The 72,089-nt window shown below is 44.6% G+C and overlaps 2 protein-coding genes across 2 annotated transcripts; both read right to left on the bottom strand.

Annotated features, from left to right (window-relative positions):
* Positions 1-31,382: 31,382 nt before the first annotated feature.
* LOC121550736 (inward rectifier potassium channel 2-like) lies at positions 31,383-39,496 on the bottom strand. The gene is made up of 2 exons (XM_041863094.2): positions 39,336-39,496; positions 31,383-33,731 (listed from the first exon to the last, which is right to left on the bottom strand). Exon 2 carries the CDS (start codon positions 33,442-33,444, stop codon positions 32,071-32,073), a length of 1,374 nt encoding a protein of 457 aa, XP_041719028.2. The 5' UTR covers positions 33,445-33,731; positions 39,336-39,496; the 3' UTR covers positions 31,383-32,070.
* An 8,387-nt stretch (positions 39,497-47,883) lies between these two features.
* LOC121551159 (inward rectifier potassium channel 16-like) lies at positions 47,884-53,684 on the bottom strand. The gene is made up of 2 exons (XM_045211032.1): positions 53,599-53,684; positions 47,884-49,153 (listed from the first exon to the last, which is right to left on the bottom strand). Exon 2 carries the CDS (start codon positions 49,057-49,059, stop codon positions 47,959-47,961), a length of 1,101 nt encoding a protein of 366 aa, XP_045066967.1. The 5' UTR covers positions 49,060-49,153; positions 53,599-53,684; the 3' UTR covers positions 47,884-47,958.
* Positions 53,685-72,089: the final 18,405 nt, after the last annotated feature.

The following is a 72,089-nucleotide window of genomic DNA, read 5'->3' as shown; positions in this document are numbered from 1 at the left end:
ACTCTCTCCCTCTTCACTCTCTCCCCCTTCACTCTCTCCCTATCCACTCGCTCCCTCTTCACTCTCTCCCCCTTCACTCTCTCCCTCTCCACTTTCTCCCTCTCCACTCTCTCCCCTTCACGCTCTCCCTCTCCACTTTCTCCCTCTCCACTCTCTCCCTCTTCACTCTCTCCCTCTCCACTCTCTCCCTCTTCACTCTCTCCCCCTTCACTCTCTCCCTCTCCACTTTCTCCCTCTCCACTCCTTCCCTCTCCACTCTCTCCCTCTTCACGTTCTCCCTCTCCACTCTCTCCCTCTTCACTCTCTCCATCTTCACTCTCTCCTCCACTCTCTCCCTCTTCACTCTCTCCCTCTCCACTCACTCCCTCTCCACTCCCTCCCTCTTCACTCTTCACTCTCTCCCTCTTCACTCTCTCCCTCTCCACTCTCTCCCTCTTCACTCTCTCCCTCTCCACTCTCTCCCTCTCCACTCTCTCCCGCTCCACTCTCTCCCTCTCCACTCTCTCCCTCTCCACTCTCTCCCTCTCCACTCTCTCCCTCTCCACTCTCTCCCCCTTCACTCTCTCCCTCTTCACTCTCTCCCTCTCCACTCTCTCCCTCTTCACTCTCTCCCTCTCAACCCTCTCCCTTCACTCTCTCCCGCTCCACTCTCTCCCTCTTCACTCTCTCCCTCTCCACTCTCTCCCTCTCCACTCTCTCCCTCTTCACTCTCTCCCTCTCCACTCTCTCCCTCTTCACTCTCTCCCTCTCCACTCTCTCCCTCTTCACTCTCTCCCTCTCCACTCTCTCCCTCTCCACTCTCTCCCTCTTCACTCTCTACCTCTTAACTCTCTCCCTTCACTCTCTCCCTCTCCACTCTCTCCCTCTTCACTCCCTCCCTCTTCACTCTCTCCCTCTTCACTCTCTCCCAGGAGTCATCTGTCACTGTAATCATTCATTGTTGTCTCTAGTTTTAGCAGCACCTACTGGGGACATTGTTTTTACTCACTGTATTTCTGCTTTAACCCTGCATTAACCACCTCTGTAATCTCAGGCCGAACAAGGGACACAATTGCGGGATGACGCAATTGATCTAACCTATGTACAGTAACCTGCTGGAGAATGAAAGGTGGTAGTATAATACATGGACATACACACACACACACACACACACACACACACACACACACGCGCACGCGCACGCGCACACGCACACGCACACGCACACGCACACACACACACACACACACACACACACAGTAACATTAATTACGGTTAGGAGTAGGGTTGCACATAGCCATTCGATTCATGATTAAACGTACCCCATGGTGGTTTAATTCAGAACAGTTGCACTACCACAACAATATTATTACTGTTGCTTTTCCTCCGATTTATGCCATTATTATGATTATAAAATAGAATCTTAAACCACTGTTGGACCAAAGTTTGCATTATATACTGTAAATCTGTACAGTAGAAGTTGTTAAATAGATGTTTTAGATGTTATATACTGTGTTTTTGCAGTAGGTTGTTAAATATATGTTTTAGATGTTATATACTGTGTCTTTGCAGTAGGTTGTTAAATAGATGTTTTAGATGTTATATACTGTGTCTTTGCAGCAGGTTGTTAAATGTATGTTTTAGATGTTATATACTGTATGTCTGTGCAGTAGGTTGTTAAATAAATGTTTTAGATGTTTTCTTTTACATTTCACCTGTTCTTCTAAAATGCACTGATTCACAGTAGGTATGAGCACGTTTAGTAGTTAAAACCGTCACAGTATTGTTTTTCTATTGAAAACAGACAGTTAAATGTTTATGGTGTAAAAAGAAAAGTGACATCACTTTAAAGTATGTTTCATTTGTATGGACCCCGGAGAGGAATGGCACATCACAGCATCAACCTTTTACTCCCTCCCTCTCCACTCACTCCCTCTTCACTCTGTCCCCTTCACTCTCTCCCTCTTCACTCTCTCTCCCTTCACTCTCTCCCTATCCACTCGCTCCCTCTTCACTCTCTCCCCCTTCACTCTCTCCCTCTCCACTTTCTCCCTCTCCACTCTCTCCCCTTCATGCTCTCCCTCTCCACTTTCTCCCTCTCCACTCTCTCCCTCTTCACTCTCTCCCTCTTCACTCTCTCCCTCTCCACTCTCTCCCTCTTCACTCTCTCCCCCTTCACTCTCTCCCTCTCCACTTTCTCCCTCTCCACTCCTTCCCTCTCCACTCTCTCCCACTTCACTCTCTCCCTCTCCACTCTCTCCCTCTTCACTCTCTCCATCTTCACTCTCTCCTCCACTCTCTCCCTCTTCACTCTCTCCCTCTCCACTCTCTCCCTCTTCACTCTTCACTCTCTCCCTCTCCACTCTCTCCCTCTTCACTCTCTCCCTCTTCACTCTCTCCCTCTCCACTCTCTCCCTCTTCACTCTCTCCCTCTTAACTCTCTCCCTTCACTCTCTCCCTCTCCACTCTCTCCCTCTTCACTCCCTCCCTCTCCACTCTCTCCCTCTTCACTCTCTCCCAGGAGTCATCTCTCACTGTAATCATTCATTGTTGTCTCTAGTTTTAGCAGCACCTACTGGGGACATTGTTTTTACTCACTGTATTTCTGCTTTAACCCTGCATTAACCACCTCTGTAATCTCAGGCCGAACAAGGGACACAATTGCGGGATGACGCAATTGATCTAACCTATGTACAGTAACCTGCTGGAGAATGAAAGGTGGTAGTATAATACATGGACATACACACACACACACACACTCACACACACACACACACATACACACGCGCACGCGCACACGCACACGCACACGCACACACACACACACACACACAGTAACATTAATTACGGTTAGGAGTAGGGTTGCACATAGCCATTCGATTCATGATTAAACGTACCCCATGGTGGTTTAATTCAGAACAGTTGCACTACCACAACAATATTATCACTGTTGCTTTTCCTCCGATTTATGGCATTATTATGATTATAAAATAGAATCTTAAACCACTGTTGGACCAAAGTTTGCATTATATACTGTAAATCTGTACAGTAGAAGTTGTTAAATAGATGTTTTAGATGTTATATACTGTGTTTTTGCAGTAGGTTGTTAAATATATGTTTTAGATGTTATATACTGTGTCTTTGCAGTAGGTTGTTAAATAGATGTTTTAGATGTTAAATACTGTGTCTTTGCAGCAGGTTGTTAAATGTATGTTTTAGATGATATACACTGTATGTCTGTGCAGTAGGTTGTTAAATAAATGTTTTAGATGTTTTCCTTTACATTTCACCTGTTCTTCTAAAATGCACTGATTCACAGTAGGTATGAGCAAGTTTAGCAGTTAAAACCGTCACAGTATTGTTTTTCTATTGAAAACAGACAGTTAAATGTTTATGGTGTAAAAAGAAAAGTGACATCACTTTAAAGTATGTTTCATTTGTATGGACCCCGGAGAGGAATGGCACATCACAGCATCAACCTTTTACTCCCTCCCTCTCCACTCACTCCCTCTTCACTCTTTCCCCTTCACTCTCTCCCTCTTCACTCTCTCCCCCTTCACTCTCTCCCTATCCACTCGCTCCCTCTTCACTCTCTCCCCCTTCACTCTCTCCCTCTCCACTTTCTCCCTCTCCACTCTCTCCCCTTCACGCTCTCCCTCTCCACTTTCTCCCTCTCCACTCTCTCCCTCTTCACTCTCTCCCTCTTCACTCTCTCCCTCTCCACTCTCTCCCTCTTCACTCTCTCCCCCTTCACTCTCTCCCTCTCCACTTTCTCCCTCTCCACTCCTTCCCTCTCCACTCTCTCCCTCTTCACTCTCTCCCTCTTAACTCTCTCCCTCTCACTCTCTCCCTCTCCACTCTCTCCCTCTCCACTCTCTCCCCTCTCCACTCTCTCCCTCTCCACTCTCTCCCTCTCCACTCTCTCCCCCTCTCCTCTCTCCCCTCTTCACTCTCTCCCTCTTCACTCTCTCCCTCTCCACTCTCTCCCTCTTCACTCTTCACTCTCTCCCTCTCCACTCTCTCCCTCTCCACTCTCTCCCTCTTCACTCTCTCCCTCTCCACTCTCTCCCTCTTCACTCTCTCCCTCTTCACTCTCTCCCTCTTCACTCTCTCCCTCTCCACTCTCTCCCTCTCCACTCTCTCCCTCTTCACTCTCTCCCTCTTCACTCTCTCCCTCTCCACTCTCTCCCTCTTCACTCTCTCCCTCTCAACTCTCTCCCTTCACTCTCTCCCTCTCCACTCTCTCCCTCTTCACTCTCTCCCTCTTAACTCTCTCCCTCTTCACTCTCTCCCTCTCCACTCTCTCCCTCTCCACTCTCTCCCGCTCCACTCTCTCCCTCTCCACTCTCTCCCTCTCCACTCTCTCCCTCTCCACTCTCTCCCTCTCCACTCTCTCCCTCTTCACTCTCTCCCTCTTCACTCTCTCCCTCTCCACTCTCTCCCTCTTCACTCTCTCCCTCTCAACCCTCTCCCTTCACTCTCTCCCGCTCCACTCTCTCCCTCTTCACTCTCTCCCTCTCCACTCTCTCCCTCTCCACTCTCTCCCTCTTCACTCTCTCCCTCTCCACTCTCTCCCTCTTCACTCTCTCCCTCTCCACTCTCTCCCTCTTCACTCTCTCCCTCTCCACTCTCTCCCTCTTCACTCTCTCCCTCTCCACTCTCTCCCTCTCCACTCTCTCCCTCTTCACTCTCTCCCTCTTAACTCTCTCCCTTCACTCTCTCCCTCTCCACTCTCTCCCTCTTCACTCCCTCCCTCTTCACTCTCTCCCTCTTCACTCTCTCCCAGGAGTCATCTATCACTGTAATCATTCATTGTTGTCTCTAGTTTTAGCAGCACCTACTGGGGACATTGTTTTTACTCACTGTATTTCTGCTTTAACCCTGCATTAACCACCTCTGTAATCTCAGGCCGAACAAGGGACACAATTGCGGGATGACGCAATTGATCTAACCTATGTACAGTAACCTGCTGGAGAATGAAAGGTGGTAGTATAATACATGGACATACACACACACACACACACTCACACACACACACATACACACGCGCACACGCACACGCACACACACACACACACACACACACACACACACACACACACACACACACACACACACACACACACACACACACACACACACACACACACACACAGTAACATTAATTACGGTTAGGAGTAGGGTTGCACATAGCCATTCGATTCATGATTAAACGTACCCCATGGTGGTTTAATTCAGAACAGTTGCACTACCACAACAATATTATTACTGTTGCTTTTCCTCCGATTTATGGCATTATTATGATTATAAAATAGAATCTTAAACCACTGTTGGATCACACAGTGTTCATTATGACATCCATGATCTAATGAATTCTTCCATACTAGCTAGATGAGGGGTTTCTATTATCGCTATATTTTAACTTGATGAGTTACTGAAAACATTTGAAAACATACACAGAGTGTACAAAACATGAAGAACACCTTCCTAATATTGATTTGCACCCCCTTTTGCCTTCAGAACAGCCTCAATTCGTCAGGGCATGGACTCTACAATGTGTCGAAAGCGTTTCACAGGGATGCTGGCCCATGCTTCCCAAAGTTGTGTCAAGTTGGCTGGATGTCCTTTGGGTGGTGGACCGTTCTTGATACACACTGGAAACTGTTGAGTGTGAAAACCCAGCAGCGTTGCAGTTCTTGACACAAACCGGTGCGCCTGGCCTGGCACCTACTACCATACCCTGCTCAAAGGCACTTCAATCTTTTTTCTTGCCCATTTACCCACTGAATGGTACACATATACATGCATGTCTCAATTGTCTCAAGGATTAAAAATCCTTCTTTAACCTGTCTCCTCCCCTTCATCTACACTGATTTGAAGTGGATTTAACAAGTGACATCAATAAGGGATCATGCTTTCAACTGGATTCACCTGGTCAGTCTATGTCATTCAAAGAGCAGGTGTTCTTCATGTTTTGTACACTCAGTGTATATTACAATGATGACCTGGTTATTATGGTTGCGGAGTAATATCATATCATCACCAACCAGCGCTCTGCCCCTGAGGAGCCTCACCACACCCACTGGGGCAACTGTTTCCTTGCACTGAGCAGCCTGTCTCTGTGGGAACGTGGTACTAATCACCCACCCACCAGGCTGCGACCCAGGCGATAGGCCACCTTCACATTTCACATTGACGGGAGAGAGGAGGGATAATCGTATCTATAAAAAAAAGGAGGAGGTAATATCAACCATCTGCCTGGGCGAGGGGATTTCTGTTCATCTGACATAATACGACACTAGGGAATGATTAGGGTTCCAGTATCCCTTTCCTTCTCTGCCAGGGTTTAGGCTCAATCAATGTCACCACTTGATTGGATCCTTTAATCTCTTTTGTTCTGTTTGAATTAAATCTAAAGTTGGAGGGAGGTGGATCAACTCTGTACTCACATGGTCTGGTGCTCCTGTGACTGTTACTCACATGGTCTGGTGCTCCTGTGACTGTTACTCACATGGTCTGGTGCTCCTGTGACTGTTACTCACATGGTCTGGTGCTCCTGTGACTGTTACTCACATGGTCTGGTGCTCCTGTGACTGTTACTCACATGGTCTGGTGCTCCTGTGACTGTCTGTGAGACACCATGTACTATTTAGTCCTGCCTCCTTCTCTCTGGCCCAGACAGACAGGGATCTGTAACACATCACTTATCTGTTAATGAACCCTGACTGATAATGATGGAAGAACTATGACCTCTGGGTTCAATCCCCACATCCACCCTTCATGTCTCCTCTCCGTCTGTTGCTCATGAGAGCTACCTCTAGTGAAAAGGATTCTCCTTTTTTAAAGGGGAATCCGCAGATGAAACAATAACAAAGCGTTTTCCCCACCACTGTTTCGCAAAAAAGCTGAGGGATGGGGCTGGATAAATGTAACCACCCTCAAATTCATAGACAGAGCTATTGGTGCAAGGACTGACTATTCATGATATCAACATTATATGTTTAACCATGTTCTAAGGCTATAAAGTGTTTATTTACATTTACTTTGTTTCCAAACATTGGAGAAAAACAAGCTTATATTTTGGGTTCTGATGGGGTACGACAGTTAAACTAAGCTCATGAGGCATTTATAAGTTATATTCTTCAAGAATCAATGGGTACATATCATTAAATTGATCTAGCAACTGCATATTGCCCCTTTAAAGGAAGAACTTTCAAAATAAGGTATGTTTCCATGGTGATTTTTCTCCCCCTATATATTCCAGGAACGCGCTAGGTTTCCAACCACCTATCACTACCCTTCATCCCCATCCATTTTTAGGAAACGGTTAATTGAGGAAGATTTTCTGGATTGTCAGGCGACCATTCAAACCAATCAAGGACTTGACAGAATGTAAAGACATGGCTCTATAGTATGCATGTGTGATATCCCTCACTTTCCTCAGTTTGGTAACTGACTGATGTATTGAAGGCTGCTGGGTGAAGTTTTTCTCTCGCCAAATGGACACATACAAGGATACATCCCCCAACCTGTATCTCTTTAGCTAACTGTCATGTGAATTTCTATCTCTAATTCAACCTAAGCTTGAATCATTACCAGAGGTTGTAAGGCTCTGGTTTTAATCATCAATGATTCAAGGTCCATAACCACGAAGAAGGATTTTTTGTATGTTTATTCATGGAGAGCTCTGGCGCCAAAGACACATACATACTGTTTTTATACCTCTTGACAAACAAAGGCACTATGCTCCTCCCACCTTTAGGTGGCTTTCTTTAAACAGTTTCCGCCTTCCCCTTCACCCTTGAATGTTTAGTACCGCCCCCTCTGTTAGTGGGTTGACACTACATGATAATTCTAACATTTATACTGTATTTGGGGTGAAATCCTTTAGTCATTATTCTTAAAATCCAAATTAATCTAACAATCCACCCCTTTGACTAAATATTCCCACATTCAGGATAAATGTATTTTACAAGCATGATTAATCTCAGAGATCACATCAGAACTAATAAACATTTCATCCAATTGCGGTCTTTAGGGTCCAAATCCTCGTCATCCACCAAGCCTGGAGGATCGTTTTTCACATTCCCCTGGTCAGAGTCCGGAGTCAGTCCATCTCTCATCATTGTTTAGATACTGCATTTCACCAACGCCTGACTCACCAATCCTCGGACACAGGGAACAAGACAACAACCACATAATACAAGAATACCCATACAAACACTGACCGGTCCTAAGATGGTGGCTGCTAGGGTTTTCCATTTACCAAATATTTCATCAAACCACCCTATCCACAATGCACTAACTTCTGAGTTCAGTTCATCCTTCACTTAGTGCAGTTAATTCTGTAAGAGCTCTGGTGACTGTCCCATCCAGTGTGGTGTTGTTAGGGATAAATGTGCAACAATGGCTTATCTTTCTATAGACACCGGCCCTTTCTGCCTGATCTAGAACCAACCTCTACTAAGTTATGAGCGGGATGGCGGATAATCGCTCAGAGATCCCCTTTACTGCATCTCTAGTCTGGTCAATAAATCGTTGTTGGTTGTAATAGATATAATTTATCCAATCCATATTTTTGTTTATTGTCACCCACCAGAAAAATGTTGTAGTAAAACTCTCCCATATTTGATTCATAGCTTTGTATTCGTCTGGAACACCCCTGGGGATGCCTATACCATCTATCCAAATTGGGCTATTTCCTTCCTGACCTATATTTCTCCTCCTCCTGATTATTCTTCCTTTCACTGGTCTTTGATGACTAATTCTTACAGGTTGGACCAACAATACTGGTGCACAAGTACCCACCCATCCCTCTGGTAATGTCTGCCGAATGCTCCCTTTGTTAGTGCATGCCCACCACACATCAGTCAGAGGGATGGTTCCTAATTTTTTTTCCTTCTTATCTAAATCAGTCACATTAATTATCTCCTTACAGCCATCAAAATCACCCAAGTTACGGGTGCCATTTCTATGTCTGTAACACTGGTATTCGCCAGGAGTTAAAGTGAATCTAGGTGGGCTGGCCCAGTATGTCAATTTTGCCAGCCCAATCCCTGTGCAATTTGGCTCTTTTTGATTGAACCCCAGGTCTAATACACAGGGAAACATTGCCTTTGGCATTGGGGCGGTCAACATTGTCGGTCGCCCAATGGAGCATGCATAACAATTGGTCTCCCCCAAGGCCCTAGCGGTGTATTTCATCCACTTTAACCAGAGATTCTCATCAGGGACCCCCTCCACTTCCCCATTGTTCCATTCTTGGAGGAGAAAATATTTCATAGTGGACGGGTTAGTCGAATTGACTCCGTCATCCCTTGACTGATTTACTCGGTCTATTGCCATTAATGGATTAATGACAGTACCTGCTCCCTCTATATCTTTTGACTCCATCAAATGTAATCTTAGACAAGTATCCCGTCCGTATTTGTCCGCACAAGCCCAGTAAGTTATTTTCATGTCCTCTTTAGTGACCTTTACTATCGTTACTACCATCTCCGTGGGGATGTCGTTATACCTTCTTATCCTCCATCTGGACGTCCAGCCCCCCGTCTCATATCTCCGTCCCCCAGTATGTCTAAATACCTGAGCCCAGGAACAATCCGCCGAGGGAGCTGAACATAAATACAATGGGATTTTATAATCCCACGTTGCTTGCTTATCTGCCCTGATAAGATCCCTGATCCTAATTTTGAATCTTACTCCCCACCCTTCTCTGACTCCTATTTTGTAGATCACTCGCCCTTGACGGTCAGTATGTCGGGTCGCTTCCCTTTTATTTCTTAATAATGGTAAGGCCATAGCGTAATTGGTGCGAGGTGGTGGTGGATCTTGACATACCACGACTATTGTCGAGACTATGATGCAGCTCAGGGTCGCCCATATTCCCAAAAACCGCCAACCCTCTCCTGTCTTGAGTCCTTCTGCTCGGTACCACCCCATACTCACACCCTAGGAACACACAACAGTGATGATAGGTCTGGGTAGGAGATTTTCGTTGACAGAGGTGACCCCCGGACCCTGTGGCCCAGTTCTGCTCGCCAACTCTGCGTGTGCTAAGTGGTGCTTGTATGTGGTCTTACCTTCTTGCAGTGGGTAACATGGACCCAGGTTCCTCTCTCTGCTATTCTAATGGCCAAGGCGGTGACCAACATAACCTGATAGGGCCCTTCCCAACAGGCCTGCTTCCAGTTTTCCTTCTAGTGACTGGATGCTCACCAGTCACCTGGTTAGATAGTGGGTCACCTTCTCCTTTAGTTCACCTGTGGGGCACAAAACCTCTGACATATGGGTGTGGTTAATAAACTATCTTCACACATGTTCAGATTAATCTAACAATTTCTGACTGCATTCTCTTTTTAGACTGTATCTAAAAAAAAGTTTAAAAAAAAAAAGTATTTTGTCCTCTCCTTCGTATATTATTTAATCCTACAATTAGCCTCTTCCCCCCTCTTGACACATAGTTCTGCTTATGTGTCAATATTACCACCTTTCTAAACATTCCCTTAGGTAATTTATCAACCAATTGCCATGCCTTTCATTTTTGAGATTGTCTTTTGCCTCTTTATTGGTTCTCCCACTTCCTTTGTCTTCTATGGCGGCTAAATTCGACTTTCATTCAGTTCAGAATCAATTAGTAATCCAATCAATCAATCTCTTATCTTGTAAAAACACTTATGTTTAGTTCAACCTCTGTTCTACCCCGGGCTCTCCGGGCTTGACCTGAAGACTGATTGTTGGACATGACAAGTCCATATTTAGGTCACCTAAGTCTTCTGCCTAGCAACAAAGAATAAAAACCTCTATGTTCGTGATTAACCCAGTTATCTCTAATAGCCCACCAAAAAAAACCCATCATCTTTAAATCACGACCAATGTCATATCCCTCTTTACTCTCTACCATTTGGGTAATACTCCTGAGTGGCGCAGTGGTCTACTGTGCCACTAGAGATCCTGGTTCGAATCCAGGCTCTGTCGCCGCCGGCCGCGACCGGGAGACTCATGGGCGGTGCACAATTGGCCCAGCGTCGTCCAGGGTAGGGGAGGGAATGGCCGGCAGGGATGTAGCTCAGTTGATAGAGCATGGCGTTTGCAATGCCAGGGTTGTGGGTTCGATTCCCACGGGGGGCCAGTATAAAAAAATATGTATTCACTAACTGTAAGTCGCTCTGGATAAGAGCGTCCGCTAAATGACTAAAATGTAAATGTTAATGTAATATGTATGCCTCCCTAGAGTTCCCAATGATTTTACCATGGGCCGCCATTGCCTTCCCATAGATAAGATCACTTAATTTACCCGTATGCAGTACATAATGGAGTACCCAAGCTTTACAGCAGTCTATCCTTACCAAAAAGCTCATCATTCTTCATCTAATTTTTTTTTCTCTAGTCCCTATCTACCTGATCCTATTGCTAAATCAATGATCTAGGCAATAGTTGTCTCGCCTTAGATTGTACATTCCTCTGATTACTGCAGCTTATTCCATTAATTTAGTTTCAAATATCACCCAATAAACCGTTCCATCCCACAGCATAGTAAACACCACCTATGAACTGTTGAAAATCCCCTAAATTCAACATAACAACCCTTTATAAACATCATGCTGGGTGTGTTTTTTTTAATTTGAAAAACCCAATTGAAAAATAACAATCAAAGATAGTTAGGCTCAACTTAATTTGGTAGCTCCCTCTTATGACCTAAATACTGCCTAACTTCACTACTGCTCCCCCTTGCCCTGAGCAATATTCCAATGAGATAAGCTAATCTCTTTCTCCTGGTTATACATTTTGTTAACCTTCAATTACCATCCGTAATCTAAAGATGGTAGTACACACAAAACATGATACAGATATCCCCAGTCCTAACCCATGAATAATGTTTGTATCAATCTAATTCCTTATAACTAATCTATAAAATCCGTCAAAATTCCTCGAGTATACAATGATTATTTAATTGATTACTCTAAATCTGCTACATGTGATCTCATTTCAAATGATCCATTATCAATTATTTGATCCACCCCCTAAGAAAATCTCTCTCCCCTTCTATTCTGGAGTTCTACCTCTACCAGCTATTTCCCCTGGTGGCCATTAAATACTCAGCTCCCGTATGTTATTTTTCTTACTCTATCCTGTCTACTATTTCCTCTCTACCCTTACTGAATCAATGATAATACATTTACATTCTAGTCACCCAGCAGACGCTCCTATCCAGAGCGACCTACAGTTAGTGAATACATATAAAAAATAACGTTGCAAACACCATGCTCTATCAACTGAGCTACATCCCTGCCGGCCATTTTCCCCCCTACCCTGGGCCAATTGTGCGCCGCCCATGAGTCTCCCGGTCGCGGCCGGCTGCGACAGAGCCTGGATTCGAACCAGGATCTCTAGTGGCACAGTTAGCACTGCGATGCAGTGCCTTAGACCACTGCGCCACTCAGGAGCTAATAACTGCAATAACTATCAATAATAATTATAATAACTATTACGAATTATATTGTGTCCTTTTTCTGATGATATAATTGTAGTCTATTCCATCACTTTAGTTTAAAATAATAATAATAATAATATGCCATTTATCAGACGCTTTTATCCAAAGCGACTTACAGTCAAAGTTATTTATAACAAATCCAGAACCCACCACAGGCTGGCGCTATTCCCCCAGCACAACAGCCAATGCCACTTGCTTCCCTGTAACGAAAATAAATTATCGTTTTTAAAATTTTCCAACTATTTGTATTTTCCCGCTAACCCATTTCAGTTCGCTATTCAATCTCTTTAACAGTTCTCTCTGATTCGGCCCCAATCAATAAAACAAATGCTTGATATCGTTGATCAGCATACACTTAATGACATTCCTACCATTTGAACTATGTACTGTCTCACCTCCTCCCCCTCTCCTGCTCCTTCCTACATTATGGGGGAGGCGCGGGAAACTTCCCTACAATCTACCTTCTTAGGAAATAATGTCATTTGTACTTGTAACATATTTTCATAGACCTATCTAGAATACTACTAAAGCTATCTTATGCAACTTTTAATACACGTAAAAACTCTCTCTCTCTCCACCCATTCCCTATTGAATAAGTGCATCTTCCTAGTTACCCCATAACCACGCCTCGAATCTTTTATTCAGCATTTAACCAACCAAATACTAAGTAGTATCCGGTTATCATTCATACCCGCCATTGAATTCCCTCCTACACACATATTTCACCTTATGCCATTCAAATGCCCAACACAACATAATAGTTCAATGCAACCCTCTATTGACCAAAAATGCAAATGTAAATATTCTCTACTTTCTCACTCATGACGTACGTCTACGTTTGAGTGCGAAAATTCATACATATGCATCGTTGGAATTGTATAGGTACCTCTCAAAAAATCGCTTTGTGGTGTTTTTAGCCAATTCTTAATTGACACCAATCATTTTTTCAAAAATTTACCCGTTGAACCAAAAAATTGACTGTCCTATTCCCTTTCTTTACCCCTGCAGTCACGATGGTTAAATATTCCTTTGTTACCGTTAAAGCACTTTCGCGCTTAAAAAAACACTCGCTCTCTCTAGCCCCTCCTTTCGCTGTTTTTTTTAACAGTTGCTCCACAGTTGATATGCATTTGCGTAATCATATTTTCTAACTTTGCAACATCGAGATGCCCAATAAATCCATACCTCTTCCCCCAAATGGATCCATAAAACATATTTCTTCGATCTCTTCCTAACATATATCTTTCATTCCCTGTTAATTCTCGGACCTCTTTAGAAGATTTATTTCCCATGGTGGAAAAATAAAAATCCTCCCCTTTAGTAATAATTCCCAGAATTATTCTTCTAGGAGCTATTATTTTAGTGCATCTCTTGAGCCAATGTATGATCTGCTTTTGTAATTAACCATTTAAAATTATTTAACCCCTAACCCAGAGTTTTTTATTAAAAACTCCGGTTTCATGAAAGGGGTCGATAACCACTTTTTCTCACGCGACCTAATTATTATCATTTTTTAGCTCCTTCCTTGAAACAATTATCACGTATACTGATGGATTCTCAAGTCTCACATGTACACAACATTATACAGTCATTTGCTAAACCTATTTGTAACCTAGAGGTCGTAACTGCTCTAGTTTCATGAAACACACAGAGTTCTAGCAAATCCCCAGTCGTATACGCGACTTTTGACCTGTTTTATGTATCCATAGCACACGACAAAAATCATCCCTTTCCCTGTTTATCGTAGCACTGTACCCAGTACAGTCTCAATAAAAACTAGTTTACATTGATGATGGCCTTTCACCCCTTGTCATTTCGGACTAGATTATTCTGGTAATAGCTATTTACCTAGGGTCAATTGCGGACCCTCCCCGTTTCGTAATAATTATTACTTCCTTTGAGATTTTGATAACTTTTCTCTGCCCTCCACAAGAATTACTATTCTCATACAAGTTCAAATCATTTCACCAAAATCCATAAATAAAAATTACTGACCTTTTCCTTGCAGTTTGGATTTAAATGCTTTTTCAAACTCGTTAACGTCTTTATCGTTCATAAGAGTAATCACCGGCCTGTTTATAACCTTAACGTCGAAGGCCAGGACTCTTTCACGGATGCAATCACCCGGCTGTGCACGGATTCGGTGTCCTTAGAACGATAAAGACGTATTTAAGCTCCGCTCAAAGGACCAATCTGTCATGTGAATTTCTATCTCTAATTCAACCTAAGCTTGAATCATTACCAGAGGTTGTAAGGCTCTGGTTTTAATCATCAATGATTCAAGGTCCATAACCACGAAGAAGGATTTTTTGTATGTTTATTCATGGAGAGCTCTGGCGCCAAAGACACATACATACTGTTTTTATACCTCTTGACAAACAAAGGCACTATGCTCCTCCCACCTTTAGGTGGCTTTCTTTAAACAGTTTCCGCCTTCCCCTTCACCCTTGAATGTTTAGTACCGCCCCCTCTGTTAGTGGGTTGACACTACATGATAATTCTAACATTTATACTGTATTTGGGGTGAAATCCTTTAGTCATTATTCTTAAAATCCAAATGAATCTAACACTAACGAACGATGATATTAAATTACTGACCCTATCTTTCTTTTTGTAAATAGATTGTAATTATTCTATAGGCAACTTGGCACAAGTTGTACACCTCATCAGGAACATTTTATTTCTTTTTTTTTGCGAACCCTAGGTGCTTTCTCATGTTAAAAAGAGAGGAAAGACTAATCAAGTGTGAAGAAGCAACAGATATGTACGATTAAAGGATCTTACCCACAGAATCAGGATGTTTATAGGCTACTGTACTGTATTTGAGAGGAAACTAAATTGATGTCATAGTCCCGTGTAGCTCAGTTGGTAGAGCATGGCGTTTGCAACGCCAGGGTTGTGGGTTCGATTCCCACGGGGGGCCAGTATGAAAAAAAATGTATGCACTCACTAACTGTAAGTAGCTCTGGATAAGAGTGTCTGATAAATGACTAAAATGTAAATGATAGCAGTTAATAGCAGTTTCCCACTCCTATAGAATTCTATGAGCTTCAGAAGATCATACATTACAGGGAGTCTCTTAGGCTTAGCAGATGACCTAAAATGGTCAAGAGACTCTTAACTTTAGGCTTAGCAGTTGACCTATAATGGTCAAGAGACTCTTAACTTTAGGCTTAGCAGTTGACCTATAATGGTCAAGAGACTCTTAACCTTAGGCTTAGCAGTTGACCTATAATGGTCAAGAGACTCTTAACCTTAGGCTTAGCAGTTGACCTATACTGGTGAAGTTCAGGGGAGTAACACTTGTTATGGTTGGCTTCAAGTAAAGTATTATTACTGTTTATTTGCAGCTACTATCCAGTGTTGCTTTGCTACCCGTTTTAATGAATTAACAATCCAATAGCAGAAGCTGTTTATTTCTTGTCCAATGATAGAAAAGTCCTTGACCTGAACATCCAATAAAAAGAGGCCCTACAAGGCTATCAACCACTCAGCTACTGAGGAATGTGGTCAGTGGTCACCTCTGGAGAGAATGACCAACAGTAACTATTAGAGCAGGCAGAAAGGGAGCAACAGCGGCATCTCAACTGACAAACAAAGATTCGGCGAACCCCAGCTGCTTAAGCCAGCTCCACTTACTTCCTGATCGGTCGCCGACACCAATAGCACCCTAAAAATAGTCATGAAATGGCATATGATTAACTTTCAAACATCAACAAGGACAATGGGATCCCCCCACAAAGAGACAGCAGACAGTAGACATAAACAACATGTAACAACCGCCTACTAACCCCCTCCCTCTCTCCTCCTTGTTGACATATTCACCTGACCCTCCACACACACCCATCACATCAACACTTATACTAATTCCACCTCCACACTGCTCTAGGCAGGTTGGCATTTATTAGGATGAATCTTTTCCTGGAGGCAGCTCCGCAGAGTGGTCACTAGCTGGCCTAACCACAAAGTCATAACATCTGATTTTAAACATAACCCTAACATTAACCACACTGCTAACCTTATGCTAACATTTTGGTTTTCATGCATTATTTACGATATAGCCAATTTTGACTTTGCGGCTGGCCCATCTAGTGGAAACCACTCAGCTCTGCCTCCAGGACAAGATTCATCCCAATAAACGTCAACCTGCCTTCTCCACACCCCCCTGCACACTCTCTCTCTCTCTCTCTCTCTCTCTCTCTCTCTCTCTCTTTCAGGTATAGAGAGAACTTTGACCTCAGGGGGGTTGTGTGGCACTCCAAACGTTGAGCGCAGTGGAAATATAAAATGTTCTTTCACAATGAAGAATCTGAACATGTACACAACAAGCAACTTGTCTGTTGTTGACAAACATGGCAGGTCATTTGAAATTCACAGGATGTTACCTGGATGTTAACCGCTTTGTTATTTTTTAAACTGCCTGCATAATGCCCTTTGAGGAGTGTTTCAGGTCTGCAGAATGCCCTTTGAGGAGTGTTTCAGGTCTGCAGAATGCCCTTTGAGGAGTGTTTCAGGTCTGTAGAATGCCTCTTTGAAGAGTGTTTCAGGTCTGCAGAATGCCCCTTTGAGGAGTTTCAGGTAAAAACCCATATGACTACATGTTGCCACTTTGGACTGAATGCTATTTGCTACTGGTGCTGCTGTAACCAGTATTTCAGCAGGCCCAGTGAATGGAAACAGCCTGATGTGTCCAACACACTGTAGCTGTCATTGGATTCTCCTTTTCCTCCCCAGAGTCATGTCACCCTCAGCTGCAAAGACTGGGCCAATATAAGTGTTGACAGGCCTGGGTGTGTGTGTGTGCGGGGGGGGGACCTCTTTCCTATATCCAATATCAAAATGTTCCAGTGGAAGTGAAAGCTTCTGTAAATAGCTTTCTCCCTCCCCCTCTCTGTCTCTTTGGCACAAACAAACAAACACACACACAGCTCCTATGCTGTGTGCTGGGTCACCCCATCAACTCAGTCAAATTGACACATGCCAAGATTTCTGCCCTCCATTAGAGCCCTCCCTCTTTTAGCATTTTCTTTTAATCCCTGAAGTCCCAGAAAGTTTTTTTTTCAAGGCCTAACTACAGATATTTGTTGCTGCTGTGTTCCCCTAGGTATCTGAACCCCTGTCACGGATTCTGCCGAGGATGCTCCTCCTCCTTGCTCGGGCAGGCTTCGGCGTTCGTCGTCCCCGGAGTACTAGCTGCTGCCGATCGATGTTTCTGTGTTTGTCTAGTTTAGTCTGTATTGTTTACACCTGTTCCCCATTATGTTTGATTGTATGCCATATATTTACCCCTGTCTCTCATTTGGATTTTGTGTGTGATTGTTTCTTTGTGACGTGTGTCGTTGGTGAGCGGGTTAGTTCCTCCCTGTGTGGAGGTATTCTGTTTCGTGTTCTTTGCATTCTGAGTAAAGTACGTTTCCGAGAGTTCTGTGTCCTGCGCCTGACTTCTTCCACCGCATTTCACTGACATTTGTGACAACCCCAGCGGACAAAACTGGCTGAAATGACGTAATTAGAACCAGATTCCAACCAGTTCTGGTTGGCAACTTGTTGTTATTGACTGGTTGTGTAATCTGATTATAATGAAGTCATCACAGCCAGCTCCGCCCTCTGGGACCTGAGCTCTGTGTTCCACTGGTCCAGCAACTCGAAGGTGAACGGCAACTTGATCACCCTCGAAGATGACAGCTGAGGACACCGTCAGCACACGGCGAAGTTGAGCGTGTCCTCATCAGTCAAAATGTCAGTCCTCAACCATCAGCAGCATGACAGGCACCCGCACCCCCCACTTTTTCCACATTTTCTTGTGTGACAGCCTGAATTCAAAATGGATTAAATGTATTTATTTTCTCACCCATCTGCACACAGTACCCCATAATGACAAAGTGAAAACATGTTTTTAAAATTGTTGCTAATTTATTGAAAATGAAATACAGAAATATCTCATTTACATAAGTATTCACACTCCTGAGTCAATACTTTGTAGAAGCACCTTTGGCAGCGATTACAGCTGTGAGTCTTTCTGGGTACGTCTCTAAGAGATTTCCACACCTGGATTGTGCAACATTTGCCCATTATTCTTTTCAAAATTCTTCAAGCGCTGTCAGCTTGGTTGTTGATCATTGCTAGAGATTTTCAAGTAGATTTAAGTCAAAATTGTAACTCGGCCACTCAGGAACATTCACTGGTTTCTTGGTAAGCAACTCCAGTGTAGATTTGGCCTTGGTTTTAGGTTATTGTCCTGCTGAAAGGTGAAATCATCTCCCAGTGTCTGGTGGAAAGCAGACTGAACCAGGTTTTCCTCTAGGATTTTGCCTGTGCTTATCTCCATTCAGTTTCTTTTTTAACCTGAAAAACTCTCCAGTCCTTAAAGTTTACAAGCACACCCATAACATGATGCAGCCACCACTATGCTTGAAAATATGAAGAGTGGTACTCAGTGTTGTATTGGATTTGCCCCAAATGTAACTCTTTGTATTCAGGACAAAAAGTTAATTGCTTTGCCACATTTTTTGCAGTATTACTTGAGTGCCTTGTTGCAAAATGATGCATGTTTTAGAATATTTTTTATTATGTACAGGCTTCCTTCTTTTCACTCTGTCAATTAGGTAATTATTGTGGAGTAACTACAATGTTGTTAATCCATCCTTAGTTTTCTCCTATCACAGCCAACTGTTTTAAAGTCACCATTGGCCATATGGTGAAATCCCTGATCGGTTTCCTTCCTCTCCGGCAACTGAGTTAGGAAGGACGCCTGTATCTTTGTAGTGACGGGGTGTATTGATACACCATCCAAAGTGTAATTAATAATTTTCCCATGCTCAAAGGGATATTCAATGTCTGCTTTTTTTATTTCTAAAAACATAATTCCACTTTGACATTATGGGGTGTTGTGTTGAGACAAAAAAAATCTAGATTTAATCAATTTTAAATTCAGGCTGTAACACAACAAAATGTGGAAAAAGTCAAGGGGTGTGAATACTTTCTGAAGGCACTGTAAGTAAGTGACATTTTAGCCCAGATTCCATATCTTTCACATCTTGTTATTTGTATCCTCTGACCAAGTGTATCTGGTCTGATTTAAGATCTTAACTGGAGCACAAGATCAGACATTCTAATTTGGTTGTAGGGTGACATGGGTAAGATCTCTAAAGAGGGATCCTTATCACTGATGACGTTGAATCACTTTCCTTTTGCACTTCTCCCTGATGTCTCATCTGGGTCAGTATCAGTCAATATGAGAAGACAGGGCTCAAACAGAGTCAAGGTGCAGACAAAATATAACATTCACATGGGCAGGATACAGGCACAGCTCTCCTTTATTTGGAATAGTTAAAAATCATTGATGTCTGTCATCATTTTCTGTCTTCACAGAGATCAAAAGATCTGCAGCTATACAATCAGAATAGAAAAAGCAAAACGTCTGAAAGTTTAAGGGATAGATTGAATGCGGACCACAGAAGATCCGCATTATAGCGCGATTGAAGATTAAAGGTAATTTCTGATTGAGCCGACATATGCAGCGTTAACCGTAAATGCAGTCTCCGCGAACGCGGGAACATTGCCTTTAAATTTCAATCTCGCTATAGCACGGATCGTCTGCAGTTCGGATTGACTCTAGGCCTAAATCAGCAGCAGCACAAGGCCACACATGAAGACAGAAACAAGGTACAGTGGTAGATACAACAGTACTGTTGGATTGATTAATGCTTTGACCAGTTCAGTGTCAGTCAGTCCCTTGGGCCGTCTTCAATACACCTGCTGCAGAAAGGATGATCCGTCTGTAATCCATGGAGCGTTGCACACTGCAACCCATGTGGCACAGCTTTACTCCGGCCCAGCAAATCTGAATTAGATAGCCCCAGAGGTCATGACACCAATAAACCTTGTTTATAAGCAATGGTTTATTATGTAAAAGCCTAATACTTCGCACTTCGCAGCGGACAAAACTGGGCAAAACTGGTTGAAATGGCATCACAACCAGTATCTGTCTGCTGGGTTAGTACAGAAGATGTTCAACCATCAACGTTTCATGTCCTTCATACATACATCTTTATTAGTATCTGTATCAGCAGTATTAGTATATATTAGCCACCTTTATTAGTATCATTAGTATATGTATCAGCAGTATTAGTGTATCAGAAACTTTTATTAGTATCTGTATCAGCAGTATCAGTGTATCAGACACCTTTATAAGTATCTGTATAAGTATATTATATTGGGATATGTACAGTGCATTCAGAAAGTATTCAGACCCCTTCCCTTTTCCACATTTTGTTACGTTACAGCATTATTCTAACCTCAATGTAATCCTTTGGGTATGGCCCAATGCAGTCCTGTGCTCAGAAACTATGACAAAAATAAATACTACTACAGTTCATGGAGCAAACTCTGTATGTTTTGAAAGGGGCAACCCTTGCTTGGCGACCCACTATCTTAACTCCACACTCATGATCACACATTGATTGATCTTAGTCAGAACCTCTGTCTGATGAGCATGGTCTAGAACAGTGAATTCTCTGACCTTTACATTTCTGTTTAAAAGTTCAGGATTCCCCCTTGAATGACACATTTAATTCAATCTAAATATGTCGAGACAAGAAATTGTCCAGATATCTATCTCTTCCTGCGTAATAAACGTGTCTGTGATTTCAACACTGTGTATAAATATGTCTAAACGAAATGAGCCAGATGTATTCACAACTTTTACATAGAAGGAAAAGTGGAGCAGGAAAGAGACAAATGTTTTACTGAGTTAGCTTCTATAGCATTTTGGGTCACAGCATTTTTTTTTTCAAGACATCCCTGGCGGGCCACATCAAATTGGTTCCAGAGGGGCCAAATCTGGCCCATAGGCCACCAGTTAAAGAGCCTTGTTCTACGGCAAATCAGGTGTCGTGTTTTCCTGATTGAAATTAGGTTTGTCTTTATTCCATTTTAGCTTATAAATTGCAAGTGCGATCAATGTAGTTACATTTCATTTGACAATGACCATGACGCAACTGACTGATCAAGACATGAAAAATTAACAGAGTCTACATAGATACATACTCTGTAGCATGTGTCCCCGGAGGTCCAAATCTTAACTTTAGATCTGCACACATGTAAACTCAAGTTTTCTACTGACATTGATGCATGAATTAGGTCAGGGTTTCCCTAACTCGGTCCTGGGGCCACCCGTGGGTGCACGTTTTTGGTTTTTGCAGTTTTGAATTAGGCTACGCGATCATCAACTTTAATGTGTTCATCTCAAGTTGGGATTCTGCCCGGAAAAACTTTCCTCACCCTTTGCTATGTGTATGATCTATGGGCAGTGATAATTAAAGAGCGACTGAAGTGAAAAATCAACTTCTCTGTTTGAAAATGACATATGTGGCACATATGAGTCAGAAACATTTATTCTAGTGTAAAAATGGACTACAAAGTGTAAATAGGATCATTGTGGTCATAAAGTCTGTATCGTCCAAAACTGAGATTTGCGAGATGTAAGGAATCTAGTGTACGTAACAGTTGTCCTTGGGTTGGGTTTATTTTTATTTCAATCCTGCCCACATGCCCACAGCTGGCAGCACTGAAGTAATCATCAATTCAGAGCGCAGCTGCACACGACCCCATCGTAATGCCTTTGGGTGTGGAACACACACTGACCATGGTCAAATTGGTTTGACTTTGGATATACCTATGGGGCTAGTTAGGGACAATCAGGAAATTACACAATGTACATGGGACAATATTTTAACATTTGAATGATTTAAAACTCTCAAACCAACTATAAATTGTAGAAAGTCATAAACAAACATACAAAATTAAAAAAGACAACTAAAAGGTGTGTAACATGACAATATTGTCTCATTTACATTGAGTAATGTATTGACGATCCCTAACTAGCCCCACAGATAGGCTATCCAGAGTCAAACCAACTTTGCCACGGTCACACAGAAGTTGGCTACTTCCAGACACAAGACCTGGTTAGACTGTTTCAAGTTATTTAGAAGGGTGAGTGACTGTAACTGTGTAGTGTTTTGGCAGAGTGAATGTACAAACGCTTCCTACGTGCGAACAATCACAAGAGACACCCACGTCAAAGCAATCATGCAAGACCCAAATCTCGTTCTCAGTCACATTTCCTAATGTGGAGGATTGAAACTGAGGCTAAATCAGTCAGTTCAGCCCCTCTATAAAGTCTGTGGGTAATTGGCAGCCATATTGATCCCACCCCCATTCTGCTGTGTTGAGAGGTGAAGAGGTTAGTCATTGATACAGGAAGTCTGCTAGTCAGTCTGCAGCCCCACTGGTGAGACTGACAATCTCTGAGCAAGCAACACACACACACACACACACACACACACACACACACACACACACACAAACATACTCTCAAATAATTCTGTCTGTCAGCAATGGGAAGTAGTATAGCTAAACTTGGCAATGATGTCCCAAATTAATTTACAACATGTATGTAAGCAGCCACGGAACATGTAAGCAGCCACGGAACTATTTCTTAGGAAAGATCTCTAGGTCAGCTTTGCACTTTCACAGTGAAAGAGAAGCAGAGTAGAGGGCTGTGTGTCAGGGTTATCCTTTTCAGTTTATTGAGAAGTCATTGAAAATAAATTAGATGCCCTTTTTTCAATCATTGAATTGGAATTTCAGTTTACTACCTGAATTGCCTGCCTTCAATTCGAATTGACCCCAACCCTGCTGTGTGTGCAATCCGGCCTCACTCTCCTGGCATTCACCTGCGTGGACTTCCATCTGATTCATACTGCCTCTGTCTGCATGCACAGCACAGAGCCAGGGGACTTGCTCCAAACTATGTCTGAGGGACAAACTGAAATACCACATAGTCAATGTTTTATGGTGACATCAAAGGTCATAAAGAGGCTGTAAGCTGTTTGTCTACTAGGCCAACAGTGTTAACGTTCCTACTCCTGACTGCAGAGGGTGGAAACTGAATCCCTCTAACATGGCGGTTAACACTCACAACTAACTAAGTGGTCAGAGAGATGTAACCACTGGAATTGACCCAAGGCATTACTCACACACACACTGCTGTGGTACAATCGCATGTGTCAAATATCACTGAGTTGATGGGGTGACCCAGCACACAGCATAGGAGCTGTGTGTGTGTGAGTGTGTGTGTGTGTGTTTGTGTGTGTGTGTGTTGCTCACTCAGTTTGGAATTCACTTCAGGCACTTTCTGGGGCAAAAGGTGTCGACTAGGACCTGGGACCTCCCCTCATAGCTGTGACAATCCTGATGCTGGATATTTTGGGCAACTAGTATAAGTCTAGTAACACATGCCAGGAAGTCTAGGAATGTGAGGTTCTTGATCCATGTGAGGGCAGGAAGTCTAGCAATGTGAGGTTCTTGATCCATGTGAGGGCGGTCTAACTGAGGATTTTTCTTAGAGGATCTGTAAAAGTAAAAAAGTAAAGCAAAAGGTAATGTAACACAGCATTCAGAGCCTGATCTCTGGTGATGTTTTATTAGATAATGTGGAAAAAGCCCCGGGGCTGTACCCGCTCCATAAGTAGAACCAAATCAAATGGCCTCACTGACTCCCTGGCTGTCTGATCGATCTTCTGACTTCCCCTCATGCTGTCAGACTCCTGCCCACAGCTGGAAACAAATTGTTATATTGTTGAATAAATGTGTTTCTGTGGAAGATACGAACACTCTCATTTCTAGGTATACTGATGATATATATGAATATATTTTGAATGTCTTCCTGAGTCGATTTAGGGGTTGTGTCTTTCTACTGTAACTCTAACAACCACTGAGTAGACATTCTATCCCCTCTGGAGTTGTGGACTATGGGGGGTGGTTACGTAATATGTGCTAGCCTGTAGTGCAGAGGACAAAACGGCATCAGAGCACACAGCTGCTATTATCAACACAATCTATGAATGAAGCAAATGACCTGGGAATTTCATGTCACTGACCACCTTCCGGAGACACTTGAAACCCTACCTCTTTAAGGAATACCTGGAATAGTATAAAGCAATCCTTCTACCCCCCCAAAAAAAAGAAGTAAAAAAGTGGTTGTCCCACTTGCTATCATAAGTTGAATGCACCAATTTGTAAGTCGCTCTGGATAAGAGCGTCTGCTAAACGATTTAAATGTAAATGTAAATGTAAACTCTGAATAAAAACGCATCATAAAAAGGTTTGCTGGGGTGGGGGTGTGCTCTTTCTGAGTCTCTCTGTCCTCTTTCTCTTTTAGACTTTGACTATATGTTAAGATTCACATTGCCATGCTTGTGTACGAATCAACACAAGTTACAAATGCGCACACTATAACACTAAAGATAGTTTTTAGTACAACTGAATTAATTTCAAAAGCTTAACATTGTCCCGTCAGTAGTCTGCAGTTCAGGACCATATTATAACTGTCCTCTTTTTCCATAGTTTACCAAAGTGAAGCGTTCCTTCCATGCCTGTCTTTGAAAATGATTTCCAACAGAGGAGGGGGATTAATATAGCTTGGTGTCTCTGCGGGCTTGGCAAAACTTTTCAGCCAGTCAAGTTTGGTGAATTAATGTAAATGGATGGTGTGAGCTCTGACAGCGAACAGCTTGGAATCTGGGCCATTGGTCAAAATTTGGGGGAGCCTGCTACACAACCAGCCCCCGTCCAGTTCATTCTATCAGGGCTTCTCTCTCTCTCTCTCTCTCTCTCTCTCTCTCTCTCTCTCTCTCTCTCTCTCTCTCTCTCTCTCTCTCTCTCTCTCTCTCTCTCTCTCTCTCTCTCTCTCTCTCTCTCTCTCTCTCTCTCTCTCTCTCTCTCTCTCTCTCTCTCTCTCTCTCTCTCTCTCTCTCTCTCTCTCTCTCTCTCTCTCTCTCTCTGATGCAGGGTATGTGGGTCAAAAACTGACATCCTTGGCAAAATCTACCCACTTAGAAATTAGATATTTTCCACACCTTATGCAAACATAGATACCGCTTTCTAATGGCACTGTATAGGCTGGGGCCTGCTGTTGTTAGACGAAGGCTCAAATATGTATATACCTATACTGTAACTTAACCACTTGTAATTGATGTGGTTCACATTCAACAAACACCAATCATTCCGTTTCAATAGTTTTTGAGGATTTCTATAATTTTTTTATTGAAAAAGACTAAACAAAATTGTCACAGACATAATAATAATATTATTATCAACAACTGCAATATTAATATGTATCTACAATATAATTCACAAAATAAAAAAAATCTGTACAACTTCTGGTTTGTGCTGGACATTATAGGAAGACTCTGATAGAAAAATAGACCCAAATTAAGAAGATTAAAGGTACATAGAAGGGATGAATGAAACGGGGCCATACCAGTGACTAACCTGGCATCACCGTATGAGAACCCAATATGAAACGGGGCCATACCAGTGACTAACCTGGCATCACCGTATGAGAACCCAATATGAAACGGGGCCATACCAGTGACTAACCTGGCATCACCGTATGAGAACCCAATATGAAACGGGGCCATACCAGTGACTAACCTGGTATCACCGTATGAGAACCCAATATGAAACGGGGCCATACCAGTGACTAACCTGGCATCACCGTATGAGAACCCAATATGAAACGGGGCCATACCAGGTGACTAACCTGGCATCACCGTATGAGAACCCAATACACACAAACTCTGTCATGGGGATACAGTGTATCTGACCTCCATGGACATTCTCTTATATTTAATCTTATACACATTTTCTTATTAAGAATTTGCTACTAATAAAAAACAAAACATTTGTATTTGCATGTGTGTTTGCCTATATTAATGACATAGACAATAAAAAGTGACACTTTTGAGCAAGTTGCAAACAATTTCCACACTAAATGTACATTCGGAGTACAGTTTGTGCATGTCTACGGTAACACATTGTGAAGAATAAAAAGCCAGAATAAAAAGCTCCATATTTTTGTACGACTATAACTCGTCTAGTGCGTGTGCATTAGTGTGTACGTTTGTGTGCCTGTGTGCGTGTACACATTTCTGTCTGTCTGTTCAGCTTTTATGTTCCGCACTGTCTGTGTCTGAAAGATAAGAGACCTTGTCCGCCTCATACCCTATGCACGATGCCTTAAAGCAATGTGACAAAACAAAGTGCTGGTCCTTTCAGAGTTGACAAAACAACAGCTCTGCTCCCTCTTCACAAGACCCATCACACACTAGTCTTTCCAGACCTAGAGTAACAGCACTGAACATTGTTAACATTGTGGGAGGTAACCCGTCTGCCTAAGGAGACTAATCACACACAGAAAAGTAACAAGGTTTGTAATGTCCCCAGTCAGACAAGGCCAAAACACTGATCTAAATACACAGTAGTAGCCGACATTATATGATAACAGATGGTTTAAAATCAACAACAACAAAAAAGAACAGATGGTTATGGTTGTCTTTCATTTGGCTTCACGCAAAAATGTAATTAAAGAAAGGTTTCTACTGTCAGTGTCATGGAATGGGAGGTTCTCTTGAAGAGGAAAGTGCACCGTAACTTTGGATAACTGTTAACACACTGATAGAATCAGGTCTTTCTACATGGTTTTGAATTAACTACCTCTCCATTTTTACTTTTATTCAAAATTGATACTTTTAATAGACAAATAATACATTTGGGTTCCTACGTTTCCTTCTAACCATACAATATGTAACTTAGCAGCACGTTATTACCTATATTCATCTTCCCACTCCCTTCCAGCTTTCTAGCTCAGGGTGTCTGGATCCTGAGGGGTCTGGCCTGACACACAAGCCCAGGATGACGTACAGAAGGAGACCGAGATGATGTCATAAAAGATGGGAGCTAAGTGTTCTAATCGAATTCATTCAGGTCCATAGATGCGGTAAAGGAGGATCGCAGACGTGTTCGTGAGAGTCTCCCCTTTCCACAGTTGGGTCATATTAGTTTGTAGCTCAAACGGTTCGGACACTACAGACAGAAGTTGGCACATCAGCATTACTGACTTCAGACAAGTCCCGTGGGGCTTGTGGGGGTCGTAGAGCAAAACGGAGATCACCATCGTGTTTCCATAGAGTGGTTATATTAGTTTGTAGGCCAAACCATTCGGACGCTACAAACGTTTTCGTGAGAAGACCGATTTTCGGTCAAGCAAAAAATATATCTCTAGCTTAAAGTGACGGATTTTGATGGGGATTTTTAAAATTATGTTACTTAGATTGACGCACGGGTGAATTACTTAGATTGATGCAAGGATTAAATCCGATTTGGATATATTTGGCTGTTTTCGTAGAAGTCGTAGAAGTTTAGAAGAAGTGACTGCTAAATGCTAACTCCCGTTCGTATAAGCTGGTAAGCATAGCTAGCATACCGAAATAGGTGGTGGTAGTCAAAATCGTTTTTTAACTGTAATGCAGTTGATTGGAAACGATGACATGAACATGTGTTGGGGTTGACATCCATACAAACATTATACTCCCATTTTTACCTCAACATAGTGTGAAATACAGTGCCTTCAGAAAGTATTCACACACACCCCTTGACCTTTTCCACATTTTGTTGTGTTTACCCTGAATTTTAAATTGATTACATTTTGATTTTGTGTCACTGGCCTACATACAATAACTCATAATGTCAAAGTGGCATTTTTAACAAATTAATAAAACATTTAAAGCTGAAACGTCTTGAGTCAATAAGTATTCAACTTCTTTGTTATAGCAAGCCTAAATACAGTGCCCACCATAATTATTGGGACAACTAAGCATTTTTCCGTCTTTTGGCTCTATACTCAAAAAGTTTGGACTTGAAATCAAACAATGAATATGAGGTTAGAGTGCAGACTGTCAGCTATCATTTGAGGGTAATTTCATCCATATCGGGTGAGCCGTTTAGAAATTACTGCACTTTTTGTACACAGTCCCCCCATTTTAGTGGAACAAAAGTATTGGGACAAATTGAATTACATGTGTATTAAAGTAGAAAAAGTTAAGTATTTGGTCCCATCAAGCTTGTGACTCTACACATGTATTTGGAAGCATTTGCTCATTGATTTGATTGTGTTTCAGATTATTTTGTGCCCAATAGAAATGAATGGTAAATAATGTATTGTGTCATTTTGGAGACACTTTTATTGTAAATAAGAATATAATATGTTTCTAAAAACATCCACATGAATGTGGATGCTAACATGATTACAGATAATCCTGAATTAATTGTGAATAATGATGAGTAAGAAAGTTACAGACGCACAAATATCATACCCCCAAGACATGGTAACCTCTCACCATTACAATAACAGTGGAGGTTAGTATTTTTTGGGGGGTATGATATTTGTGCGTCTGTAACTTTCTCACTCTTCATTATTCACGATTCATTCAGACTCACAGCTGTAATCGCTGCCAAAGGTGATTCTGAAATGTATTGACTCAGGGTGTGAATACTTATGTAAATGAGATATTTATGTATTTCATTTTCAATAAATTAGCAGACATTTCTAAAAACATGTTTTCACTTTGTCATTATGGGGTATTGTGTGTATATAGGTGAGAGAGAAAAAAATATTGAATACATTTCGAATTCAGACTGTAACACAACAAAATGTGGAAAAAGTCAAGGGGTATGAATACTTTCTGAAGGCACTGTACACCTATAAAAATTGCCTTGATGTAGGCAGATTTTGCTAGGGGGCAATGAGGAGACTCGGGAGCTTTCCCCCACGGCCCTTTCCCCCACGCGTATCCATGGCAATGCCATTGTTTTGGCCCAGTTCAATTGACCTCTTTAACGCATCTATTCAGTGGGAGTTCCGTTGAATGAAATCACTGTCTTATCCTTCTTCACCTCATCCTAGGTTAGCGTTTCCCAAACTAAGGATCGCTACCCCATGTGTGGTTTCCTGATTTGAAAATGGGGTCATGAGAGAAAAGGAAATAAAATAAACAACATCGTGCTAGGTTCATAGAACCGGGGTTAAGTCAGTAACCTCCATTTGCTGCTGGATGCGATTGTAATAAACAGAGCGGTTTGTGTTTTCTTCCTACAAATGAGGCTCTATCTTTTAACCGTTTAAGCTACACAATATTATGACCCCATCACTGAAAGATAAGACTCTCAGGAACACATCCTGTATGTGTCTTATGTTTCCCTCTGAACACAATCTGTGCAGGACTCATTATGACAGAGTGGACAAGACCAGGCACTAAATCAGACTGGGGGAAAATAACATAATCAATGATGATGTTCTTTTCTACACAGAAGATCATACATAATTATTGCCTGATGATCTTCTGAACTTCCCAATACCTTTCTGATGCATTTCAGTCACTTGAAACTATACTTCCTTCAAAAGTACTGTCAGACTGATTTGTAATAGACTGTCATAGCCCACATTTAAAAAGTAAACATTGGCCATCAACTACATCACTTTTTTCACATGGTGGGGTCGTGAACAATTTTGGATATCAAAATGGGGTTGCGGGCAAAAACAGTTTGGGATCCCCTGTCCTAGGTACCCCTGGACCGTATTGCACATTAAAAAGCATTTCATTGAGATGTATCTTCATGCCGGTTTATATGACACCTCTTGCACTGTGAGCTGTTTTAAAGCCAAATTTCAAGTGATGGCTCACGTTACTGAGACTTGTGTTAAGGCTCACGTTGCAAAATGTGCTATACAGATGTAGGATCTTAACTTTGACCACTCTGTTGTTGCTGAGAATATTTATGCACTGGAGGAATGCAGATGAGCTTGCCGATTTACATACATTCACTGAAAACCTGCACTAACACACAGTTATATTAACAGTATTGCACTTTTCATGTAGCCTAACTTTAGCCAGCTAATAGCCTAACCACCGATCAAGCAACATTACATTGGTGGAAAATACTAAATGTTTAAATCCTGTTGCTGCAGGATTATTTTGCTGTGACAATACTGGTCAAATTAAGATCCTACATCTGTACTAAGACAACAAGAAGATGGACTGAAGCATAACGTACAGTACCACACTCATATGAGCTATGCAGCGCTAGATACATACATGCACAGATGCACAGATGCACGCACCACACACACACACACACACACACACACACACCATAGATGGGGTTGTTTCCATTGAGGAATAATACCTGTTTGAAAACTGTGGCCAAATTAGTGGTATTACATATAATCTTCAAAGATTATTTTAAAAGGGTGACAAACAAAAATAAATACTTTTTGTACAGAGATTAAGCTGTGACATCAAACAGATTAAGCTGTGTATACTTTTAGATTGTCAAACTGTGCAACAGTAAAATGAAGAAAATAACTCCATACTGTAGCTACATCTCTTGGTATCTAACTGACACAATCTTTTACACCAAAAAAGTATCTCTTCCCTTTGTTCTGGATAACATACATTTCCACAGCTATTTGGAAAGTTGAGAACACAATAAGATAGGCTGGTTGATTGGGAATACAACACTCCTCCCCTGCTACGAACACTATCCCTCTCCAGCCACCATTAATTAGTCCAAGTAAACAAACACTAAGCTAATTCAAAATGGCCGCTGCAGCGAGGCAGCTCATATTTACAAAATATGCAAAATGGGACCATCTCTTTGGTTGTAGCAGGTAGCGTTTACAGCGATTAAACTGTAGTAAACTGTAGTATACTGTAGAATACTATACTCCACACTGTAGTATCCCACGATCGTGTAGTGCTATGGAATTTTGTAGTATACTGTAGAAAACTATACTACACATTTTAATATCCCTCGATCATGTAGTGCAAGGATCATAAACTAGGGCTGATTTTTTCTTGAGCGGATGGTCGGGGGACCGGAACATAATTACAAATAATTTGTAGACTGCAAAATATAAAGCCCAAAAATATATAATATTTGACTAAAACATAATAATTTCAAACCTTGCTTACATTTGTATACGATCACGTGTCTATTATGCGTGGGAATAGTTGGGAACAGATTTCCCAAATAAAAATCACTGGGAACTGATTTCCTGGTGTTTTTACAGCCTTTTATGTCCAAAATTATAAATAATGAAAAATATGTTAATTTCAATTTATTTTGCTCAGAAAACTTGGGGGGCCAAAAAAAGCCACCGGGCCACCAGTTGAGGAACCCTGATGTAGTGCTTACTATATCATTTTTGAGTAGACTGTAGAATACTACAGTACACATTGTATTGGTATCCTAATACTGAATTTGCATATGTCCTGCACATTCCCCTCCCCCATGTCACAATTTGTGCCACCCATAGACCACATATGACAAAAGAATAATAAAACAAAAACACTATAGTAAGTACTACAGTATACTACAGTAATATCTGCAAAACACTACTACCTAACCCGTCTCATTCCTATAGTGCCACGGGCCAGAAGAGCCACCAACTCCTCTCAGTCAAGCTACCATCGCCTCCCACCAGACGAGGGACTTGTGTAAAGAGAATAAATAATATTGCATCATTTTCTCTGGTCTGTTAATTCTGTATTCGTTTGTGTTTGAGTGTCTTGCTCAGAAAATGACACCCACCTCAGTCAATCCATCCTGCAGTAGTACAGAAAGCCGCTAGGAGCAAAGGTCAAACCTATCATAGTAGTATTTCATGTAGTATTTCCCCCCTAACTTCTCTGCAGTCATATTTCTGATTCTCGTCTTAGAGGCCTTGCTTCTGAAGGCATCGTCGGATTCCTGGTATCCTGATCGTGTTCAGAATGTACAGAGACTGTGTCTGTGTTTGTCTCCACCAGTGCTGCATTCTCAATAGCACCCTGATCCTCCATTTTTACCTCCTTCTCCTCCTTCTCCTCCTCATCCTCCTCTTTCTCCTCGTCAAACGCCTCCTCCATCTCCACTTTTTCAAGGGCCACCTCGTTCTCGTAACAGAAGGAGTTGGAGCTAGAGACCAGGGACTTCTTCTCGGCCAGGTCCCTGGCACTACACTGGGGCGTGCTGGGCACCTCGTAGGTTTTCTCGAAGCGCGAGTAGTCCACTTTGTAGTAGTTATTCTCCTCGAACAGGACTGGCTCGAAGCGGTGGCCCCAGAGAACCTCGCTGGCCACGTAGGAGCTGCGGCACTGGGTGGTCATGGCCGTGGCTTCCACCATACCTTCCAGGATCACCACCATCTCAAACTGGGACGTCTCCAGCTCCTGCTTGCTCATCTCGTACAAGGGGCTGTCCTCGTCGATTTCGTGGACGATGGTGATGGGCGACACCAGGAAGATGCGGTCGACGCCGCTGTCGAAGCCCACGTCGATGTCCATCTGGTCCAGGGGGATGTACTCGCCTTCGGCTGTGGTGCGCGTCCTGAGGAGGTGGGCGCGAACGTGGGCCTCCACCAGGTGGCTCTTGCGCAGGTTCCCCACACGCCACATCAGACACAGCTTGCTGTCCCGCATGGCCACCGTGGCGTAGTGGCTGAAGATCAGCGTCTCATTCCTCTTCTTGGGCTTGGCCATCTTAGCCATGACGGCGCCAATGATGAAGGCGTCGATGATGCAGCCGAAGATGCTCTGGAAGACCACCATGAAGACGGCCACAGGACACTCCTCGGTGACGTAGCGGTAGCCGTAGCCAATGGTGGTCTGCGTCTCCACGGAGAAGAGGAAGGCGGCGGTGAAGCTGTTGACGTTGGACACGCACATCTGCGTCTCATTCTCCAAGTCGCCGTAGGAGAGCGCTACCAGCCAGAAGACGAAGCCGAAGAAGAGCCAGGAGAGGAGAAAGGACAGGCAGAAGATGATCAGCATCCAGCGCCAGCGGATGTCCACGCAGGTGGTGAACAGGTCGGCAAGGTAGCGCTGGCCCTTCTCGCTCATGTTGATAAACTGCACGTTGCAGTGGCCGTCCTTCTGGACGAAGCGGCTCACAGTCTGCTGCTGCGCCGTGTCCGCCTTGGCCACCGTGCCGTTGCCGTAGCCGTTGGGCACGGCGGCGATGGCGGCCAGCTTCATGCCGTCTTCCTCGGAGGAGACGATGCTGTAGCGGTGGCTTCGCAGGCTCCCCATGGCTTCCCCCTGGGAGGAGGAGCAGCTGGGCACAACCGCTGCTTCTGCTCTGGAAAACAGTCTGAGTTTTTGGTAGAAGCGTTGGAGAAACAGTTTTGAACGCTCGCGGGGACCCACTAAGATAGGAAATGTGGAGGGCAGGACTGTAGAGTCCTAGGGAGTTGGATGATGAAAAGCTGCCCCTGCTGCTGTTGCACCTGGGCTTCTCCAGAGGAGAGCTGTGCTGGCAAGGGGCCTGCTCAGTCCTCCTCTCTTATGGGTGTCTTGGACCTCATCAGTGAAGTGGGCTAAAGAAAAGGACAAGCAGAAAGAAAAGGCTGTGTTAAGACTGATTGGTGGAACCAGGCGAAAAGATCAGCGGCGTTCGATGTGTGGTTACCTGTTGTCTAAATTATGCATTCAAAAGGTGCCATCACCACAACTTGAATATTCATACAGAAGTAAATACATTCTACTTTACATTTTAGAATATTTAAGTAAACGTTGGGCTCAGGGATTGTAGACATCACACAGACTTTTTTATTCCAGTTCTGTGGCAGCTGACAAGGTAACAGATCCTGTCTGCTCTGCTTACTGCTGGTATTAATTAGGTTAGGTCAGCCAATTGAAAGCTGAGTCAAATTGATCAAGTTCATGTTAATCAAACAAGTCATTGGAGCACACAGGAGGTTGGTGGCACCTTAATTGTGGAGGACGGGCTAGTGGTAATGACTGGAGCGGAATTATTTACAAGTTAAATAGTCATATTTAAGTCAATATTTTCTGTGGGATCTTTCAATTATCTACTATGGGATCAACCCAGAGAGCTAAAATAAAACTAGGATAGAATAACACCTGTTCAGTTTCTTCTTCTAATTCAACAACTTCTACAACTTAATCATGTAATCAGGTTTAAAGAGCCTACCTGTAAACAAGCTCTACACAGGATGGTCTCTTTTAAAGCAACAATAACCTTGCAGTGCATACAACAGAGCAACAAGGACAACTGAATTAGAAAGCAAACTAACTATCGACTGCATTTGTGTGGGCCTGAGAGAGCCATTAGAATGCACCACAGGGTATGAATTACTATCTGCCGGCATATTTCCACCCTAATGCCAAAACAACTACCAGTCATTTGAACCACTGTCACAGAGAGAAGGTCAAGATGTTATTTGGATGAAGTCCCGTGTGAGAGGCAGTCGGTTGCACACAAGGGTTATTTTGGTTGGCCCTTGTGGGTTGAAAATACACTTTCATATCTCGTTATGAGGTATAATCTGTCTTGTCCAATGAAACATACTGGAAAGTGAATACGTGTCCGCACTCTCAAAGTCCCTTGGTGTAAACACTTGGTATTTAGAGTAAGCTTTTACTAATTGATTTACACTAAGTAGGCCTTTTGATTGTAAAAGATAAAAGCTCTAAAGTAACAGAGATCAGTGTGTATAATTTAATGAACTTACTTCTCCATTGAAAATGTTGCACACTTGCAACCTGGCACCTACTACCATACCCGTTCAAAGGCACTTAAATCTTTTGTCTTACCCATTCACCCTCTGAATGGCACACATACACAATCCATGTCTCAATTGTCTCAAGGCCTAAAAATCCTTCTTTAACCTTTCGACCCCTTCATCTACACTGATTGAAGTGGATTTAAAAAGTGACATGAATAAGGGATCATAGCTTTCACCTGGATTCACTTGGTCAGTCTATGTCATGGAAAGAGCAGGTGTTCCTAATGTTTTGGACACTCGGTGTAGAACCTCTAAACAAATAAAATGTGGGGACTTTGAAACGGAAATGAAACATACTAGATAGTGAATACGTGTCCGCACTCTCAAAGTCCCTTGGCGTAAACACTTGGTATTTAGAGTAAGCTATTACAAATTGATTTACACTAAGTAGGCCTTTTGACTGTAAAAGATAAAAGCTCTAAAGTAGCAGAAATCAGTGTGTATAATTTAATGAACATACTTTTCCCTTGAAAATATTGCACTCTTCACTGAATGTGGGGACTTTGAAATGTGCATGAGGACAAGAGAGTAATCTGTATCCTGGCAAGAGATGCAGCAAAAGAGGTGGCTCTTATGGCATGTTAAAGACAACTGGGACTCTGGAAAAAAAGTTTTGAACGGTCATCTCCGATGGTCATCAGTACGAATAAAAAGTAAGAAAATGTATGCACTAACTACTGCATCATACAGACCAAAACTAGTTATTATTCCTAGTCGACCTGACAGTGACATGACAGAGATGAGAGAATTGGATGAGATGGTGCGTTCAAGACAACTGGGAACTCTGAAAAAAAAAACAAGCATCCAACTCTGAATTCCAAGTCGGAAACTCTGGCATCTTTCTAGAACTCAGACTTTCCAACCTGAAGATCACTGACATCATGATTTGACATCGTTTTTCCCCGAGTTCCTAGTTGTCTTGAAAGCACCATCTCATCCAACTCCATCATCTCTGTTTTGCTCATCCAGTGATGTCACAGTCAGGTTGACTAGGAATAGAAACGAGTGTTTATCTGCATGGGAGTATGGGGCTTAATTTGTTACAACTCCCGGGGCGCTATGCATATATACTGTCCCCAAAAACCTCATGAAATGCAGATGTACAAATACAGTGCATTCGGGAAAGTATTCAGACCCCTTGACTTTTTTTCACATTTTGTTACGTTACAGCCTTATTCTAAAATGTATTAAATATTTTTTCCCCTCATCAATCTATACAGAATACCCATAATGACGAAGCGAAAAACAGGTTTTCAGACATTTTTGCAAATGTATAGAAATTAAAAAAATGAAATACCTTATTTACATAAGTATTCAGACCCTTTGCTATGAGACTCGAAATTGAGCTCAGGTGCATCCTGTTTCCATTGATCATCCTTGAGATGTTTCTACAACTCGATTGTAGTCCACCTGTGGTAAATTCAATTGATTGGACATGATTTGGAAAGGCACACACCTGTCTATATAAGGTTCCAGTTGACAGTGCATGTCAGAGCAGAAACCAAGCCATGAGGTCGAAGGAATTGTCGAAGAGCTCCGAGACAGGATTGTGTCAAGGCACAGATCTGGGGAAGGGTACAAAAAAATGTCTGCAGCATTGAAGGTACCCAAGAACACAGTGGCCTCCATCATTCTTAAATGGAAGAAGTTTGGAACCACCAAGACTCTTCCTGGAGCTGGTTGCCTGGCCAAACTGAGCAATCGGGGGAGAAGGGCCTTGGTCAGGGAGGTGACCAAGAACCCGAGGGTCACTCTGACAGAGCTCCAGAGTTCCTCTGTGGAGATGGGAGAATCTTCCAGAAGGTCAACCATCTCTGAAGCACTCCACCAATCAGGCCTTTATGGTAGAGTGGCCAGACAGAAGCCACTCCTCAGTAAAAGGGACATGACAGCCCGCTTGGATTTCACCAAAAGGCACCTAAAGACTCTCAGACCTTGAGAAACAAGATTCTCTGGTTTGATGAAACCAAGATTGAACTCTTTGGCCTGAATGCCAAGCGTCACGTCTCGAGGAAACCTGGCACCATCCCTACGGTGAAGCCAGGTGGTGACAGCATCATGCTGTGGCGATGTATTTCAGAGGCAGGGACTGGGAGACTAGTCAGGGTCGAGGGAAAGATGAACAGAGCAAGGTACAGAGAGATCCTTGATGAAAATCTGCTCCAGAGCGCTCAGGACCTCAGACTGGGGCGAAGGTTCACCTTCCAACAGGACAACGACCCTAAGCACACAGCCAAGACAACGCAGGAGTGGCTTCGGGACCAGTCTCTGAATGTCCTTGAGTGGCCCAGCCATAGACTGGCCTTGAACCCGATCGAACATCTCTGGAGAGACCTGAAAATAGCTGTGCAGCGAGGCTCCCCATCAAACCTGACTAAGCTTGCGAGGATCTGCAGAGAAGAATGGGAGAAACTACCCAAATACAGGTGTGCCAAGCTTGTAGCGTCATACCCAAGAAGACTCGAGGCTGTAATCACTGCCAAAGGTGCTTCAACAAAGTACTGAGTAAAAGGTCTAAATACTTATTTAAATGTGATATTTCAGTTTTTATTTTTTAGAAATGTGTTAAAATTTCTACAACCCAGTTTTTGCTTTGTCATTATGGGGTATTGTGTGCAGAATGATGAGGAAAAACATATATTTAATCAATTTTAGAATAAGGCTGTAACATAACAAAATGTGGAAAAAGTCAAGGGGTCTGATTACTTTCCAAATGCACTGCATTTGTACATCTGCATTTCATGAGGTTTTCGGTTTATATTTCATGTAGCGACGTATAACCCATAGGCTTGGCCTACTATCCTGAGAGAGATAGAGGCTGGTTCACTGTGAATGAGCTTCATATGGGACGTACTAATCTTCTCCAACTAACTAACCACACCACCACACACCACACCCTATTACAATTAACAGGCCAATCAGACCGCTACCACCTCATAATCACTATGCTTCCTTGCTATCTAACAAGTCATTTGGCCCCACTGACCATCTACCAATACCTGCGTTACACCACAACACCAATGCCACTAACTGCATTGACTCAAGGCTAAAACAAAAGTAATGATGAAAGAATAAACCAATGGAAAGATATACTGTATACACTGACAAAATATGACAGACTAAGAACATGAACATCAGAGACCAGCAAAGACACTGGCTACAGTATCAAACCGATACAGCCTACTGAGTCCAAAAGGTCAGGGAGAACCAATAAGACTGGGGTGGAAGTCAACAGCATGCCTCAGTCACACCCACTCTGTTTCCTCAAATTAAATCTGTAAACCATGTCATTGTGAAGTCCATTCATTAGATTCCACATCAACCCTTATCTAACCAGGTCATCAGAGTGTGACTGTATGCACTGGGCTTAGCTGCACCACACAGACTGCAACTGTTTAGTTTGCCTGCGTGCAATTAGGACAGCACCAGCTGAGACAGATGGAAACTGGTTACATAAACCTGCTCGTTTTTTAAATTTGTATTATTGCAAAGAATTGATCAATAATGTCTATCCAATATTCAGCAGCACTGCAGCACCATTCATTATGGCATGACCTGCTACTATGGGATGTCAGGGTTGACAGTTGGCTTTATTTAGTTGTTTTGAATCAGGTTGTTCAGAATGAACATTATAATTCAGATAAATACTTTTCCTAGCCTAACTTTAAATTCGGATCATAATCAAATAAGTGTACCCTAATATATTTAGGTAGGTTAGACCGACTGTCATAATTTGTGCATAGGTCTATAACGGAAAAATCAAATACAGAAACATACCCTAAGAAACAGAGATGAATAAACACTGATTAATTAATAATAATTTATTGACATGGTTGTTTTTCTGAAGCAATGAGTGCAGGCTACTCGGCATAATCATATCAACTTGGGCTAGCATATAGGCTACTTTTTTCTCTGCGTGACAGGTGCACTAAAGGAAAAAAGTAACGGTTTATGTTTCATTGTCAAGTCAATACACTTTCCAACTGATACCTCGGCTATTCATTGGCTATGCGAAGCTTATTATCTTTGGACTCAAATTAAACACACTTCAATCTCGCTGACGCATCGATACCCACACACGTAGTAGCCTATAACGCAGAGGAGATTAAATTAACTCCCTAACTCTCTGAAGTATATCGAAAAAAGTGCTTGTGGAACACTATATAAATCTGACATGGCCTCATCAAAGACAGTAAAACTGAAATAAATAACTTTGCATGAACACTGTCTGAGCCTCTTTGGTTACATTTTAGATGATCACTCTTTGTAGAAATAAAGTAGGCTATGTCCGGTTCAATTTGTAAACTACAGAAGACTCGTTATCCACGGTTGCACGGTTATTCCCACAGCATAGACTACACCTTTACAATTAAGTAACGGGACATTGTTTACCTGTTGATCTTTCGAGAGCAAATCAGCGGTAATTTATTCTAATACATCCCAGGCCTCCAGGTAGGTTTTTGCGTTAATATCCACATTTGGGTTCCACCATTCATATTTGATATCCGGATAGACATCGTAATTACTGCCATCAACCTATTCAGCAATTACTGAAGAAGATCATTTGCTTTGCTTTTCACGGGCGTACTTTAAAAACACATGTGCCTATCTCCGCCCTGTCCTTGCAGTCGACCAATAAAAAGCTAAAGCACTTGTTTTGGACTCCAGCATCAAATAGGTCATGATGTTCAAAGCCCATGCGCGTACACGATTATAATAATAGACTGATGAAAGGCCTATTAAAAAGAGTACTACAATGTTGTTATAATAATATACATTATTAAAAAATATATATTTATTTTAATCAACCTTACAGTAATACGTTTATTAGGTCATCTCATATACATTTTTGAGTATACTAGTCTACATAGTTTATTAAGAAATGCTGGGCTTTCTAAAGATTATTGACTCTCAATGACAATATGCTCATCCATTCACCCATGATAAGTTGCTAATGGTGTTGCCCAATGTCTGTCTTACTTCATATAACTGAAATTGATGTTTCCATATCTCTGTAAAGTTGTTAATATACAGTACCAGTCAAACGTTTGGACACACCTATTCATTCCAGGGTTTTTCTTTATCTTGACAATTTTCTACATTGTAGAATAATAGTGAAGACATCAAAACTGAAATAACACATATGGAATCATGTAGTAACCAAAAAAGTGTTAAACAAATATTTGAGATTCTTCAAAGTAGCCACCCTTTGCCTTGATGACAGCTTTGCACACTCTTGGCATTCTCTCAACCAGCTTCATGAGGTAGTCACCTGGAATGCATTCCAGTTAACAGGTGTGCCTTGTTAAAAGTGAATTTGTGTTTTGAGCCAATCAGTTGTGTTGTGACAAGGTAGGGTTGGTATACAGAAGATAGCCCTATTTGGTAAAAGACCAAGTCCATAATATGGCAAGAACAGCTCAAATGAGAAACGACAGTCCATCATTACTTTAAGACATGAAGGTCAGTCAATACGGAACATTTCAAGAACAACAGGACAATGACCCAACACACCTCCAGGCTGTGTAAGGGCTATTTGACCAAGAAGGAGAGTGATGGAGTGCTGCATCAGATGACCTGGCCTCCACAATCACTCAACCTCAACCCAATTGAGATGGTTTGGGATGAGTTGAACCGCAGAGTGAAGGAAAAGCAGCCAACAAGTGCTCAGCATTTGTGGGAACTCCTTCAAGACTGTTGGAAAAACATTCCAGGTGAAGCTGGTTGAGAGAATGCCAAGAGTGTGCAAAGCTGTCATCAAGGCAAAGGGTGGCTACTTTGAAGAATCTAAAATCAAAAATATATTTTGATTTGTTTAACACTTTTTTGGTTACTACATGATTTCGTATGTGTTATTTCATAGTTTTGATGTCTTCACTATTATTCTACAATGTAGAAAATAGTCAAGATAAAGAAAAACCCTGGAATGAGTAGGTGTGTCCAAACTTTTGACTGGTACTGTATGTATTATAAGAGCGCACACACACACACACACACACACACACACACACACACACACACACACACACACACACACACACACACACACACACACACACACACACACACACACACACAGTTGAAGTTGGAAGTTTACATACACCTTAGCCAAATACATTTAAACTCAGTTTTTCACAATTCCTGATATTTAATCCTAGTAAAAAGTCCCTGTCTTAGGTCAGTTAGGATCACCACTTTATTTTAAGACTGTGAAATGTCAGAATAATAGTAGAAAATTATTTATTTCAGCTTTTATTTCTTTCATCACATTCCCAGTGGGTCAGAAGTTTACATACACTCAATTAGTATTTGGTAGCATTGCCTTTAAATTGTTTAACTTGGGTCAAACGTTTCGGGTAGCTTTCCACAAGCTTCCCACAATAAGTTCGGTGAATTTTGGCCGATTCCTCCTGACAGAGCTGGTGTAACTGAGTCAGGCTTGTAGGCCTCCTTGCTCGCACACGCTTTTTCAGTTCTGCCCACAAATGTTCTATGGGATTGAGGTCAGGGCTTTTTGATGGCCACTCCAATACCTTGACTGTGTTGTCCTTAAGCCATTTTGCCACAACTTTGGAAGTATGCTTGGGGTCATTGTCCATTTGGAAGACCCATTTGCGACCAAGCTTTGACTTCTTGACTGATGTCTTGAGATGTTGCTTCAATATATCCACATCATTTTCCTTCCTCATGATGCCATCTATTTTGTGAAGTGCACCAGTCCCTCCTGCAGCAAAGCACCCCCACAGCATGAAGCTGCCACCCACGTGCTTCACGGTTGGGATGGTCTTCTTCGGCTTGCAAGGTACCCCCTTTTCCCTCCAAACATAACGATGGTCATTATGGCCAAACAGTTCTATTTTTGTTTCATCAGACCAGAGGACATTTCTCCAAAAAGTACGATCTTTGTCCCCATGTGCAGTTGCAAACCGCAGTCTGGCTTTTTTATGGCGGTTTTGGAGCAGTGGCTTCTTCCTTGCTGAGCGGCCTTTCAGGTTATGTCGACATAGGACTCGTTTTACTGTGGATATAGATACTTTTGTACCTTCAGGCGTTTGGAAATTGTTCCCAAGGATGAACCAGCCTTGTGGATGTCTACAATTTTATTTTTGAGGTCTTGGCTGATTTCTTTTGATTTTCCCATGATGTCAAGCAAAGAGGCACTGAGTTTGAAGGTAGACCTTGAAATACATCCACAGATACACCTCCAATTACATTTAAGTCATTTAGCAGACGCTCTTATCCAGAGTGACTTACAAATTGGTGCATTCAACTTAGGATAGCCAGTGGGACAACCACATCTTGATCACAGTAAGTACACTTCTTCAAACAAGCAGCTGTGAGCAAAGTCAGTGCAATCAGGGACAACTACATCTCGATCACAATAAGTACATTTCTTTAAACAAGTCAGTGCTAGCAGGTGAAATAAGTCAGGTGTTAGTTTAGACAAAAGACAGAGGTAGTAAAGGGGGGGTAGAAGGATTACTATTATACTATTCCAGGTATTCCTTAAAGAGGTAGGGTTTCAAGTGTCTCCGGAAGGTGGTCAGTGACTCTGCTGTCCTGGCGTCGTGGGGGAGCTTGTTCCACCATTGGGCTGAGCGGGAACTGTGCTTCCGTAGAGGTAGGGGGGCTAGCAGGCCAGAGGTGGATGAACGTAGTGCCCTCGTTTGGGTGTCGGATCAGAGCCTGAAGGTAAGGAGGTGCCGTTCTCCTCACAGCTCCGTAGGCAACCACCATGGTTTTGTAGTAGATGCGAGCTTCAACTGGAAGCCAGTGGAGTGTGCGGAGGAGTGGGGTGACGTGAGAGAACTTGGGAAGGTTGAACACCAGACGGGCTGCAGCGTTCTGGATAAATTGCAGTGGTTTAATGGCACAGGCAGGGAGCCCAGCCAACAGCGAGTTGCAGTAATCCAGACGGGAGATGACAAGTGCCTGGATTAGGACCTGTGCCGCTTTCTGTGTAAGGTAGGGTTGTACTCTGAGAATGTTGTAGAGCATGAACCTGCAGGATTGGGTCACGCTTTGATGTTAGCAGAGAACGACAGGGTGTTGTCCAGGGTCACGCCAAGGTTCTTTGCACTCTGGGAGGAGGACACAATGGAGTTGTCAACCGTGATGGCGAGATCATGGAGCGGGCAGTCCTTCCCCGGGAGGAAGAGCAGCTCCGTCTTGCCGAGGTTCAGCTTGAGGTGGTGATCTGACATCCACACTGATATGTCTGCCAGACATGCAGCGATGCGATTCGCCACATGGTTATCAGAAGGGGGAAAGGAGAAAATTAATTGTGTGTCGTCTGCGTAGCAATGATAGGAGATACCATGTGAGGATATGACAGAGCCAAGTGACTTGGTGTATAGAGAGAATAGGAGAGGGCCTAGAACTGAGCCCTGGGGGACACCAGTGGTGAGAGCACGTGGTGCGGAGACAGATTCTCGCCACGCCACCTGGTAGGAGCGACCTGTCAGGTAGGACGCAATCCAAGAGTGAGCAGCGCTGGAGATGCCCAACTCGGAGAGGGTGGAGAGGAGGATCTGATGGTTCACATTATCAAAGGCAGCAGATAGGTCTAGAAGGATAAGAGCAGAGGAGAGAGAGTTAGCTTTGGCAGTGCGGAGAGCCTCCGTAACACAGAGAAGAGCAGTCTCAGTTGAATGACCAGTCTTGAAACCTGACTGGTTAGGATCAAGAAGGTCATTCTGAGAGAGATAGCAGGAGAGTTGGCTAGAGACGGCACGCTCAAGAGTTTTGGAGAGAAAAGAAAGAAGGGATACTGGTCTGTAGTTGTTGACATCGGAGGGATCGAGTGTAGGTTTTTTGAGGAGGGGTGCAACTCTCGCCCTCTTGAAGACGGAAGGGACATAGCCAGCGGTCAAGGATGAGTTGATGAGCGAGGTGAGGTAAGGGAGAAGGTCTCCGGAAATGGTCTGGAGAAGAGAGGAGGGGATAGGGTCAAGCGGGCAGGTTGTTGGGCGGCCGGCCGTCACAAGTCGCAAGATTTCATCTGGAGAGAGAGGGGAGAAAGAAGTCAAAGCATAGGGTAGGGCAGTGTGAGCAGTACCAGCGGTGTCATTTGACTTAATAAATGAGGATCGAATGTCGTCAACCTTCTTTTAAAAATGGTTGACGAAGTCATCCACAGAGAGGGAGGAGGGAGGGGGAGCTTCCTAGGGTTAGAGGCAGAGGCTTGAAATTTAGAGTGGTAGAAAGTGGCTTTAGCAGCAGAAACAGAGGAAGAAAAAGTAGAGAGGATGGAGTGAAAAGATGACAGGTCCGCAGGGAGTCTAGTTTTCCTCCATTTCCGCTCGGCTGCCCAGAGCCCTATTCTGTGAGCTCGCAATGAGTCGTCAAGCCACGGAGCAGGAGGGGAGGACCGAGCCGGCCGGGAGGATAGGGGACATAGAGATTCAAAAGATGTAGAAAGGGAGGAGAGGAGGGTCGAGGAGGCAGAATCAGGAGACCGGAGGGAGAAGGATTTAGCAGAGGGAAGAGATGATAGGATGGAAGAGGAGAGAGTAGCGGGAGAGAGAGAGCGAAGGTTGCGACGGCGCATTACCATCTGAGTAGGGGCAGAGTGAGTAGTGTTGGAGGAGAGCGAGAGAGAAAAGCATACAAAGTAGTGGTCGGAGACTTGGAGGGGAGTTGCAGTGAGATTAGTAGAAGAACAGCATCTAGTAAAGATGAAGTCAAGCGTATTGCCTGCCTTGTGAGTAGGGGGGGACGGTGAGAGGGTGAGGTCAAAAGAGGAAAGGAGTGGAAAGAATGAGGCAGAGAGAAATGAGTCGAAGGCAGACGTCGGCAAGTTAAAGTCACCCACAACTGTGAGAGGTGAGCCATCCTCAGGAAAGGAACTTATCAAGGCGTCAAGCTCATTGATGAACTCTCCAAGGGAACCTGGAGGGCGATAAATGACAAGGATGTTAAGCTTGAATGGGCTAGTGACTGTGACAGCATGGAATTCAAATGAGGAGATAGACAGATCGGTCAGGGGGAAAAGAGAGAATGTCCGCTTGGGAGAGATGAGGATTCCTGTGCCACCGCCGCGCTGACCAGATGCTCTCGGGGTATGCGAGAACACATGATCAGACGAGGAAAGAGCAGAAGGAGTAGCAGTGTTTTCTGTGGTAATCCATGTTTCCATCAGAGCCAAGAAGTCGAGAGACTGGAGGGTAGCATAGGCTGAGATGAACTCTGCCTTGTTGGCTGCTAAATGGCAGTTCCAGAGGCTGCCGGAGACCTGGAACTCCATGTGGGTCGTGCGCGCAGGGACCACCAGATTAGAGTGGTAGCAGCCACGCGGTGTGAAGCGTTTGTATGGCCTGTGCAGAGAGGAGAGAACAGGGATAGACAGACACATAGTTGACAGGCTACAGAAAAGGCTACAATAATGCAAAAGAGATCGGAATGAAATTAACTAAACATCTGGGGAAGCGAGAGAGCGGGGCCTCCCTCGACTAACTCCCGCAGAACAACTTGGCAGAACTGTCTTTGTTTCAGGGACAGTCTTCATTTTTTGACTCATGATGTCAATTAGCCTATCAGAAGCTTCTAAAGCCATGACATCATTTTCTGGAATTTTCCAAGCTGTTTAAAGGCACAGTCAACTTAGTGTATGTAAACTTCTGACCCACTGGAATTGTGATACAATAAGTTAAATAATCTGTCTGTAAACAATTGTTGGAAAAATTACTTGTGTCATGCACAAAGTAGATGTCCTAACCGACTTGCCAAAACGATAGTTTGTTAACAAGAAATTTGTGGAGTGGATGAAAAACTAGTTTTAATGACTCCAACCTAAGTGTATGTAAACTTTCGACTTCAACTGTACACACAGACACACACCCTGAACACAAGGTGGTGATATAGAGGTACTGGCGCAGTAGTCAGTGATAACTAACAGCTCTGTGTAGAGTGTGTAGCAGGTTGAATTAAACACATGGATTAGAAATGCATTGTAAACATATTGCATATGACTATTCACTAGAATGAACAATAATCTTCTTGACTTTCCACTAAAGAAACATGAAGGTATTTTTGTGTTTGAATAAAACTTTACGACCATCAGATCAGAAAAAAAGTATGTTTAATTTCATTTGGTGCACAGTCTGTCCATCACAACAAAGACGTTCAAATGAGGCCAGACCTCGGACGTCAGATGTGACTTCAACGTACACTTTGTTTATTTAACTGATAGAAAATAACATTTAGTTAAATTATTACATTCATAAAGGAAAGAACAAAGGAGTATAAAATATGATATAAAATAGTTATTTACAATGAAACTACCCTATTACAATTACTCAAGTCCTTTACTCAAGTCCTGTGCGATAATGTACTACATAATGATAATGTAATAATACGATAATGTACAGTGGGGAGAACAAGTATTTGATACACTGCCGATTTTGCAGGTTTTCCTACTTACAAAGCATGTAGAGGTCTGTAATTTTTTATCATAGGTACACTTCAACTGTGAGAGACGGAATCTAAAACAAAAATCCAGAAAATCACATTGTATGATTTTTAAGTAATGAATTTGCATTTTATTGCATGACATAAGTATTTGATACATCAGAAAAGCAGAACTTAATATTTGGTACAGAAACCTTTGTTTGCAATTACAGGGATCATACGTTTCCTGTAGGTCTTGACCAGGTTTGCACACACTGCAGCAGGGATTTTGGCCCACTCCTCAATACAGACCTTCTCCAGATCCTCCGGGTTTCGGGGCTGTTGCTGGGCAATACGGACTTTCAGCTCCCTCCAAATATTTTCTATTGGGTTCAGGTCTGGAGACTGGCTAGGCCACTCCTGGACCTTGAGATGCTTCTTACGGAGACACTACTTAGTTGCCCTGGCTGTATGTTTCGGGTCGTTGTCATACTGGAAGACCCAGCCACGACCCATCTTCAATGTTCTTACTGAGGGAAGGAGGTTGTTGGCCAAGATCTCGTGATACATGGCCCCATCCATCCTCCCCTCAATACGGTGCAGTCGTCCTGTCCCCTTTGCAGAAAATTATCCCCAAAGAATGATGTTTCCACCTCCATGCTTCACGGTTGGGATGGTGTTCTTGGGGTTGTACTCATCCTTCTTCTTCCTCCAAACACGGCGAGTGGAGTTTAGACCAAAAAGCTTTATTTTTGTCTCATCAGACCACATGACCTTCTCCCATTCCTCCTCTGGATCATCCAGATGGTCATTGGCAAACTTCAGACGGGCCTGGACATGCGCTGGCTTGAGCAGGGGGACCTTGCGTGCGCTGCAGGATTTTAATCCATGATGGCGTAGTGTGTTACTAATGGTTTTCTTTGAGACTGTGGTCCCAGCTCTCTTCAGGTCATTGACCAGGTCCTGCCGTGTAGTTCTGGGCTGATCCCTCACCTTCCTCATGATCATTGATGCCCCATGAGGTGAGATCTTGCATGGAGCCCCAGACCGAGGGTGATTGACCGTCATCTTGAACTTCTTCCATTTTCTAATAATTGCGCCAACAGTTGTTGCCTTCTCACCAAGCTGCTTGCCTATTGTCCTGTAGCCCATCCCAGCCTTGTGCAGGTCTACAATTTTATCCCTGATGTCCTTACACAGCTCTCTGGTCTTGGCCATTGTGGAGGGGTTGGAGTCTGTTTGATTGAGTGTGTGGACAGGTATCTTTTATACAGGTAACGAGTTCAAACAGGTGCAGTTAATACAGGTAATGAGTGGAGAACAGGAGGGCTTCTTAAAGAAAAACTAACAGGTCTGTGAGAGCTGGAATTCTTACTGGTTGGTAGGTGATCAAATACTTATGTCATGCAATAAAATGGAAATTAATTACTTAAAAATCATACAATGTGATTTTCTGGATTTTTGTTTTAGATTCTGTCTCTCACAGTTGAAGTGTACCTATGATAAAAATTACAAACCCCTACATGCTTTGTAAGTAGGAAAACCTGCAAAATCGGCAGTGTATCAAATACTTGTTCTACCCAATGTAGTTATCTGTCTCTGTTGTTTGGGGATTATCACAGCGTCATCAGAGCCACGCCTCCTGAACCACCTCCTCACTGACATCAGCCAAGGACCTCTGGAATTTCCTGCTCAATCTCACAAACGGCTTCTGCGATTGGACGATAGACTCTGTGGTTGGCGGTCTCCCCCTGTCACCCTCCTGGGCGCTGACCATGGGCGTCTGCACCCAGGTGGTCTGATGGAACAGGGCATAGTCTACCTTGTAGTGCCTCCTCCCCACCTGTACCATGTCCTGGAAGCGCTGGCCCCAGCGGATGTCCGCTGGTGTGTAAGAGGTACGTGTCTGGTGCAGGATGCCTGTGGAGTCCCCAGTGTAGGTGAAGGAGACCACCAGGTCAAAGTCCTCCTCCCTCAGGCTGTCTGGTCCCAGGCTGTAGAGGGGGCTCCCAGGCTCCAGCTTGTGAACAATGCTGGCTGGGGTGGCCAGGATGAGGTGTCTACTCTGGATGTCTAGGTCCTGGTAGGTCACAGAGATCATCCCAGAGGGGTGTTTCGTGGGGCGGACCAGCTGTGCCCGGGCGGTACCGTCCAGGATGTGGTTCCTGCGGAAGTCGGCGATGCGCCACACAAGGCACAGGGCGCCATCGCGCACGTTGACCACGGCGCAGCTGCTGAAGCCCACCGTCTGTGCCCTCTTGCTCGCGCACGCCATTTTGGCCACGGTGATGCCGATGACGACTGTGTTGATGAAGCAGCTCATCAGGGATTGGATTGTCACCACCACGATGGCCACCATGCAGTTCTCCGTCATCACCCTGAAGCCGTATCCGATAGTCGCCTGGGTCGACATGGAGTAGAGGAAGGCGGAGGTGAAACTGCGGACGTTCGCCACACACGGTGCTGTGTCGTGGTCCTCCAGGTCTTTGTGGACGTAGGCAATCAGGAAGTAGAGGAGGCCAAAGAAGAGCCAGGAGAGGATGTAGGAGAGGCAGAAGATGAGGAGCATGACCCTCCAGCGGAGCTCCACTAGCGTGGTGAAGATGTCGGCCAGGAAGAAGCTCCACTGGCCCGGGGACTGGTGGAACACCACGGGGCAGCTACCGTCCTTCAGCATGTAGCTGAGCCTCTTCTTCCCCTCCCCCCGGCCGAGATTTCCTCTGCCCATGGTGTGTGTCGTGAGGTGGTGGGTATCGATGATACACTGCTGCTGGTCAATGCCTGGACTTATTTTGACAAGGGCTGCTGTGCCGTTCCTCCCCCTGCAAAATATATATTTGTGAGGTTAGTGTGTCTAGTAAAAGAAAAAAGATACATAGTCCTATAGGCAGAAGTGCACGTAAAGTAAACCATTTTAATTAGATCTAGTTTAGCCTCTTTTTACAAGGGTTTAGGTTAGGAAAGGATTTTATTGGTGAGCGACCATCTCTATTACAAGCCAGCTTAACGTCATCAGGTTCCTCTGTGTTGAAGAGAACCCTCCATGTTTGAGTAAACAGGCTAGGTCACACCTTGCCTGAGGCCATCAGCACCTGAATGACCGTGACAATGTCAGGCCCATGCTGTGAAAACACATTATTATCTTGTTGGCTGATTATTTACGAGAACTGTGATTTGCTAGAGGGAACACAGCTGAAAAAAACCCAGTTACAGTAAAAAGCTATGCTATCACAGATGGGGAGGACCACAACTTAATAATGTTTACATATCTTGCATTACCCATCTCATATGTATATACTGTATTCTATACTATCTATTGCATCTTAGCCTATGCCGCTCTGACAATGACATTGCTCATCCATATATTTATAAATTCTTATTCCATTTCTTTACTTAGATTTGTGTGTATTAGGTATTTGTTGTGGAACTGTTAGATATTACTTGCTAGACATTGCTGTACTGTCGGAACTAGAAGCACAAGCATTTCACTACAGTCGCAATAACATCTGCTAACCATGTGTATGTGACCAATACATTTGATTTGATTTGATGATGGTCCAAATTATATTCACATTCATTAATTATTAGAAATACTTTCCATCAATTTACGGTAATGAAGACAGGATTAGTCAAAATGAAAGGCAAAATCAGATGTTGAGAAATTAGCATGCCTTTGTGAAAACACATGTGCAATGTGATTACTGTAACCGTGACAGCCAAGAGGAGAGAACCTTCTGGGTTTTCCTTTGTGTGTGCTTCACTAGTCGTCCATAAAGTTTGATTCATTTGTCCTAACATGCTATACAACCATAACACATGCATTGCCTATTCCCATTGGCAACAAAAGTTGAACGTCCTTTGAGTTGTACTTTCCTTCATTGCAGGTTTCTCTAGACGGCCTTCTTCGAAAAACTGGAGCCTTTTTCATTGTGCCCTCAAACTTGATCTAGCAACTCTCCATGTAAACATTGAAGAGAGTTTTCTAGTAAAAAAAAAGCCTTATACAACCTTTCCTGGTAGAGTTCCACCATGCCATCTTACTGACCTAGTGCTGATTATATTATACCTCACTGATCAACAGTAACCAAGGAAATAGGCCATATATTCCTCACCTAGTCCAAGTATTGATCCTTTCACTATTTGATCTATATCTGGGCATTATCAGAACACATGTATAAATATTAAACTAGGATTTAGGCTGTGAAAGAGATCATTCTTTCTTCTTACCAGGAAAGGACCTCATTTAGACAGGTAGTGGAAAACAGGGGACAATGTGCATGTCTATTTAAAACACTGCTCAAATGAAGATTACTTGAGGTGGATGACACACTGAACTGAGAAGTTCACAAAAACCTGTGTTTCTGTGTCAAGTATCATTTTAATATTTACGTTGTAGCTTTTTTTGTTTTTACATACCACTTTTTGTTTTACTTACAAGCTACAGCTTCAAAACAGCTAACTCTGCCTTTCATTAAATACTCAACACTTCTTATTTTCTTCACACCTACAGTGTGTTCATCATACTTTAAATGATTGAGCTAACCTGATGACTATATTACTGATTAGTCAGCTAACAGGTGCCATTATATCACAATAAAGGTGCCAATTCATAAGCGACTGAATTCTTAAACACTGTCAGTCTACAGTACATCCAACTCCTCTGTCCCTGTATTGAGAATAATTGTATTGGGTCATTAACTATAACCCTGAGCTCTGTGAAGTCATTAAGCTATTTTGCCTTTATGAAGATAAATTATTATCCTGCATCTACCACTAATAGCATTCTCCTCTAAATATTTCCATAAAGTCAATCTTTAAAGGGATACAGGTAGATTCTGGCAATTAGGTTGTTTTTCTACGTACCCAGGGTCAGATGAACTCGTGGATACCATTGTTATGTCTCTGCGTGCAGAGCAGAGACATAACAATGGTATCCACAAGTTCATCTGACTCTGGGTAAGTAGAAATACGGCTTACTTGCCAGAATCTCTCAGTATCCCTTTAACCTCAAAGGCATTACGTTCTCCAATAACAGTATACCCTTTTATTTATATCTTTTATTTATACCTTTTATTGCAGTCTTTTTGTTTTTCTTGATAGCACAAAAAATCTCAAACAAACAAACTCCCATTAATGCATTTCATTAAATATTTTAAGGGATATTTCACCTAAATTACAAAATGATATACTGGTTTCCTTACCCAGTAATCATCCTAAAGTATCGAAAACTGATTGTGTAGCTCAATTAAGTTACTTATTGATGATTTGGACATGAAGCGCAGAAAATGCTAATATCAGGACTATTGACTTGCATTGGATTTGTGCCACAAAAGCTAAGAAGTTAGCATTTGTAAACAGTGGCCAGGTAAACAAAACCAAAGCATTGATTGCTGTCATACCTTGTCCATAGACTGCTTACAGCATGTGTCAAACTTAATCCACGAGTGTCTGCGGCTTTTCGCTCTACCCTAGTACTTGATTGATGAATTAAGGTCACTATTTAGTAAGGAACTCCCCTCACCTGGTTGTCTAGGTCTTAATTGAAAGGAAAAAACTCAAACCAGCAGACACCCTCCATGGAATGAGTTTGACACCCCGGCTTACAGGGTAAGGAAACCAATATGTAATTTGGCTGAACTATCCCTTTAAGTAATTTAGTTCTGATTATTGAATAAAAGCATGCAAAAGTTTGACCTCTAAATATTTAAGAAAATGTTGATATTCTAATTGTAGTTGTTTGATCATGCTTCATGTCCTTTAATTGCATTATAGTTACAATGCAGTCTTTTATAGGTAGACTCATCGATATGACGTAGATGCAGAAAGTAAACAGCTTATTGGGTAAATTTCCGCAACAACTAAGAGCGTTGAAGCGTGAGGCTCAACCTCTACGCTGTTTTGGTCCCATGGCTACCACCCAGTGAACAGCGTGAAGCGAACCCCTGCACATGTGCAGATACTGTGTATGACCGTGTGAGAGCGAAGTCTACCTTTAAACGTATGTAATAAAATACATTTTAAAAAGTGTTTCATCTAGCGGATTTATGGCTTTATTGAGTCTGAACACTTATGCTTATCTCTGGTTATCTCTGGCAGTGGTGTAAAGTACTTAAGTATTTTTTTGGGTATCTGCACTTTATTATTTATATTTTTGACTACTTTTACTTTTACTTCACTACATTCCTAAAGAAAATAATGTATTTTTTACTACATACATTTTCCCTGACACCCAAAATTGAATGCTTAGCAAGACAGGAAAATGGTCCAATTCACGCACTTATCAAGAGAACATCCCTGGTCATCCCTACTGCCTCTGATCTGGCGGACTCACTAAATACACATGCTTCGTTTGTGTTGGAGTGTACCCCCGGCTATCCATAAATAAATAAATTGAAAAAATGGTCTGGTTTGCTGAAAGGAAAGGAAAAAACTATATTTTCGTATTTGTTTCATTAGCCTCTAGCACTGCGATGTAGTGCCTTAGACCGCTGCACCACTCGGGAGGCCAACTGTGTATTCATTTACAAGAAATAACACCTTTGGAAAGATCTTCAGGTTCCAATAGCCTATTTTTTTTTTAAAACTTACGGTCACACTTTATTTGGATATTCCGGACTTTCCATCTGTAGATGCTTGATAGATGGTCATACTTTCAACAAACTCTGTTGATAAGCAACTGCTTGCTAAGGTTACGGTTAGGATTACGTTTAGAATAAGGGTAAGGGTTAAGGTTAGGGCTAGGGTAAGGGTTAAAGTTAGGGTTAGAGCTAGGGTTATGGTTAGTAGATAGTTAGTTGAAATGTTACTGATAGTCTGTGCAGTATCTACAGATGGACTATCCAAATAAAGTGTTACCAACTTACTTGCTCCGTTTGGGTCCCACTATCAAAAGTACTGATTCAGAAACTACAACTTAAATTGAAACAGACTTTTGCTGAATAATAAGCTGAGTATAAAGAACATATTAACTTTTAATTGAACTAGCGTATGAATAATGTTTCTGGTATGTTTCGATTAATCTGTAACAAATGCTCCACTGACACACATTTTTACAGTAATTGGATGTGCGGTTGAAAGACAAGAAAATATCCTCTTTAGACAAATACAACCGTGCCTGCCACACACACAGCATTCCAAAATGTTTCCACATAAAATTCACCACAACAAGCCCAGTAAGAAGAAACCAAAAATCACTTAGACAGAACCCTGCATATATAAAAAAGTCAAACCTTATCTAATTTCTGTTACTAAATGATAAGTCACTTACTTCAGTCGTTGATGTGTGTTTGAGACGTGAGGTTGTTTTCACTGAGACACAACACAGACAAACATGTAAATCCGGGCTGCTAAGCGTTGTTACGGTCAGTCTCTCACTTATAACCTATTTACAGGTGAGTGTGACCCTCTGAGGGCAGGACTGGCCCAGAGGCAAAGTCCCATGTCATTGAGTCTGATGATATGGCACCAATCACACCACCCCTGAGAAAAATCCTATTGTGTCGATCTCCATAAGAATTTATGACCGGTGTAATATATTTACAGACAAATAAAAGTTTCCTTGCTAGATGCATTTTTACATTTACATTTTAGTCATTTAGCAGACGCTCTTATCCAGAGCGATTTACAGGAGCAATTAGGGTTAAGTGCCTTGCTCAAGGGCACATCGACAGATTTTTCACCTAGTCCGCTCGGAACCAGCGACCTTTCGGTTACTGGCACAACCCTCTTTGTCAAGAGTTGCTGTAGGTAGGTGTGGTGTGGAATCAGGCGCAGGACGCAGAAGTATATCCAAACAAAGTATTTAGTAGATCAACACAAAATAATCCAAGAACAGCCCGGAGGCGAGAAAAGCGAGCACAGGCGTAACCAAACGGGCGCACTAAACATGTGCGTAAATCTCTCCTAAAAACAACAAGGAGGCAAACTACTAAATAGCGCACCAAAATAGGTAGCGCAGCAACACGACAAGGAAACAATTACACACAACACCTAACTAACAACAAGGAACTAAATAGGGTGCTTAATGAGACATAACACAAAACAGGTGTGACAAACAGACAAAACCAATCAAACAAGAAACATAGAACGGTGGCAGCTAGTACTCCGGAGACGACGACCGCGAAACCTGCCCGAACAAGGAGGAGGGCCGCCTCGGCCGAAACCGTGACAGTACCCCCCTTGACGCGCGGCTCCAGCCGTGCGCCGCCCCGGCCTCGGGGACGACCAGGAGGACGCGGAGCAGGGCGCGTAGGATGACCACGATGGAATTCGGTCAGCAGGGACGGATCCAGAATGTCCCTCCTCGGCACCCAGCACCGCTCCTCCGGGACCGCACCCTCCCACTCCACGAGATATTGGAGACCCCCCATCCGGCGTCTCGAATCCAGGATGGTCCGAACAGTGTGCGCCGGAGCCCCCTCGATGTCCAACGGGGGCGGAGGAGTCTCCTCAATCTCAAAGTCCTGGAGTGGACCAGCTACCACCGGCCTGAGGAGAGACACATGGAACGAGGGGTTAATATTTTTGTAATCAATGGGCAGTTGTAACCTGTAACACACCTCGTTCAATCTCCTCAGGACTTTAAAAGGCCCCACAAACCGCCGACCCAGCTTCCGGCAGGGCAGGCGGAGGGGCAGGTTTCTGGTTGAGAGCCAGACTCGATCTCCAGGTGCGTACACTGGCCCCTCACTGCGGTGTAGGTCGGCGCTCGTCTTCTGTCGACGGATGGCTCGCTGCAGATGGACGTGTGCAGCGTTCCGAGCGCCGCACCCACTCATCCACAGCAGGGGCCTCGATCTGGCTCTCATGCCAAGGTGCCAGAACCGGCTGGTACCCTAACACACACTGGAAAGGGGTTAGTCTAGTGGAGGAGTGGCGGAGAGAGTTCTGTGCCATCTCGGCCCAGGGCACATATCTCGCCCACTCCTCCGGCCGGCCCTGACAATATGACCTCAGAAACCTACCCACATCCTGGTTGACTCGTTCGACCTGTCCATTACTCTCCGGGTGGTAACCCGAGGTAAGGCTCACCGAGACCCCCAACCGTTCCATAAAGGCTCTCCAGACTCTGGAGGTAAACTGGGGGCCTCGATCGGACACTATATCCTCGGGTACCCCGTAATGCCGGAAGACGTGAGTAAATAGAGCCTCAGCGGTCTGTAGGGCAGTAGGAAGACCCGGCATGGGAAGGAGACGACAGGCCTTCGAGAACCGATCCACAACGACCAGGATGGTGGTATTCCCTTGTGAGGAGGGAAGGTCGGTAACAAAATCCACCGAGAGGTGAGACCAGGGTCGCTGTGGAACGGGCAGGGGTTGTAATTTACCCCTGGGCAAGTGTCTGGGCGCCTTACACTGGGCACACACTGAGCAGGAGGAGACATAAACCCTCACATCCCTGGCTAACGTTGGCCACCAGTACTTCGTACTAAGGCAGTGCACTGTCCGGCCAATACCTGGATGTCCAGAGGAGGGTGACGTGTGAGCCCAATAAATCAGCCGATCCCGGACCTCGAGCGGGACGTACGTCCGACCCACCGGACACTGTGGAGGGCTAGGGTCGGGTGCGTAATACCCGCTCGATCTCCGCATCGACCTCCCACACCACCGGTGCCACCAGACAAGACTCCGGTAGTATGGGAATGGGCTCCACGCACCTCTCCTCCGTGTCATACCGCCGGGACAGGGCATCTGCCTTCCCGTTCTGGGACCCAGGGATGTAAGTGATCTTGAACACAAACCGGGCGAAACATAGTCCATCGAGCCTGGCGAGGATTCAGTCTCCTAGCTGCCCGAATGTATTCCAGGTTACGGTGGTCGGTCAGAATGAGGAAAGGGTGTTGAGCCCCCTCAAGCCAATGCCTCCACACCTTTAGGGCCTGTACTACGGCTAACAGCTCCCTGTCCCCTACGTCATAATTCCGCTCCGCCGGACTGAGCTTCTTAGAATAAAAAGCACAGGGGCGGAGCTTAGGTGGTGTGCCGGACGTTGTGAAAGAACTGCCCCGATACCGGCCTCCGACGCGTCCACCTCTACTTGGAAGGGTAAAGCGGGATCCGGGTGCGCCAGCACCGAGCCGAGGTAAACAGGTCCTTCAGTCTCCCAAAGGCCCTGTCCGCGTCAGCCGACCACTGCAAGCGCACCGACCCCCCTTCAGAAGAGACGTTATGGGAGCTGCCACCTGTCCAAAACCCCCGGATAAACCTCCGGTAGTAATTCGCAAAACCCAAGAACCGCTGCACCTCTTTAACTGTAGTTGGGGTTTGCCAATTACGCACGGCAGACACTCGGTCCACCTCCATTCTCACCCCTGACGCAGACAACTGGTAACCCAAAAGGAAACTGACTCCTGAAAGAATAGACATTTCTCGGCTTTGACATACAGGTCATGCTCCAACAGTCTCCTCAATACCCTGCGCACCAGGGCTACATGCTCGGCCCGAGTAGAACTGTACACAAGAATATCATCTATGTACACCACTACTCCCTGCGCCTGCATGTCCCGGAAAATCTCATCTACAAACGATTGGAAGACTGATGGAGCATTCATTAACCCATATGGCATGACGAGATACCGTAATGGCCGGAGGTAGTACTAAATGCTGTCTTCCACTCATCGCCCTCCCTAATGCGCACCAAGTTATATGCGCTCCTGAGGTCCAATTTTTGTGAAGAACCGTGCCCCGTGTAATGACTCCGTCATGGTCGCAATCAGCGGGAGTGGATAACTATATTTCACAGTCACCTGATTGAGACCGCGGTAATCAATACACGGACGCAAACCTCCATCCTTTTTCTTCACAAAAAGAAGCTTGAGGACGCGGGAGAAGTGGAAGGCCGTATGTATCCCTGTCTCAGAGACTCGGCAATGTAAGTCTCCATTGCCCTTTTCTCCTCCTGTGACAAAGGATACACATGGCCCACGGGAGCGCAGCTCCTATCTGGAGGTCTATCGCACAATCCCCCTGTCTATGAGGCGGCAACCGTGCCGCTCTGGTCTTACTAAACACGAGTGCCAAATCCTCATACTCAGGCGGAATGTGCAGTGCTGGCATCTGGTTCGGGCTCTCCACCGAGGTCGCCCCTACGGAAACACCCAGACATAGCCCCTCACACTGAGCAGACCACCCTTTAAGAGCCTTCTCTCGCCACGAAATCATAGGATCATGGGTAATCAACCAGGGAAGCCCCAGTACCACCGGATACGCAGGAGAGTCGATCAGATAGAGTTGAATCGTCTCCTCATGACCCCCCTGCGTCATCATCCTAAGTGGCGCTGTGACCTCCCCAATCAACCCAGATCCTAACGGACGACTATCTAAGGCATGTACAGGGAAGGGTTTATCGACTGGAAGGAGGGGAATCCCTAACTTAACACAGAATTTACGATCTACAAAATTCCCAGCTGCGCCTGAATCGACTAGCGCCTTATGCTGGGAACGAGGTGCAACCTGTGGGAAACAAACAGGTAATGTAATGTGTACGACAGAAAGCTCTGGGTAAGTAGGGCGCCTACTCACCTGGGAGGACTCCCCAATGTGTGACCTGCCATCTCTCTCACCAGGGGACCCTCCCCAGCACCTAGCCGCGGTGTGCCCTCCGCGGCCACAGTTGGTGCAGGAGACTGCCCCCCTCGGGCTCCTTCCTCTCCTCCCTCTAGCGCCAGCACCTCCAAGCTCCATCGGGCTCGGCTCGGAGGCGCTGGAGGGTGGAATGGGAGGCCCCCACCTGGGACGTCCGCGGAGTCGCGAGCAGGGTGTCCAGCCGAATGGCCATGTCCACCAACTGGTCAAATGTTAGTGTAGTATCCCTGCACGCTAACTCTCTGCGGACGTCCTCCCGAAGGCTACATCTAAAGTGGTCTATGAGGGCCCTCTCATTCCACCCTGCATCTGCCGCCAGAGTCCGGAACTCCAGCGCAAACTCTTGAGCGCTCCTCATCCCCTGTCGGAGGTGGAATAGACGCTCCCCCCGCCGCCTTCCCCTCTGGTGGATGGTCGAAGACAGCACGGAAGCGGCGGGAGAACTCCGCATAGGTGACTGTGGCGGCGTCTATTCCCCTCCATTCGGCGTTGGCCCACTCCAACGCCTTGCCGGTGAGACAGGAGATGAGGGCGGAAACGCTCTCGTATCCCGAGGGCGCCGGGTGTATGGTGGCAAGGTAGAGCTCCACTTGTAATAGGAACCCCTGACACCCGGCAGCGGTGCCGTCGTACGCCCTCGGGAGCGAGCCGAATCCCACTGGGTTCCGGTAGTTGGACGGGCGGGCTGTCCGATGGTGATGGTGCGATAGGTGGGGGGTGTGGGTACCCCGCTTGTCTCCCATCGATGGAGGGTGTTCATGACGCGGTCCAAGGCGTGCCCGATCTGGTTGATTCGATCCTCTTGACCACGAAGACGCTCCTCCATGATGTCGGTGGGTGCTCCTGCTGATTCCATATGTGGTGTGTAATTCTGTCAAGAGTTGCTGTAGGTAGGTGTGGTGTGGAATCAGGCGCAGGGACGCAGAAGTATATCCAAACAAAGTCTTTAGTAGATCAACACAAAATAATCCAAGAACAGCCCGGAGGCGAGAAAAGCGAGCACAGGCGTAACCAAACGGGCGCACTAAACATGTGCGTAAATCTCTCCTAAAAAACAACAAGGAGGCAAACTACTAAATAGCGCACCAAAATAGGTAGCGCAGCAACACGACAAGGAAACAATTACACACAACACCTAACTAACAACAAGGAACTAAATAGGGTGCTTAATGAGACATAACACAAAACAGGTGTGACAAACAGACAAAACCAATCAAACAAGAAACATAGAACGGTGGCAGCTAGTACTCCGGAGACGACGACCGCCGAAACCTGCCCGAACAAGGAGGAGGGGCCGCCTCGGCCGAAACCGTGACACTCTTAACCACTAAGCTACCTGCCGCCCCAGTGGCCTATGCTATTTCTATTTTCGTTATGGAAGAAGGCTTTGTTGAAACATGTTTTATTGCAGTTTGCATAGGGCCAGGAGGTTTTCCTCACCATAAGTGAGCTGAGCAGGAAAAGGTCATTTGGTGAATGAAAACTCCTGCGGGGGGGAAGTCCCATGCTCCTGTTCTTACTTCTTGGGATGTTTTAGAGAATTTATCCTATTATGATATGGGGGGTAGTTTAGTGTTAGCACACAGTTAGGCAACACACTTCCAGGATACTCCATCCCCATGTGGCAGCACCAACTGGGTCAAGGGCTGTGCTCTTCCAGGAAGCCTTGATAGCACAACAGGTGGGGGTGATCAGGATTGATTGGCAATCTACGACTAGAGGCCTCTCGGCCTGCCAGTATTTGGAGTTGTTTTGTGTTAGTTAACCTCTTTAGTTGAGGCATGCCTCTTTGTATTTTATTTTTGGGGGGTATATATTTGTTTTTGGGTTACCACTTTGAACAAATACTAATCTGCTTGGACTGGCCGACCATGGGAGTCATGACTGAGCTGGCCCTGGACCTAAGGTAGTAAGGTGGCTGTCTGCTGGGCAAATGCATTCAACACACGTTCCAATACGCTTACTTCTCACATTTACACACACATCCAATCATGTTATAGACCATGTAGCTAGGCCTAAGACCCCTAGTCATAATGAGTCAGGTTACAGACCATGTAGCTAGGCCTAAGACCCCTAGTCATAATGAGTCAGGTTACAGACCATGTAGCTAGGCCTAAGACCCCTAGTCATAATGAGTCAGGTTACAGACCATGTAGCTAGGCCTAAGACCCCTAGTCATAATAAGTCAGGTTACAGACCATGTAGCTAGGCCTAAGACCCCTAGTCATAATGAGTCAGGTTACAGACCATGTAGCTAGGCCTAAGACCCCTAGTCATAATGAGGCAGGTTACAGACCATGTAGCTAGGCCTAAGACCCTAGACATAATGAGTCAGGTTACAGACCATGTAGCTAGGCCTAAGACCCCTAGTCATAATGAGTCAGGTTATAGACCATGTAGCTAGGCCTAAGACCCCTAGTCATAATGAGTCAGGTTACAGACCATGTAGATAGGCCTAAGACCCCTAGTCATAATGAATCAGGTTACAGACCATGTAGCTAGGCCTAAGACCCTAGACATAATGAGTCAGGTTACAGACCATGTAGCTAGGCCTAAGACCCCTAGTCATAATGAGTCAGGTTATAGATAACCAGGTGGCGAATCGCATCTCTGCATGTCTGGCCGACATATCAGTATGGATGACGGATCACCACCTCAAGCTGAACCCTGGCAAGACGGAGCTGCTCTTCCTCCCGGGGAAGGACTGCCCGTTCCATGATCTCGCCATCACGGTTGACAACTCCGTTGTGTCCTCCTCCCAGAGTGCGAAGAGCCTTGGCGTGACCCTGGACAACACCCTGTCGTTCTCCGCTAACATCAAGGCGGTGACCCGATCCTGCAGGTTCATGCTCTACAACATTCGGAGAGTACGACCCTGCCTTACACAGGAAGCGGCACAGGTCCTAATCCAGGCACTTGTCATCTCCCCGTCTGGATTACTGCAACTCGCTGTTGGCTGGGCTCCCTGCCTGTGCCATTAAACCCCCTACAACTCATCCAGAATGCCGCAGCCCGTCTGGTGTTCAACCTTCCCAAGTTCTCTCACGTCACCCCCCTCCTCCGCACACTCCACTGGCTTCCAGTTGAAGCTCGCATCCGTTACAAAACCATGGTGCTTGCCTATGGAGCAGTGAGGGGAACGGCACCTCCGTACCTTCAGGCTCTGATCAGTCCCTACACCCAAACGAGGGCATTGCGTTCATCCACCTCTGGCCTGCTGGCTCCCCTTCCTCTGCGGAAGCATAGTTCCCGCTCAGCCCAGTCAAAACTGTTCGCTGCTCTGGCACCCCAATGGTGGAACAAGCTCCCTCACGACGCCAGGACAGCGGAGTCACTCACCACCTTCCGGAGACATTTGAAACCCCACCTCTTTAAGGAACACCTGGGATAGGATAAAGTAATCCTTCTACCCCCAAAAAAAAGAGAAAAAAAAAGAAAAACAGTATAATTGTAAAGTGGTTATCCCACTGGCTATAGGGTGAATGCACCAATTTGTAGTCGCTCTGGATAAGAGCGTCTGCTAAATGACGTAAATGTGCCCTTGAGCAAGGCACTTAACCCTAATTGCTCCTGTAAGTCGCTCTGGATAAGAGCGTCTGCTAAATGACTAAAATGTAAATGTAAATGTAGTCATAATGAGTCAGGTTCCAGACCATGTAGCTAGGCCTAAGACCCCTAGTCATAATGAGTCAGGTTATAGACCATGTAGCTAGGCCTAAGACCCCTAGTCATAATGAGTCAGGTTAAAGACCATGTAGCTAGGCCTAAGACCCCTAGTCATAATGAATCAGGTTACAGACCATGTAGATAGGCCTAAGACCCCTAGTCATAATGAATCAGGTTACAGACCATGTAGCTAGGCCTAAGACCCCTAGACATGAGTGCAGCAAAATCAGTAGGCTAGTTATTGGTTTCGTAACACTTCCCCTTTATATTCTCATTATTCATTAGTCAGCTTGCTGCACTTTGCCCTATTAAATGGAGAGACTGTGTACAGGGTACACATGGTATACACCGTTCAACAAAATACTTACTTGCAGGTTCCTTCTCAACGATGCAACAACAATAAGAAATAAAGATAAGAATACGAACTAAGTAAATGGCTCAGTAGAATAGAATAAACATTTTTGCATAAGTATAATACAGGAAGGCACAATTTATAGTCCGATATTTAGAGATGTTTTGGGGAAGGGGGGATTGGGGAGGCAAGTGTTTAAATTGTGCAGTATTTAGTAATAATAATAGGAGTCTGATAGCAGCAGTTGTGATGTGTGTGTAGTGTGTGTGTGTATGAGTGTGATTATATCTGTGTGGGTGTGAGTGAGTGCATGTGTGCTAAGGTGCCGACAGTCAGTGCAGGTGGTCAGTGTTCAGCAGTCTGATGGCTTGTAGAAAGAAACTCGTGGCTGGGTTGTGTGGGGTACTTGATGATGCTGCGGGCCTTTCACAGGCATCGTGTCGAGTAGATGTCCTGGATGGGTGGGAGCACGGTCCCTGACTGGTGTTAGTTAACAGGTCATCACTGTCTGGTCTTAGCATGTCATCACTGACTGGTGTTAGTTAACAGTTCATCACAGAGTGGTCTTAACTGACTGATCTTAGCATGTCATCACTGACTGGTGTTAGTTAACAGTTCATCACAGAGTGGTCTTAACTGACTGATCTTAGCATGTCATCACTGACTGGTGTTAGTTAACAGTTCATCACAGAGTGGTCTTAACTGACTGATCTTAACATGTCATCACTGACTGGTGTTAACAGTTCATCACGAAGTGGTCTTAACTGACTGGTCTTAACAGGTCATCACTGACTGATCTTAACAGGTCATCACTGACTGATCTTAACAGGTCATCACTGACTGATATTAACAGGTCATCACTGATTGGTCTTAAAAGGCATCAACAGCAGTATGACAAGCAAAAACAAGGTTGTATAAAGTAGGACAGACAGGAAATGTTTTATTACAGTACATACTGAACCTATAAACTGAACTCTCACTCTCAATAATGTTTTACAGGAAGCTCAAGAACAGCGGAAGCCATATGAAGGACTGTATGTCTTGTTCCATAAATATTTAACTGATGAGTTGTTTTTAGAGTAAAGGGTTTGGTATAGTCCCTTGTCGTTCCTCTCTGGCTGCAATGTAGTATTAAGACATGCCTTATACTGTAGACGGTCACCATGATATCCACTCAGTAAACATATTATACTCAATTTCTATGGGATCTGACCTCTTGGGACCTATTTAGTCTGTAGCCATTATAAGGATCACCCTCTAGGCTGAGAAAGTAGCCAGTCTGATGGGTGGCAGACATGCCATTCCATTCATAATGCAACCCTGACATTAGGCCTCTTTTCTTTGATTTCAAGACATGCTCTGATGTATATCTATGTGTTCCTTTAGTGTTGCTATTAATGGATATAAGAGTCTGTTACCGGGACACAACATGACTGGAGATTGCAAACCTTCATCGGGCACCATAGTATAATTTTTCAGTCTATTTGTAAACATAAAATGAGATGAAAACATATTAGTTTGTATTGTGAATGGGCTACTGGGTGATTGTAGAGCAGTTTTGTAACTGCTTTTCGCTTGTTTAAATGTTTCAAATAAGGCCTTCAGATTTTCCAAAGTCCTTAACCACTACAGTACATCACACAGGGCTGCCTCATAGAAAGATACTCAAGGAACAATCATTACTTCTGGTTGCCAAATAAATACTCTCCAAGGGAAAGAAAATCTACCACAGTCAGAAATAGTTAATCAAGTTGACTATCTGGCATTATGCCTTTTCAGTGGAAGAGGTGTCCTGTGTTTTGACCCCAGCAGAGGGAATCAGTGATCAACATACTGCAGTAGTACATAATATATACTATATAATAATATCATATAATATATGCCATTTAGCAGATGCTTTTATCCAAATTGACCAACAGTCATGCATACATACATTTTTTACGTATAGGTGGTCCTGGGAATCTAACCCACTATCCTGGCATTGTAAGAGCCATGCTCTACCAACTGAGCTACAGAGGACCATGCTCTACCAACTGAGCTACAGAGGACCATGCTCTACCAATTGAGCTACAGAGGACTACAAACTGTACAGAACAAACATTGTACTTGTAGTTATCTCAGCACCCAGAACCAAATCAGCTAGTCGATTTAATGTTAAGTCTGTGACTAGAGACTATAGGGTGGTAGTGTAGGGTGGTATGTTAAGGCTGTGACTAGAGACTATAGGGTGGTAGTGTAGGGTGGTATGTACAGTGAGGGAAAAAAGTATTTGATCCCCTGCTGATTTTGTACGTTTGCCCACTGACAAAGAAATGATCAGTCTATGATTTTAATGGTAGGTTTATTTGAACAGTGAGAGACAGAATAACAACAACAAAATCCAGAAAAACGCATGTAAAAAATGTTATAAATTGATTTGCACTTTAATGAGGGAAATAAGTATTTGACCCCCTCTCAATCAGAAAGATTTCTGGCTCCCAGGTGTCTTTTATACAGGTAACGAGCTGAGATTAGGAGCACACTCTTAAAGGGAGTGCTCCTAATCTCAGTGTTAGGCCTACTGCTGCTAGGTAGCTCTCTCTCTGCTCTTCCCCTCCCCTCTGTTTGTCCTTGATTGCAGGAGTGAAGTCTGGTGTGCGGGAGTCAGGGTTCCAGCTGCAGCTCATTCACCATAATCACCTCAGCCCTTTAAGACCCGGTCAAACTTGCCACTCATCGTCAGATCATAGTCAAGACAACCATGTTAGTCTCGCTGCCGACTCAACCTGTCTGTTTTCGCTCTTGTGTTTTTTGGACTGTTTATTTACTTTTTCTCCTGTGCCACAGATATTTGGAACCTGACTCCTGCCTCCGCTTCACTCCTGCCACCACCATCCTGCTCTCCACTATCGGACCTCTCCTTTGGACTCCCCACGGACACTAGGACATTACGGTACCACACCTGCCCTGACCTGGATCTGTACCCTCACTGTAACCTGGACTTGCTCTTCCCCATTTATTGGAAACCTGGACTATTGAACATTATAATAAACCTGTTAAAACTTCTCTGGCTTGGTGTACTTGTCTGCATTTGGGTTCTATCCAGTTAAATCATAACAGTATGATCTGACCCACATGAACCCAGCAGACAGTAGCTCGGATACCACCCCAGAGTGCACTCAAATTTGGACTGCCATAGCCAATCAGGGCATTTTACTTGGCCGACATGATACCCTGTTTAAGACGATTGCTGAGGACAGTCAGGTGCTGCTTAATCAGGTTCAATTACTCACCAATCAAGTGTCTGCCCTTACTACCCCTTCAGCCCAGATCAGAGAGCCTTTTGTTCCTGCTCCAGAGCGCTATGACGGGAACATGGGAACCTGTGGCGAGTTTTTGACTCAATGCTCGTTAGTGTTTGAACAACAGCCCCTCACCTACGCCTCAGAAAGAGCCCGTATTGCCTACCTTATCAACTCTACTAGCGGTTCCGCTCGTGCCTGGGGATCCGCGGTCTGGGAGAGTCAGTCGGACATTTGCAACGTTTACGTGGCCTTCACCACGGAGATGAGGAAGGTTTTTGACCACCCCGTACGAGGCAAGGAGGCTGCGAAACGGTTGTTTTCTCTTCGGCAGGGGGTTCGTAGTGTGGCGGAGATGGCAGTGGAGTTTCGGACTTTAGCAGCAGTGAGTGGTTGGAATGACGAGGCATTACAAGGAGTGTTCATCAATGCTTTGTCTGAGACTTTAAAGGATGAATTGGTGTCAGATGATGAATCGCCTACGCTGGATAATCTTATTTCACTCACTATCAGGTTGGATAATCGGATTCGGGAGCGCCGCCGGGAGAGGAGTGTCTGTCATCAACAAACTCCTCCCTGCATCTTCCCCTACGGAGAAAGCCGTGTCTTCCCGAGTCGATACGAGGAGCACTGAACCCGAAGCCATGGAGGTGGGTCGTGCACGGTTGTCCTCAGAGGAGCGTGCACGTCGTATTCAGGCTCGGGTCTGCCTGTATTGTGGAGAAGCTGGTCATTTCGTTCCTTCCTGCCCAGTTCGTCCGGGGAAAAGGCCCGGCTCATCATTAATGGGAGAAGTTTTGGTGAGCCGAGCAGCGGATTCTTCCTCTTCTCCCCCGCATTCTGCTCCAGGCATCCCTCCAGTGGCAGTCTCAGAATTTCTCGGTTAGTGCGCTGATTGACTCTGGTGCCGACGAAAGCTTTTTGGATAGAGAGTGGGCTCAACAGATGGATTTGGAGACTGTTCCTATGGACTGTCCGCTGCAGGCTAAGGGTCTAAATGGACAATTGTTGACCCGTATTACCCATCAGACTGTTCCTTTGTGTCTTAGAGTGTCGGGAAATCATCAGGAGAACATTCAATTCCATATTATCGACTGCCCACAGACCCCCTGGTCCTTGGTATCCCCTGGCTCATAAGACACAATCCACACATTGATTGGGTGACAGGTAGCATTGTTTCATGGAGCACTTTTTGTCATGTGAATTGTTTGTGTTCTGCTCAGACTCCTGCCAGTACTGTGCCTCAACCTCCACTGGAGTCCATGGATCTTTCTGCTGTTCCTGACGCGTATCATGACCTGGCATCCGTTTTCTGCAAACACAGAGCTACTTCTCTTCCTCCTCACCGGCCTTATGACTGCGCCATTGACCTCCAGCCAGGAGCCCCGCTCCCCCAGCAGTCGCCTGTACAATCTCTCCCGGCCGGAGACGGAGGCTATGGAGAACTACATTCGGGACTCCTTGGCGGCAGGTATTATGCGTCCTTCCTCGTCACCTGTAGGAGCAGGATTCTTTTTTGTTGCTAAGAAGGATAAGACCCTCAGACCCTGTATTGATTACCGTGGACTTAACAATATCACCATTAAGAACAAGTATTCTCTGCCTTTGATTAATTCTGCTTTTCCCCTCCTTCATGGTGCTACCATCTTTACGTAAACTTGATCTACGAAATGCGTATCACCTGGTGCGCATTCGTAAAGGTGATGAATGGAAGACTGCCTTCAACACACCCTTGGGACATTTTGAGTATCTGGTCATGCCTTTTGGTTTGTCTAATGCCCCTGCTGTTTTTCAGGCACTCGTGAATGATGTCCTTCGGGACATGTTGAATCGTTTTGTTTTTGTCTATCTGGATGATATCCTGATTTTCTCAGAGTCCTCCCAGGAACATGAACTACATGTGCGCCAGGTGTTGCAAAGGTTGTTGGAGAACAAACTATTTGTGAAGATGGAGAAATGTGAATTTCATGTGTCTGAGACCTCTTTTTGGGTTACATAATCGCTCAGGGGGAGTTGCGGATGGACCCAGCTAAGATCTCTGCAGTCACGGACTGGCCAGCCCCCTCCACCCGCAAACAACTTCAACGATTCCTGGGGTTTGCGAACTTCTACAGGAGGTTCATCAAGGACTACAGCCGCATTGCGGCACCACTCACCGCTCTCACCTCCATCTCACTACCGTTCGCTTGGAATGAAGGGGCCGAATCAGCGTTCGAAGAACTGGAAACATCGCTCGCCTCGGCTCCCATTCTGATGCAGCCGGACCCAGACCGCCAGTTTGTCGTGGAGGTGGATGCATCCGACACTGGGGTAGGTGCGGTTTTGTCACAACGTTTTCCTGAAGATAACAAACTGCATCCCTGTGCTTTTCTTTCACGGAAGCTTTCTCAGGCAGAGAGGAATTATGATGTTGGCAATCGTGAACTGCTCGCCGTTAAGCTGGCTCTCGAGGAGTGGCGGCATTGGTTGGAGGGGCGGAACAACCCTTCATCGTTTGGACGGATCACAAGAATCTGGCATACATCCAGTCAGCTAAGCAGCTCAATCCCCGTCAAGCCAGGTGGGCACTATTTTTGGGAGATTCAATTTTTCTCTGTCTTACCGTCCTGGGTCACGCAACGTCAAGCCTGACGCCCTGTCTCGTGTTCATTCTGCTGTTGATACTGGTAGTAACCCTGAACCCATCTTGCCTCCTACCTGCAGTATTGCGGCCATTACATGTGACATCGAAGGGATTGTTAGACAGGCTCAACATCATCAAGCTGACCCTGGGAGCGGTCCTCCTAACCGGTTGTTTGTCCCTGAGTCTGTTCGCTCCCAGGTACTTCAGTGGGCTCACTCGTCTCCCCTTACCTGTCACCCTGGAGTTACTCGGACCCTTGACTTTGTGCGACGGAAGTTCTGGTGGCCCAGGATGGAGGCGGACACTCGAGCCTTCATTGCTGCTTGTACGGTCTGTGCACGAAGTAAGAACTCCACCCAGGCCAGCGCTGGTCATCTACGACCTCTGCCAATACCCAGTTGGCCCTGGTCCCACATTGCTTTGGATTTTGTCACTGGACTTCCCCCTCGTCTGGAAAGACTGTCATTCTTACTGTGATTGATCGTTTTTCTAAGTTTGCTCATTTTTTTGGCCCTACCTAAACTGCCCACTGCCAGAGAGACGGCTGATATTTTGGTTGAACATGTGTTCCGCTCTCATGGTCTGCCCACTGATATTGTCTCCGACAGGGGTCCCCAGTTTGTCTCCCAGGTATGGAAAGCTTTCTGTAAAGCTTTGGGCATCACATCCAGCCTGTCCTCTGGATATCACCCCCAGACCAACGGGCAAGCCGAGAGAGCGAACCAGGAGATGGAGACCGCTCTCCGCTGTGTCACAGGGTCTAACCCTGGGTCTTGGAGCTCCATGCTCCCCTGGGTGGAATATGCTCATAACACCTTGACTAACGCTTCCTCTGGTTTGTCTCCCTTTCTGTGTGCTCTGGGTTATCAACCTCCCCTGTTCCCTTCTCAAGAGAGGGAACTGGCGGTACCCTCGGTGCAGTCCCACATGCGCCGCTGCTTCAAGGTCTGGAGGAAGGCCAGGGTAGCTCTGTCCCGAGCTTCGTCATACATGCAGAGGCAAGCCAACCGTCACCGGTCCCAGGCTCCCGGTTACTCTCCTGGTCAAGAGGTATGGCTTAAGTCACGTGATCTTCCATTGAAAGTAGAATCTAAGAAGATGGCGCCGCGTTTTATAGGACCGTTCAAGATACTGTCTATTGTTAACCCCTGCGCGGTTAAGCTACAGCTTCCTGCCTCCCTACGGGTTCATTCCACTTTTCATGTATCCCAGATCAAGCCTGTGTCTGTCAGCCCTCTGTGCCCGCCCTCTCGTCCCCTCCTCCGCCCCGGATCGTGGGTGGGGGTCCTGTCTACACTGTCCGGCGACTTCTGGATGTTCGCCGCCGGGGTCGTGGTTTCCATTACCTGGTGGATTGGGAGGGTTATGGTCCTGAGGAACGTTCCTGGGTGCCCAGGAGCTTCATTGTGGATCCTGCTCTGGTCCGTGAATTTCATCGGTTACATCCCGATAAACCCTGTCGGCCGCCAGGTGGCGTCCGTAGAGGGGGGTACTGTTAGGCCTACTGCTGCTAGGTAGCTCTCTCTCTGCTCTTCCCCCCCCTCTGTTTGTCCTTGATTGCAGGAGTGAAGTCTGGTGTGCGGGAGTCAGGGTTCCAGCTGCAGCTCATTCACCATAATCACCTCAGCCCTTTAAGACCCGGTCAAACTTGCCACTCATCGTCAGATCATAGTCAAGACAACCATGTTAGTCTCGCTGCCGACTCAACCTGTCTGTTTTCGCTCTTGTGTTTTTTTGGACTGTTTATTTACTTTTTCTCCTGTGCCACAGATATTTGGAACCTGACTCCTGCCTCCGCTTCACTCCTGCCACCACCATCCTGCTCTCCACTATCGGACCTCTCCTTTGGACTCCCCACGGACACTAGGACATTACGGTACCACACCTGCCCTGACCTGGATCTGTACCCTCACTGTAACCTGGACTTGCTCTTCCCCATTTATTGGAAACCTGGACTATTGAACATTATAATAAACCTGTTAAAACTTCTCTGGCTTGGTGTACTTGTCTGCATTTGGGTTCTATCCAGTTAAATCATAACACTCAGTTTGTTACCTGTATAAAAGACACCTGTCCACAGAAGCAATCAATCAATCAAATTCCAAACTCTCCACCATGGCCAAGACCAACGAGCTCTCCAAGGATGTCAGGGACAAGATTGTAGACCTACCCAAGGCTGGAATGGGCTACAAGACCATCGCCAAGCAGCTTGGTGAGAAGGTGACAACAGTTGGTGTGATTATTCGCAAATGAAAGAAACACAAAATAACTGTCAATCTCCCTCGGCCTGGACTCCATGCAAGATCTCACCTCGTGGAGTTGCAATGATCATGAGAACGGTGAGGAATCAGCCCAGAACTACACGGGAGGATCTTGTCAATGATCTCAAGGCAGCTGGGACCATAGTCACCAAGAAAACAATTGGTAACACACTACGCCGTGAAGGACTGAAATCCTGCAGCGCCCGCAAGGTCCCCCTGCTCAAGAAAGCACATATACAGGGCCATCTGAAGTTTGCCAATGAACATCTGAATGATTCAGAGGAGAACTGGGTGAACGAGTTGTGGTCAGATGAGACCAAAATCGAGCTCTTTGGCATCAACTCAATTCGCCGTGTTTGGAGGAAGAAGAACACCATCCCCACCGTCAAACATGGAGGTGGAAACATTATGCTTTGGGGGTGTTTTTCTGCTAAAGGGACAGGACAACTTCACAGCATCAAAGGGACGATGGACGGGGCCATGTACCGTCAAATCTTGGGTGAGAACCTCCTTCCCTCAGCCAGGGCATTGAAAATGGGTCATGGATGGGTATTCCAGCATGACAATGACCCAAAACACACGGCCAAGGCAACAAAGGAGTGGCTCAAGAAGAAGCACATTAAGGTCCTGGAGTGGCCTAGCCAGTCTCCAGACCTTAATCCCATAGAAAATCTGTGGAGGGAGCTGAAGGTTCGAGTTGCCAAACGTCAGCCTCGAAACCTTAATGACTTGGAGAAGATCTGCAAAGAGGAGTGGAACAAAATCCCTCCTGAGATGTGTGCAAACCTGGTGGCCAACTACAAGAAACGTCTGACCTCTGTGATTGCCAACAAGGGTTTTTGCCACCAAGTACTAAGTCATGTTTTGCAGAGGGGTCAAATACTTATTTCCCTCATTAAAATGCAAATCAATTTATAACATTTTTGACATGCGTTTTTCTGGATTTTTTTGTTGTTATTCTGTCTCTCACTGTTCAAATAAACCTACCATTAAAATGATAGACTGATCATGTCTTTGTCAGTGGGCAAACGTACAAAATCAGCAGGGGACCAAATACTTTTTTCCCTCACTGTAAATGTAAATGTATGTTAAGGCTGTGACTAGAGACTATAGGGTGGTAGTGTAGGGTGGTGTGTTAAGGCTGTGACTAGAGACTATAGGGTGGTAGTGTAGGGTGGGTTGTTAAGGCTGTGACTAGAGACTATAGGGTGGTATGTTAAGGCTGTGACTAGAGACTATAGGGTGGTAGTGTAGGGTGGTGTGTTAAGGCTGTGACTAGAGACTATAGGGTGGTAGTGTAGGGTGGTGTGTTAAGGCTGTGACTAGAGACTATAGGGTGGTAGTGTAGGGTGGTATGTTAAGGCTGTGACTAGAGACTATAGGGTGGTAGTGTAGGGTGGTGTGTTAAGGCTGTGACTAGAGACTATAGGGTGGTAGTGTAGGGTGGTATGTTAAGGCTGTGACTAGAGACTATAGGGTGTTAGTGTAGGGGTGGTGTGTTAAGGCTGTGACTAGAGACTATAGGGTGGTAGTGTAGGGTGGTATGTTAAGGCTGTGACTAGAGACTATAGGGTGGTAGTGTAGGGTGGTATGTTAAGGCTGTGACTAGAGACTATAGGGTGGTAGTGTAGGACAGTATGTTAAGGCTGTGACTAGAGACTATAGGGTGGTAGTGTAGGGTGGTATGTTAAGGCTGTGACTAGAGACTATAGGGTGGTAGTGTAGGGTGGTATGTTAAGGCTGTGACTAGAGACTATAGGGTGGTAGTGTAGGACAGTATGTTAAGGCTGTGACTAGAGACTATATGGTGGTAGTATAGGGGTGGTGTGTTAAGGCTGTGACTAGAGACTATAGGGTGGTAGTGTAGGGTGGTATGTTAAGGCTGTGACTAGAGACTATAGGGTGGTAGTGTAGGGTGGTGTGTTAAGGCTGTGACTAGAGACTATAGGGTGGTAGTGTAGGGTGCTATGTTAAGGCTGTGACTAGAGACTA

The sequence above is a fragment of the Coregonus clupeaformis genome, chromosome 35, assembly GCF_020615455.1.
Source record: "Coregonus clupeaformis isolate EN_2021a chromosome 35, ASM2061545v1, whole genome shotgun sequence".
NCBI classification, from domain to species: domain Eukaryota; kingdom Metazoa; phylum Chordata; class Actinopteri; order Salmoniformes; family Salmonidae; genus Coregonus; species Coregonus clupeaformis.
This window is presented reverse-complemented; position numbering and strand designations above follow the sequence as displayed.

Bases quoted from the DNA above. Each gene is read 5' to 3' on its own strand.
- LOC121551159 (XM_045211032.1), bottom strand. From the start codon at position 49,059: ATGGGCAGAGGAAATCTCGGCCGGGGGGAGGGGAAGAAGAGGCTCAGC.
- LOC121550736 (XM_041863094.2), bottom strand. From the start codon at position 33,444: ATGGGGAGCCTGCGAAGCCACCGCTACAGCATCGTCTCCTCCGAGGAA.